This window comes from Pituophis catenifer, unplaced genomic scaffold, assembly GCF_029215685.1.
Source record: "Pituophis catenifer annectens isolate HBS135680 unplaced genomic scaffold, rPitCat1.0.hap2 SCAF_35, whole genome shotgun sequence".
Taxonomy (NCBI): Eukaryota; Metazoa; Chordata; class Lepidosauria; order Squamata; family Colubridae; genus Pituophis; species Pituophis catenifer.
The window spans coordinates 306,366-378,060 of NW_027256915.1; positions in this window are offsets into that span (position 1 = coordinate 306,366).

Sequence of the window (71,695 nt, forward strand, 5' to 3'; positions counted from 1 at the left end):
GTCTAAAAATGGTGTTGCTTCAACTTTTTAAAAATCAAGCCTTTTTGGTGCCAGGAGAAGAAAAGGCTATACTCCACGGTCAGGAAAAATCCTGCCCAGGAACCAAAATGTTTTTTGAAGCCAAATTTTTTTTTTGAAACCAAATGCAAAAACGGACACCAGGATGAGTTTCAGGATGAAATTCCATGTCTAAAAATGGTGTTGCTTCAACTTTTTAAAAATCAAGCCTTTTTGGTGCCAGGAGAAGAAAAGGCTATACTCCACGGTCAGGAAAAATCCTGCCCAGGAACCAAAATGTTTTTTGAAGCCAAATTTTTTTTTGAAACCAAATACAAAAACGGACACCAGGATGAGTTTCAGGATGAAATTCCATGTCTAAAAATGGTGTTGCTTCAACTTTTTAAAAATCAAGCCTTTTTGGTGCCAGGAGAAGAAAAGGCTATACTCCACGGTTAGGAAAAATCCTGCCCAGGAACCAAAAGGTTTTTTGAATCCAAATTTTTTTTTTGAAACCAAATGCAAAAACGGACACCAGGATGAGTTTCAGGATGAAATTCCATGTCTAAAAATGGTGTTGCTTCAACTTTTTAAAAATCAAGCCTTTTTGGTGCCAGGAGAAGAAAAGGCTTTACTCCACGGTCAGGAAAAATCCTGCCCAGGAACCAAAATGTTTTTTGAAGCCAATTTTTTTTTTTGAAACCAAATGCAAAAACGGACACCAGGATGAGTTTCCTGATGAAATTCCATGTCTAAAAATGGTGTTCCTTCAACTTTTTAAAAATCAAGCCTTTTTGGTGCCAGGAGAAGAAAAGGCTATACTCCACGGTCAGGAAAAATCCTGCCCAGGAACCAAAATGTTTTTTGAAGCCAAATTTTTTTTTCAAACCAAATACAAAAACGGACACCAGGATGAGTTTCCTGATGAAATTCCATGTCTAAAAATGGTGTTGCTTCAACTTTTTAAAAATCAAGCCTTTTTGGTGCCAGGAGAAGAAAAGGCTATACTCCACGGTCAGGAAAAATCCTGCCCAGGAACCAAAATGTTTTTTGAAGCCAATTTTTTTTTTGAAACCAAATGCAAAAACGGACATCAGGATGAGTTTCCTGATGAAATTCCATGTCTAAAAATGGTGTTGCTTCAACTTTTTAAAAATCAAGCCTTTTTGGTGCCAGGAGAAGAAAAGGCTTTACTCCACGGTCAGGAAAAATCCTGCCCAGGAACCAAAATGTTTTTTGAAGCCAAATTTTTGTTTTGAAACCAAATACAAAAACGGACACCAGGATGAGTTTCCTGATGAAATTCCATGTCTAAAAATGGTGTTCCTTCAACTTTTTAAAAATCAAGCCTTTTTGGTGCAAGGAGAAGAAAAGGCTATATTCCACGGTCGGGAAAAATCCTGCCCAGGAACCAAAATGTTTTTTGAAGCCAAATTTTTTTTTTGAAACCAAATGCAAAAACGGACACCAGGATGAGTTTCAGGATGAAATTCCATGTCTAAAAATGGTGTTGCTTCAACTTTTTAAAAATCAAGCCTTTTTGGTGCCAGGAGAAGAAAAGGCTATACTCCACGGTCAGGAAAAATCCTGCCCAGGAACCAAAATGTTTTTTGAAGCCAAATTTTTTTTTTGAAACCAAATACAAAAACGGACACCAGGATGAGTTTCAGGATGAAATTCCATGTCTAAAAATGGTGTTCTTCAACTTTTTAAAAATCAAGCCTTTTTGGTGCCAGGAGAAGAAAAGGCTATACTCCACGGTCAGGAAAAATCCTGCCCAGGAACCAAAATGTTTTTTGAAGCCAAATTTTTTTTTTGAAACCAAATGCAAAAACGGACACCAGGATGAGTTTCAGGATGAAATTCCATGTCTAAAAATGGTGTTGCTTCAACTTTTTAAAAATCAAGCCTTTTTGGTGCCAGGAGAAGAAAAGGCTATACTCCACGGTCAGGAAAAATCCTGCCCAGGAACCAAAATGTTTTTTGAAGCCAAATTTTTTTTTGAAACCAAATACAAAAACGGACACCAGGATGAGTTTCAGGATGAAATTCCATGTCTAAAAATGGTGTTGCTTCAACTTTTTAAAAATCAAGCCTTTTTGGTGCCAGGAGAAGAAAAGGCTATACTCCACGGTCAGGAAAAATCCTGCCCAGGAACCAAAATGTTTTTTGAAGCCAAATTTTTTTTTTGAAACCAAATGCAAAAACGGACACCAGGATGAGTTTCAGGATGAAATTCCATGTCTAAAAATGGTGTTGCTTCAACTTTTTAAAAATCAAGCCTTTTTGGTGCCAGGAGAAGAAAAGGCTTTACTCCACGGTCAGGAAAAATCCTGCCCAGGAACCAAAATGTTTTTTGAAGCCAATTTTTTTTTTTGAAACCAAATGCAAAAACGGACACCAGGATGAGTTTCCTGATGAAATTCCATGTCTAAAAATGGTGTTCCTTCAACTTTTTAAAAATCAAGCCTTTTTGGTGCCAGGAGAAGAAAAGGCTATACTCCACGGTCAGGAAAAATCCTGCCCAGGAACCAAAATGTTTTTTGAAGCCAAATTTTTTTTTTGAAACCAAATGCAAAAACGGACACCAGGATGAGTTTCAGGATGAAATTCCATGTCTAAAAATGGTGTTGCTTCAACTTTTTAAAAATCAAGCCTTTTTGGTGCCAGGAGAAGAAAAGGCTTTACTCCACGGTCAGGAAAAATCCTGCCCAGGAACCAAAATGTTTTTTGAAGCCAATTTTTTTTTTTGAAACCAAATGCAAAAACGGACACCAGGATGAGTTTCCTGATGAAATTCCATGTCTAAAAATGGTGTTCCTTCAACTTTTTAAAAATCAAGCCTTTTTGGTGCCAGGAGAAGAAAAGGCTATACTCCACGGTCAGGAAAAATCCTGCCCAGGAACCAAAATGTTTTTTGAAGCCAAATTTTTTTTTGAAACCAAATACAAAAACGGACACCAGGATGAGTTTCAGGATGAAATTCCATGTCTAAAAATGGTGTTGCTTCAACTTTTTAAAAATCAAGCCTTTTTGGTGCCAGGAGAAGAAAAGGCTATACTCCACGGTCAGGAAAAATCCTGCCCAGGAACCAAAATGTTTTTTGAAGCCAAATTTTTTTTTTGAAACCAAATGCAAAAACGGACACCAGGATGAGTTTCAGGATGAAATTCCATGTCTAAAAATGGTGTTGCTTCAACTTTTTAAAAATCAAGCCTTTTTGGTGCCAGGAGAAGAAAAGGCTTTACTCCACGACCAGGAAAAATCCTGCCCAGGAACCAAAATGTTTTTTGAAGCCAAATTTTTTTTTTGAAACCAAATACAAAAACGGACACCAGGATGAGTTTCCTGATGAAATTCCATGTCTAAAAATGGTGTTGCTTCAACTTTTTAAAAATCAAGGCTTTTTGGTGCAAGGAGAAGAAAAGGCTATACTCCACGGTCGGGAAAAATCCTGCCCAGGAACCAAAATGTTTTTTGAAGCCAAATTTTTTTTTTGAAACCAAATGCAAAAACGGACACCAGGATGAGTTTCAGGATGAAATTCCATGTCTAAAAATGGTGTTGCTTCAACTTTTTAAAAATCAAGCCTTTTTGGTGCCAGGAGAAGAAAAGGCTTTACTCCACGGTCAGGAAAAATCCTGCCCAGGAACCAAAATGTTTTTTGAAGCCAAATTTTTTTTTTGAAACCAAATGCAAAAACGGACACCAGGATGAGTTTCAGGATGAAATTCCATGTCTAAAAATGGTGTTGCTTCAACTTTTTAAAAATCAAGCCTTTTTGGTGACAGGAGAAGAAAAGGCTATACTCCACGGTCAGGAAAAATCCTGCCCAGGAACCAAAATGTTTTTTGAAGCCAAATTTTTTTTTTGAAACCAAATGCAAAAACGGACACCAGGATGAGTTTCAGGATGAAATTCCATGTCTAAAAATGGTGTTGCTTCAACTTTTTAAAAATCAAGCCTTTTTGGTGCCAGGAGAAGAAAAGGCTATACTCCACGGTCAGGAAAAATCCTGCCCAGGAACCAAAATGTTTTTTGAAGCCAAATTTTTTTTTTGAAACCAAATGCAAAAACGGACACCAGGATGAGTTTCAGGATGAAATTCCATGTCTAAAAATGGTGTTGCTTCAACTTTTTAAAAATCAAGCCTTTTTGGTGCCAGGAGAAGAAAAGGCTATACTCCACGGTCAGGAAAAATCCTGCCCAGGAACCAAAATGTTTTTTGAAGCCAAATTTTTTTTTTGAAACCAAATGCAAAAACGGACACCAGGATGAGTTTCAGGATGAAATTCCATGTCTAAAAATGGTGTTGCTTCAACTTTTTAAAAATCAAGCCTTTTTGGTGCCAGGAGAAGAAAAGGCTATACTCCACGGTCAGGAAAAATCCTGCCCAGGAACCAAAATGTTTTTTGAAGCCAAATTTTTTTTTTGAAACCAAATGCAAAAACGGACACCAGGATGAGTTTCCTGATGAAATTCCATGTCTAAAAATGGTGTTGCTTCAACTTTTTAAAAATCAAGCCTTTTTGGTGCCAGGAGAAGAAAAGGCTATACTCCACGGTCAGGAAAAATCCTGCCCAGGAACCAAAATGTTTTTTGAAGCCAAATTTTTTTTTTGAAACCAAATGCAAAAACGGACACCAGGATGAGTTTCAGGATGAAATTCCATGTCTAAAAATGGTGTTGCTTCAACTTTTTAAAAATCAAGCCTTTTTGGTGCCAGGAGAAGAAAAGGCTATACTCCACGGTCAGGAAAAATCCTGCCCAGGAACCAAAATGTTTTTTGAAGCCAAATTTTTTTTTTGAAACCAAATGCAAAAACGGACACCAGGATGAGTTTCAGGATGAAATTCCATGTCTAAAAATGGTGTTGCTTCAACTTTTTAAAAATCAAGCCTTTTTGGTGCCAGGAGAAGAAAAGGCTTTACTCCACGGTCAGGAAAAATCCTGCCCAGGAACCAAAATGTTTTTTGAAGCCAAATTTTTGTTTTGAAACCAAATACAAAAACGGACACCAGGATGAGTTTCCTGATGAAATTCCATGTCTAAAAATGGTGTTCCTTCAACTTTTTAAAAATCAAGCCTTTTTGGTGCAAGGAGAAGAAAAGGCTATATTCCACGGTCGGGAAAAATCCTGCCCAGGAACCAAAATGTTTTTTGAAGCCAAATTTTTTTTTTGAAACCAAATGCAAAAACGGACACCAGGATGAGTTTCAGGATGAAATTCCATGTCTAAAAATGGTGTTGCTTCAACTTTTTAAAAATCAAGCCTTTTTGGTGCCAGGAGAAGAAAAGGCTATACTCCACGGTCAGGAAAAATCCTGCCCAGGAACCAAAATGTTTTTTGAAGCCAAATTTTTTTTTTGAAACCAAATACAAAAACGGACACCAGGATGAGTTTCAGGATGAAATTCCATGTCTAAAAATGGTGTTCTTCAACTTTTTAAAAATCAAGCCTTTTTGGTGCCAGGAGAAGAAAAGGCTATACTCCACGGTCAGGAAAAATCCTGCCCAGGAACCAAAATGTTTTTTGAAGCCAAATTTTTTTTTTGAAACCAAATGCAAAAACGGACACCAGGATGAGTTTCAGGATGAAATTCCATGTCTAAAAATGGTGTTGCTTCAACTTTTTAAAAATCAAGCCTTTTTGGTGCCAGGAGAAGAAAAGGCTATACTCCACGGTCAGGAAAAATCCTGCCCAGGAACCAAAATGTTTTTTGAAGCCAAATTTTTTTTTGAAACCAAATACAAAAACGGACACCAGGATGAGTTTCAGGATGAAATTCCATGTCTAAAAATGGTGTTGCTTCAACTTTTTAAAAATCAAGCCTTTTTGGTGCCAGGAGAAGAAAAGGCTATACTCCACGGTCAGGAAAAATCCTGCCCAGGAACCAAAATGTTTTTTGAAGCCAAATTTTTTTTTTGAAACCAAATGCAAAAACGGACACCAGGATGAGTTTCAGGATGAAATTCCATGTCTAAAAATGGTGTTGCTTCAACTTTTTAAAAATCAAGCCTTTTTGGTGCCAGGAGAAGAAAAGGCTTTACTCCACGGTCAGGAAAAATCCTGCCCAGGAACCAAAATGTTTTTTGAAGCCAATTTTTTTTTTTGAAACCAAATGCAAAAACGGACACCAGGATGAGTTTCCTGATGAAATTCCATGTCTAAAAATGGTGTTCCTTCAACTTTTTAAAAATCAAGCCTTTTTGGTGCCAGGAGAAGAAAAGGCTATACTCCACGGTCAGGAAAAATCCTGCCCAGGAACCAAAATGTTTTTTGAAGCCAAATTTTTTTTTTGAAACCAAATGCAAAAACGGACACCAGGATGAGTTTCAGGATGAAATTCCATGTCTAAAAATGGTGTTGCTTCAACTTTTTAAAAATCAAGCCTTTTTGGTGCCAGGAGAAGAAAAGGCTTTACTCCACGGTCAGGAAAAATCCTGCCCAGGAACCAAAATGTTTTTTGAAGCCAATTTTTTTTTTTGAAACCAAATGCAAAAACGGACACCAGGATGAGTTTCCTGATGAAATTCCATGTCTAAAAATGGTGTTCCTTCAACTTTTTAAAAATCAAGCCTTTTTGGTGCCAGGAGAAGAAAAGGCTATACTCCACGGTCAGGAAAAATCCTGCCCAGGAACCAAAATGTTTTTTGAAGCCAAATTTTTTTTTGAAACCAAATACAAAAACGGACACCAGGATGAGTTTCAGGATGAAATTCCATGTCTAAAAATGGTGTTGCTTCAACTTTTTAAAAATCAAGCCTTTTTGGTGCCAGGAGAAGAAAAGGCTATACTCCACGGTCAGGAAAAATCCTGCCCAGGAACCAAAATGTTTTTTGAAGCCAAATTTTTTTTTTGAAACCAAATGCAAAAACGGACACCAGGATGAGTTTCAGGATGAAATTCCATGTCTAAAAATGGTGTTGCTTCAACTTTTTAAAAATCAAGCCTTTTTGGTGCCAGGAGAAGAAAAGGCTTTACTCCACGACCAGGAAAAATCCTGCCCAGGAACCAAAATGTTTTTTGAAGCCAAATTTTTTTTTTGAAACCAAATACAAAAACGGACACCAGGATGAGTTTCCTGATGAAATTCCATGTCTAAAAATGGTGTTGCTTCAACTTTTTAAAAATCAAGGCTTTTTGGTGCAAGGAGAAGAAAAGGCTATACTCCACGGTCGGGAAAAATCCTGCCCAGGAACCAAAATGTTTTTTGAAGCCAAATTTTTTTTTTGAAACCAAATGCAAAAACGGACACCAGGATGAGTTTCAGGATGAAATTCCATGTCTAAAAATGGTGTTGCTTCAACTTTTTAAAAATCAAGCCTTTTTGGTGCCAGGAGAAGAAAAGGCTTTACTCCACGGTCAGGAAAAATCCTGCCCAGGAACCAAAATGTTTTTTGAAGCCAAATTTTTTTTTTGAAACCAAATGCAAAAACGGACACCAGGATGAGTTTCAGGATGAAATTCCATGTCTAAAAATGGTGTTGCTTCAACTTTTTAAAAATCAAGCCTTTTTGGTGACAGGAGAAGAAAAGGCTATACTCCACGGTCAGGAAAAATCCTGCCCAGGAACCAAAATGTTTTTTGAAGCCAAATTTTTTTTTTGAAACCAAATGCAAAAACGGACACCAGGATGAGTTTCAGGATGAAATTCCATGTCTAAAAATGGTGTTGCTTCAACTTTTTAAAAATCAAGCCTTTTTGGTGCCAGGAGAAGAAAAGGCTATATACTCCACGGTCAGGTAAAATCCTGCCCAGGAACCAAAATGTTTTTTGAAGCCAAATTTTTTTTTTGAAACCAAATGCAAAAACGGACACCAGGATGAGTTTCAGGATGAAATTCCATGTCTAAAAATGGTGTTGCTTCAACTTTTTAAAAATCAAGCCTTTTTGGTGCCAGGAGAAGAAAAGGCTATACTCCACGGTCAGGAAAAATCCTGCCCAGGAACCAAAATGTTTTTTGAAGCCAAATTTTTTTTTTGAAACCAAATGCAAAAACGGACACCAGGATGAGTTTCAGGATGAAATTTCATGTCTAAAAATGGTGTTGCTTCAACTTTTTAAAAATCAAGCCTTTTTGGTGCCAGGAGAAGAAAAGGCTATACTCCACGGTCAGGAAAAATCCTGCCCAGGAACCAAAATGTTTTTTGAAGCCAAATTTTTTTTTTGAAACCAAATGCAAAAACGGACACCAGGATGAGTTTCAGGATGAAATTCCATGTCTAAAAATGGTGTTGCTTCAACTTTTTAAAAATCAAGCCTTTTTGGTGCCAGGAGAAGAAAAGGCTATACTCCACGGTCAGGAAAAATCCTGCCCAGGAACCAAAATGTTTTTTGAAGCCAAATTTTTTTTTTGAAACCAAATGCAAAAACGGACACCAGGATGAGTTTCAGGATGAAATTCCATGTCTAAAAATGGTGTTGCTTCAACTTTTTAAAAATCAAGCCTTTTTGGTGCCAGGAGAAGAAAAGGCTATACTCCACGGTCAGGAAAAATCCTGCCCAGGAACCAAAATGTTTTTTGAAGCCAAATTTTTTTTTTGAAACCAAATGCAAAAACGGACACCAGGATGAGTTTCAGGATGAAATTCCATGTCTAAAAATGGTGTTGCTTCAACTTTTTAAAAATCAAGCCTTTTTGGTGCCAGGAGAAGAAAAGGCTATACTCCACGGTCAGGAAAAATCCTGCCCAGGAACCAAAATGTTTTTTGAAGCCAAATTTTTTTTTTGAAACCAAATGCAAAAACGGACACCAGGATGAGTTTCAGGATGAAATTCCATGTCTAAAAATGGTGTTGCTTCAACTTTTTAAAAATCAAGCCTTTTTGGTGCCAGGAGAAGAAAAGGCTATACTCCACGGTCAGGAAAAATCCTGCCCAGGAACCAAAATGTTTTTTGAAGCCAAATTTTTTTTTTGAAACCAAATGCAAAAACGGACACCAGGATGAGTTTCAGGATGAAATTCCATGTCTAAAAATGGTGTTGCTTCAACTTTTTAAAAATCAAGCCTTTTTGGTGCCAGGAGAAGAAAAGGCTTTACTCCACGGTCAGGAAAAATCTTGCCCAGGAACCAAAATGTTTTTTGAAGCCAATTTTTTTTTTTGAAACCAAATGCAAAAACGGACACCAGGATGAGTTTCCTGATGAAATTCCATGTCTAAAAATGGTGTTCCTTCAACTTTTTAAAAATCAAGCATTTTTGGTGCCAGGAGATGAAAAGGCTATACTCCACGGTCAGGAAAAATCCTGCCCAGGAACCAAAATGTTTTTTGAAGCCAAATTTTTTTTTGAAACCAAATACAAAAACGGACACCAGGATGAGTTTCAGGATGAAATTCCATGTCTAAAAATGGTGTTGCTTCAACTTTTTAAAAATCAAGCCTTTTTGGTGCCAGGAGAAGAAAAGGCTATACTCCACGGTCAGGAAAAATCCTGCCCAGGAACCAAAATGTTTTTTGAAGCCAAATTTTTTTTTTGAAACCAAATACAAAAACGGACACCAGGATGAGTTTCAGGATGAAATTCCATGTCTAAAAATGGTGTTGCTTCAACTTTTTAAAAATCAAGCCTTTTTGGTGCCAGGAGAAGAAAAGGCTTTACTCCACGGTCAGGAAAAATCCTGCCCAGGAACCAAAATGTTTTTTGAAGCCAATTTTTTTTTTTGAAACCAAATGCAAAAACGGACACCAGGATGAGTTTCAGGATGAAATTCCATGTCTAAAAATGGTGTTGCTTCAACTTTTTAAAAATCAAGACTTTTTGGTGCCAGGAGAAGAAAAGGCTTTACTCCACGGTCAGGAAAAATCCTGCCCAGGAACCAAAATGTTTTTTGAAGCCAATTTTTTTTTTTGAAACCAAATGCAAAAACGGACACCAGGATGAGTTTCAGGATGAAATTCCATGTCTAAAAATGGTGTTGCTTCAACTTTTTAAAAATCAAGACTTTTTGGTGCCAGGAGAAGAAAAGGCTTTACTCCACGGTCAGGAAAAATCCTGCCCAGGAACCAAAATGTTTTTTGAAGCCAATTTTTTTTTTTGAAACCAAATGCAAAAACGGACACCAGGATGAGTTTCCTGATGAAATTCCATGTCTAAAAATGGTGTTCCTTCAACTTTTTAAAAATCAAGCCTTTTTGGTGCCAGGAGAAGAAAAGGCTATACTCCACGGTCAGGAAAAATCCTGCCCAGGAACCAAAATGTTTTTTGAAGCCAAATTTTTTTTTGAAACCAAATACAAAAACGGACACCAGGATGAGTTTCAGGATGAAATTCCATGTCTAAAAATGGTGTTGCTTCAACTTTTTAAAAATCAAGCCTTTTTGGTGCCAGGAGAAGAAAAGGCTATACTCCACGGTCAGGAAAAATCCTGCCCAGGAACCAAAATGTTTTTTGAAGCCAAATTTTTTGTTTGAAACCAAATGCAAAAACGGACACCAGGATGAGTTTCAGGATGAAATTCCATGTCTAAAAATGGTGTTGCTTCAACTTTTTAAAAATCAAGCCTTTTTGGTGCCAGGAGAAGAAAAGGCTTTACTCCACGGTCAGGAAAAATCCTGCCCAGGAACCAAAATGTTTTTTGAAGCCAAATTTTTTTTTTGAAACCAAATACAAAAACGGACACCAGGATGAGTTTCCTGATGAAATTCCATGTCTAAAAATGGTGTTGCTTCAACTTTTTAAAAATCAAGCCTTTTTGGTGCCAGGAGAAGAAAAGGCTATACTCCACGGTCAGGAAAAATCCTGCCCAGGAACCAAAATGTTTTTTGAAGCCAAATTTTTTTTTGAAACCAAATACAAAAACGGACACCAGGATGAGTTTCAGGATGAAATTCCATGTCTAAAAATGGTGTTGCTTCAACTTTTTAAAAATCAAGCCTTTTTGGTGCCAGGAGAAGAAAAGGCTATACTCCACGGTCAGGAAAAATCCTGCCCAGGAACCAAAATGTTTTTTGAAACCAAATACAAAAACGGACACCAGGATGAGTTTCAGGATGAAATTCCATGTCTAAAAATGGTGTTGCTTCAACTTTTTAAAAATCAAGCCTTTTTGGTGCCAGGAGAAGAAAAGGCTATACTCCACGGTCGGGAAAAATCCTGCCCAGGAACCAAAATGTTTTTTGAAGCCAAATTTTTTTTTTGAAACCAAATGCAAAAACGGACACCAGGATGAGTTTCAGGATGAAATTCCATGTCTAAAAATGGTGTTGCTTCAACTTTTTAAAAATCAAGCCTTTTTGGTGCCAGGAGAAGAAAAGGCTTTACTCCACGGTCAGGAAAAATCCTGCCCAGGAACCAAAATGTTTTTTGAAGCCAAATTTTTTTTTTGAAACCAAATGCAAAAACGGACACCAGGATGAGTTTCAGGATGAAATTCCATGTCTAAAAATGGTGTTGCTTCAACTTTTTAAAAATCAAGCCTTTTTGGTGACAGGAGAAGAAAAGGCTATACTCCACGGTCAGGAAAAATCCTGCCCAGGAACCAAAATGTTTTTTGAAGCCAAATTTTTTTTTTGAAACCAAATGCAAAAACGGACACCAGGATGAGTTTCAGGATGAAATTCCATGTCTAAAAATGGTGTTGCTTCAACTTTTTAAAAATCAAGCCTTTTTGGTGCCAGGAGAAGAAAAGGCTATACTCCACGGTCAGGTAAAATCCTGCCCAGGAACCAAAATGTTTTTTGAAGCCAAATTTTTTTTTTGAAACCAAATGCAAAAACGGACACCAGGATGAGTTTCAGGATGAAATTCCATGTCTAAAAATGGTGTTGCTTCAACTTTTTAAAAATCAAGCCTTTTTGGTGCCAGGAGAAGAAAAGGCTATACTCCACGGTCAGGAAAAATCCTGCCCAGGAACCAAAATGTTTTTTGAAGCCAAATTTTTTTTTTGAAACCAAATGCAAAAACGGACACCAGGATGAGTTTCAGGATGAAATTCCATGTCTAAAAATGGTGTTGCTTCAACTTTTTAAAAATCAAGCCTTTTTGGTGCCAGGAGAAGAAAAGGCTATACTCCACGGTCAGGAAAAATCCTGCCCAGGAACCAAAATGTTTTTTGAAGCCAAATTTTTTTTTTGAAACCAAATGCAAAAACGGACACCAGGATGAGTTTCAGGATGAAATTCCATGTCTAAAAATGGTGTTGCTTCAACTTTTTAAAAATCAAGCCTTTTTGGTGCCAGGAGAAGAAAAGGCTATACTCCACGGTCAGGAAAAATCCTGCCCAGGAACCAAAATGTTTTTTGAAGCCAAATTTTTTTTTTGAAACCAAATGCAAAAACGGACACCAGGATGAGTTTCAGGATGAAATTCCATGTCTAAAAATGGTGTTGCTTCAACTTTTTAAAAATCAAGCCTTTTTGGTGCCAGGAGAAGAAAAGGCTATACTCCACGGTCAGGAAAAATCCTGCCCAGGAACCAAAATGTTTTTTGAAGCCAAATTTTTTTTTTGAAACCAAATGCAAAAACGGACACCAGGATGAGTTTCAGGATGAAATTCCATGTCTAAAAATGGTGTTGCTTCAACTTTTTAAAAATCAAGCCTTTTTGGTGCCAGGAGAAGAAAAGGCTATACTCCACGGTCAGGAAAAATCCTGCCCAGGAACCAAAATGTTTTTTGAAGCCAAATTTTTTTTTTGAAACCAAATGCAAAAACGGACACCAGGATGAGTTTCAGGATGAAATTCCATGTCTAAAAATGGTGTTGCTTCAACTTTTTAAAAATCAAGCCTTTTTGGTGCCAGGAGAAGAAAAGGCTATACTCCACGGTCAGGAAAAATCCTGCCCAGGAACCAAAATGTTTTTTGAAGCCAAATTTTTTTTTTGAAACCAAATGCAAAAACGGACACCAGGATGAGTTTCAGGATGAAATTCCATGTCTAAAAATGGTGTTGCTTCAACTTTTTAAAAATCAAGCCTTTTTGGTGCCAGGAGAAGAAAAGGCTTTACTCCACGGTCAGGAAAAATCTTGCCCAGGAACCAAAATGTTTTTTGAAGCCAATTTTTTTTTTTGAAACCAAATGCAAAAACGGACACCAGGATGAGTTTCCTGATGAAATTCCATGTCTAAAAATGGTGTTCCTTCAACTTTTTAAAAATCAAGCATTTTTGGTGCCAGGAGATGAAAAGGCTATACTCCACGGTCAGGAAAAATCCTGCCCAGGAACCAAAATGTTTTTTGAAGCCAAATTTTTTTTTGAAACCAAATACAAAAACGGACACCAGGATGAGTTTCAGGATGAAATTCCATGTCTAAAAATGGTGTTGCTTCAACTTTTTAAAAATCAAGCCTTTTTGGTGCCAGGAGAAGAAAAGGCTATACTCCACGGTCAGGAAAAATCCTGCCCAGGAACCAAAATGTTTTTTGAAGCCAAATTTTTTTTTTGAAACCAAATACAAAAACGGACACCAGGATGAGTTTCAGGATGAAATTCCATGTCTAAAAATGGTGTTGCTTCAACTTTTTAAAAATCAAGCCTTTTTGGTGCCAGGAGAAGAAAAGGCTTTACTCCACGGTCAGGAAAAATCCTGCCCAGGAACCAAAATGTTTTTTGAAGCCAATTTTTTTTTTTGAAACCAAATGCAAAAACGGACACCAGGATGAGTTTCAGGATGAAATTCCATGTCTAAAAATGGTGTTGCTTCAACTTTTTAAAAATCAAGACTTTTTGGTGCCAGGAGAAGAAAAGGCTTTACTCCACGGTCAGGAAAAATCCTGCCCAGGAACCAAAATGTTTTTTGAAGCCAATTTTTTTTTTTGAAACCAAATGCAAAAACGGACACCAGGATGAGTTTCAGGATGAAATTCCATGTCTAAAAATGGTGTTGCTTCAACTTTTTAAAAATCAAGCCTTTTTGGTGCCAGGAGAAGAAAAGGCTATACTCCACGGTCAGGAAAAATCCTGCCCAGGAACCAAAATGTTTTTTGAAGCCAAATTTTTTTTTTGAAACCAAATGCAAAAACGGACACCAGGATGAGTTTCAGGATGAAATTCCATGTCTAAAAATGGTGTTGCTTCAACTTTTTAAAAATCAAGCCTTTTTGGTGCCAGGAGAAGAAAAGGCTATACTCCACGGTCAGGAAAAATCCTGCCCAGGAACCAAAATGTTTTTTGAAGCCAAATTTTTTTTTTGAAACCAAATGCAAAAACGGACACCAGGATGAGTTTCAGGATGAAATTCCATGTCTAAAAATGGTGTTGCTTCAACTTTTTAAAAATCAAGCCTTTTTGGTGCCAGGAGAAGAAAAGGCTATACTCCACGGTCAGGAAAAATCCTGCCCAGGAACCAAAATGTTTTTTGAAGCCAAATTTTTTTTTTGAAACCAAATGCAAAAACGGACACCAGGATGAGTTTCAGGATGAAATTCCATGTCTAAAAATGGTGTTGCTTCAACTTTTTAAAAATCAAGCCTTTTTGGTGCCAGGAGAAGAAAAGGCTATACTCCACGGTCAGGAAAAATCCTGCCCAGGAACCAAAATGTTTTTTGAAGCCAAATTTTTTTTTTGAAACCAAATGCAAAAACGGACACCAGGATGAGTTTCAGGATGAAATTCCATGTCTAAAAATGGTGTTGCTTCAACTTTTTAAAAATCAAGCCTTTTTGGTGCCAGGAGAAGAAAAGGCTTTACTCCACGGTCAGGAAAAATCTTGCCCAGGAACCAAAATGTTTTTTGAAGCCAATTTTTTTTTTTGAAACCAAATGCAAAAACGGACACCAGGATGAGTTTCCTGATGAAATTCCATGTCTAAAAATGGTGTTCCTTCAACTTTTTAAAAATCAAGCATTTTTGGTGCCAGGAGATGAAAAGGCTATACTCCACGGTCAGGAAAAATCCTGCCCAGGAACCAAAATGTTTTTTGAAGCCAAATTTTTTTTTGAAACCAAATACAAAAACGGACACCAGGATGAGTTTCAGGATGAAATTCCATGTCTAAAAATGGTGTTGCTTCAACTTTTTAAAAATCAAGCCTTTTTGGTGCCAGGAGAAGAAAAGGCTATACTCCACGGTCAGGAAAAATCCTGCCCAGGAACCAAAATGTTTTTTGAAGCCAAATTTTTTTTTTGAAACCAAATACAAAAACGGACACCAGGATGAGTTTCAGGATGAAATTCCATGTCTAAAAATGGTGTTGCTTCAACTTTTTAAAAATCAAGCCTTTTTGGTGCCAGGAGAAGAAAAGGCTTTACTCCACGGTCAGGAAAAATCCTGCCCAGGAACCAAAATGTTTTTTGAAGCCAATTTTTTTTTTTGAAACCAAATGCAAAAACGGACACCAGGATGAGTTTCAGGATGAAATTCCATGTCTAAAAATGGTGTTGCTTCAACTTTTTAAAAATCAAGACTTTTTGGTGCCAGGAGAAGAAAAGGCTTTACTCCACGGTCAGGAAAAATCCTGCCCAGGAACCAAAATGTTTTTTGAAGCCAATTTTTTTTTTTGAAACCAAATGCAAAAACGGACACCAGGATGAGTTTCAGGATGAAATTCCATGTCTAAAAATGGTGTTGCTTCAACTTTTTAAAAATCAAGCCTTTTTGGTGCCAGGAGAAGAAAAGGCTATACTCCACGGTCAGGAAAAATCCTGCCCAGGAACCAAAATGTTTTTTGAAGCCAAATTTTTTTTTTGAAACCAAATGCAAAAACGGACACCAGGATGAGTTTCAGGATGAAATTCCATGTCTAAAAATGGTGTTGCTTCAACTTTTTAAAAATCAAGCCTTTTTGGTGCCAGGAGAAGAAAAGGCTTTACTCCACGGTCAGGAAAAATCTTGCCCAGGAACCAAAATGTTTTTTGAAGCCAATTTTTTTTTTTGAAACCAAATGCAAAAACGGACACCAGGATGAGTTTCCTGATGAAATTCCATGTCTAAAAATGGTGTTCCTTCAACTTTTTAAAAATCAAGCATTTTTGGTGCCAGGAGATGAAAAGGCTATACTCCACGGTCAGGAAAAATCCTGCCCAGGAACCAAAATGTTTTTTGAAGCCAAATTTTTTTTTGAAACCAAATACAAAAACGGACACCAGGATGAGTTTCAGGATGAAATTCCATGTCTAAAAATGGTGTTGCTTCAACTTTTTAAAAATCAAGCCTTTTTGGTGCCAGGAGAAGAAAAGGCTATACTCCACGGTCAGGAAAAATCCTGCCCAGGAACCAAAATGTTTTTTGAAGCCAAATTTTTTTTTTGAAACCAAATACAAAAACGGACACCAGGATGAGTTTCAGGATGAAATTCCATGTCTAAAAATGGTGTTGCTTCAACTTTTTAAAAATCAAGCCTTTTTGGTGCCAGGAGAAGAAAAGGCTTTACTCCACGGTCAGGAAAAATCCTGCCCAGGAACCAAAATGTTTTTTGAAGCCAATTTTTTTTTTTGAAACCAAATGCAAAAACGGACACCAGGATGAGTTTCAGGATGAAATTCCATGTCTAAAAATGGTGTTGCTTCAACTTTTTAAAAATCAAGACTTTTTGGTGCCAGGAGAAGAAAAGGCTTTACTCCACGGTCAGGAAAAATCCTGCCCAGGAACCAAAATGTTTTTTGAAGCCAATTTTTTTTTTTGAAACCAAATGCAAAAACGGACACCAGGATGAGTTTCAGGATGAAATTCCATGTCTAAAAATGGTGTTGCTTCAACTTTTTAAAAATCAAGACTTTTTGGTGCCAGGAGAAGAAAAGGCTTTACTCCACGGTCAGGAAAAATCCTGCCCAGGAACCAAAATGTTTTTTGAAGCCAATTTTTTTTTTTGAAACCAAATGCAAAAACGGACACCAGGATGAGTTTCCTGATGAAATTCCATGTCTAAAAATGGTGTTCCTTCAACTTTTTAAAAATCAAGCCTTTTTGGTGCCAGGAGAAGAAAAGGCTATACTCCACGGTCAGGAAAAATCCTGCCCAGGAACCAAAATGTTTTTTGAAGCCAAATTTTTTGTTTGAAACCAAATGCAAAAACGGACACCAGGATGAGTTTCAGGATGAAATTCCATGTCTAAAAATGGTGTTGCTTCAACTTTTTAAAAATCAAGCCTTTTTGGTGCCAGGAGAAGAAAAGGCTATACTCCACGGTCAGGAAAAATCCTGCCCAGGAACCAAAATGTTTTTTGAAGCCAAATTTTTTTTTGAAACCAAATACAAAAACGGACACCAGGATGAGTTTCAGGATGAAATTCCATGTCTAAAAATGGTGTTGCTTCAACTTTTTAAAAATCAAGCCTTTTTGGTGCCAGGAGAAGAAAAGGCTATACTCCACGGTCAGGAAAAATCCTGCCCAGGAACCAAAATGTTTTTTGAAGCCAAATTTTTTGTTTGAAACCAAATGCAAAAACGGACACCAGGATGAGTTTCAGGATGAAATTCCATGTCTAAAAATGGTGTTGCTTCAACTTTTTAAAAATCAAGCCTTTTTGGTGCCAGGAGAAGAAAAGGCTATACTCCACGGTCAGGAAAAATCCTGCCCAGGCACCAAAATGTTTTTTGAAGCCAAATTTTTTGTTTGAAACCAAATACAAAAACGGACACCAGGATGAGTTTCCTGATGAAATTCCATGTCTAAAAATGGTGTTGCTTCAACTTTTTAAAAATCAAGCCTTTTTGGTGCAAGGAGAAGAAAAGGCTATACTCCACGGTCGGGAAAAATCCTGCCCAGGAACCAAAATGTTTTTTGAAGCCAAATTTTTTTTTTGAAACCAAATGCAAAAACGGACACCAGGATGAGTTTCAGGATGAAATTCCATGTCTAAAAATGGTGTTCCTTCAACTTTTTAAAAATCAAGCCTTTTTGGTGCCAGGAGAAGAAAAGGCTATACTCCACGGTCAGGAAAAATCCTGCCTCGGAACCAAAATGTTTTTTGAAGCCAATTTTTTTTTTTGAAACCAAATGCAAAAACGGACACCAGGATGAGTTTCAGGATGAAATTCCATGTCTAAAAATGGTGTTGCTTCAACTTTTTAAAAATCAAGCCTTTTTGGTGCCAGGAGAAGAAAAGGCTATACTCCACGGTCAGGAAAAATCCTGCCCAGGAACCAAAATGTTTTTTGAAGCCAAATTTTTTTTTTGAAACCAAATACAAAAACGGACACCAGGATGAGTTTCCTGATGAAATTCCATGTCTAAAAATGGTGTTGCTTCAACTTTTTAAAAATCAAGCCTTTTTGGTGCCAGGAGAAGAAAAGGCTATACTCCACGGTCAGGAAAAATCCTGCCCAGGAACCAAAATGTTTTTTGAAGCCAAATTTTTTTTTTGAAACCAAATGCAAAAACGGACACCAGGATGAGTTTCAGGATGAAATTCCATGTCTAAAAATGGTGTTGCTTCAACTTTTTAAAAATCAAGCCTTTTTGGTGCCAGGAGAAGAAAAGGCTATACTCCACGGTCAGGAAAAATCCTGCCCAGGAACCAAAATGTTTTTTGAAGCCAAATTTTTTTTTTGAAACCAAATACAAAAACGGACACCAGGATGAGTTTCAGGATGAAATTCCATGTCTAAAAATGGTGTTGCTTCAACTTTTTAAAAATCAAGCCTTTTTGGTGCCAGGAGAAGAAAAGGCTATACTCCACGGTCAGGAAAAATCCTGCCCAGGAACCAAAATGTTTTTTGAAGCCAAATTTTTTTTTTGAAACCAAATACAAAAACGGACACCAGGATGAGTTTCAGGATGAAATTCCATGTCTAAAAATGGTGTTGCTTCAACTTTTTAAAAATCAAGCCTTTTTGGTGCCAGGAGAAGAAAAGGCTATACTCCACGGTCAGGAAAAATCCTGCCCAGGAACCAAAATGTTTTTTGAAGCCAAATTTTTTTTTTGAAACCAAATGCAAAAACGGACACCAGGATGAGTTTCAGGATGAAATTCCATGTCTAAAAATGGTGTTGCTTCAACTTTTTAAAAATCAAGCCTTTTTGGTGCCAGGAGAAGAAAAGGCTATACTCCACGGTCAGGAAAAATCCTGCCCAGGAACCAAAATGTTTTTTGAAGCCAAATTTTTTTTTTGAAACCAAATACAAAAACGGACACCAGGATGAGTTTCAGGATGAAATTCCATGTCTAAAAATGGTGTTGCTTCAACTTTTTAAAAATCAAGCCTTTTTGGTGCCAGGAGAAGAAAAGGCTATACTCCACGGTCAGGAAAAATCCTGCCCAGGAACCAAAATGTTTTTTGAAGCCAAATTTTTTTTTTGAAACCAAATGCAAAAACGGACACCAGGATGAGTTTCAGGATGAAATTCCATGTCTAAAAATGGTGTTGCTTCAACTTTTTAAAAATCAAGACTTTTTGGTGCCAGGAGAAGAAAAGGCTTTACTCCACGGTCAGGAAAAATCCTGCCCAGGAACCAAAATGTTTTTTGAAGCCAATTTTTTTTTTTGAAACCAAATGCAAAAACGGACACCAGGATGAGTTTCCTGATGAAATTCCATGTCTAAAAATGGTGTTCCTTCAACTTTTTAAAAATCAAGCCTTTTTGGTGCCAGGAGAAGAAAAGGCTATACTCCACGGTCAGGAAAAATCCTGCCCAGGAACCAAAATGTTTTTTGAAGCCAAATTTTTTGTTTGAAACCAAATGCAAAAACGGACACCAGGATGAGTTTCAGGATGAAATTCCATGTCTAAAAATGGTGTTGCTTCAACTTTTTAAAAATCAAGCCTTTTTGGTGCCAGGAGAAGAAAAGGCTTTACTCCACGGTCAGGAAAAATCCTGCCCAGGAACCAAAATGTTTTTTGAAGCCAAATTTTTTTTTTGAAACCAAATACAAAAACGGACACCAGGATGAGTTTCCTGATGAAATTCCATGTCTAAAAATGGTGTTGCTTCAACTTTTTAAAAATCAAGCCTTTTTGGTGCAAGGAGAAGAAAAGGCTATACTCCACGGTCGGGAAAAATCCTGCCCAGGAACCAAAATGTTTTTTGAAGCCAAATTTTTTTTTTGAAACCAAATGCAAAAACGGACACCAGGATGAGTTTCAGGATGAAATTCCATGTCTAAAAATGGTGTTCCTTCAACTTTTTAAAAATCAAGCCTTTTTGGTGCCAGGAGAAGAAAAGGCTATACTCCACGGTCAGGAAAAATCCTGCCTCGGAACCAAAATGTTTTTTGAAGCCAATTTTTTTTTTTGAAACCAAATGCAAAAACGGACACCAGGATGAGTTTCAGGATGAAATTCCATGTCTAAAAATGGTGTTGCTTCAACTTTTTAAAAATCAAGCCTTTTTGGTGCCAGGAGAAGAAAAGGCTATACTCCACGGTCAGGAAAAATCCTGCCCAGGAACCAAAATGTTTTTTGAAGCCAAATTTTTTTTTTGAAACCAAATGCAAAAACGGACACCAGGATGAGTTTCAGGATGAAATTCCATGTCTAAAAATGGTGTTGCTTCAACTTTTTAAAAATCAAGCCTTTTTGGTGCCAGGAGAAGAAAAGGCTTTACTCCACGGTCAGGAAAAATCCTGCCCAGGAACCAAAAGGTTTTTTGAAGCCAATTTTTTTTTTTGAAACCAAATGCAAAAACGGACACCAGGATGAGTTTCCTGATGAAATTCCATGTCTAAAAATGGTGTTCCTTCAACTTTTTAAAAATCAAGCCTTTTTGGTGCCAGGAGAAGAAAAGGCTATACTCCACGGTCAGGAAAAATCCTGCCCAGGAACCAAAATGTTTTTTGAAGCCAAATTTTTTTTTGAAACCAAATACAAAAACGGACACCAGGATGAGTTTCCTGATGAAATTCCATGTCTAAAAATGGTGTTGCTTCAACTTTTTAAAAATCAAGCCTTTTTGGTGCAAGGAGAAGAAAAGGCTATACTCCACGGTCGGGAAAAATCCTGCCCAGGAACCAAAATGTTTTTTGAAGCCAAATTTTTTTTTTGAAACCAAATGCAAAAACGGACACCAGGATGAGTTTCAGGATGAAATTCCATGTCTAAAAATGGTGTTGCTTCAACTTTTTAAAAATCAAGCCTTTTTGGTGCCAGGAGAAGAAAAGGCTTTACTCCACGGTCAGGAAAAATCCTGCCCAGGAACCAAAATGTTTTTTGAAGCCAAATTTTTTTTTTGAAACCAAATGCAAAAACGGACACCAGGATGAGTTTCCTGATGAAATTCCATGTCTAAAAATGGTGTTGCTTCAACTTTTTAAAAATCAAGCCTTTTTGGTGCAAGGAGAAGAAAAGGCTATACTCCACGGTCGGGAAAAATCCTGCCCAGGAACCAAAATGTTTTTTGAAGCCAAATTTTTTTTTGAAACGAAATACAAAAACGGACACCAGGATGAGTTTCAGGATGAAATTCCATGTCTAAAAATGGTGTTCCTTCAACTTTTTAAAAATCAAGCCTTTTTGGTGCCAGGAGAAGAAAAGGCTATACTTCACGGTCAGGAAAAATCCTGCCTCGGAACCAAAATGTTTTTTGAAGCCAATTTTTTTTTTTGAAACCAAATGCAAAAACGGACACCAGGATGAGTTTCAGGATGAAATTCCATGTCTAAAAATGGTGTTGCTTCAACTTTTTAAAAATCAAGCCTTTTTGGTGCCAGGAGAAGAAAAGGCTTTACTCCACGGTCAGGAAAAATCCTGCCCAGGAACCAAAATGTTTTTTGAAGCCAAATTTTTTTTTTGAAACCAAATGCAAAAACGGACACCAGGATGAGTTTCCTGATGAAATTCCATGTCTAAAAATGGTGTTGCTTCAACTTTTTAAAAATCAAGCCTTTTTGGTGCAAGGAGAAGAAAAGGCTATACTCCACGGTCGGGAAAAATCCTGCCCAGGAACCAAAATGTTTTTTGAAGCCAAATTTTTTTTTTGAAACGAAATACAAAAACGGACACCAGGATGAGTTTCAGGATGAAATTCCATGTCTAAAAATGGTGTTCCTTCAACTTTTTAAAAATCAAGCCTTTTTGGTGCCAGGAGAAGAAAAGGCTATACTTCACGGTCAGGAAAAATCCTGCCTCGGAACCAAAATGTTTTTTGAAGCCAATTTTTTTTTTTGAAACCAAATGCAAAAACGGACACCAGGATGAGTTTCCTGATGAAATTCCATGTCTAAAAATGGTGTTCCTTCAACTTTTTAAAAATCAAGCCTTTTTGGTGCCAGGAGAAGAAAAGGCTTTACTCCACGGTCAGGAAAAATCCTGCCCAGGAACCAAAATGTTTTTTGAAGCCAAATTTTTTTTTGAAACCAAATACAAAAACGGACACCAGGATGAGTTTCAGGATGAAATTCCATGTCTAAAAATGGTGTTGCTTCAACTTTTTAAAAATCAAGCCTTTTTGGTGCCAGGAGAAGAAAAGGCTATACTCCACGGTCAGGAAAAATCCTGCCCAGGAACCAAAAGGTTTTTTGAAGCCAATTTTTTTTTTGAAACCAAATGCAAAAACGGACACCAGGATGAGTTTCCTGATGAAATTCCATGTCTAAAAATGGTGTTCCTTCAACTTTTTAAAAATCAAGCCTTTTTGGTGCCAGGAGAAGAAAAGGCTATACTCCACGGTCAGGAAAAATCCTGCCCAGGAACCAAAATGTTTTTTGAAGCCAAATTTTTTTTTGAAACCAAATACAAAAACGGACACCAGGATGAGTTTCCTGATGAAATTCCATGTCTAAAAATGGTGTTGCTTCAACTTTTTAAAAATCAAGCCTTTTTGGTGCAAGGAGAAGAAAAGGCTATACTCCACGGTCGGGAAAAATCCTGCCCAGGAACCAAAATGTTTTTTGAAGCCAAATTTTTTTTTTGAAACCAAATGCAAAAACGGACACCAGGATGAGTTTCAGGATGAAATTCCATGTCTAAAAATGGTGTTGCTTCAACTTTTTAAAAATCAAGCCTTTTTGGTGCCAGGAGAAGAAAAGGCTTTACTCCACGGTCAGGAAAAATCCTGCCCAGGAACCAAAATGTTTTTTGAAGCCAAATTTTTTTTTTGAAACCAAATGCAAAAACGGACACCAGGATGAGTTTCCTAATGAAATTCCATGTCTAAAAATGGTGTTGCTTCAACTTTTTAAAAATCAAGCCTTTTTGGTGCAAGGAGAAGAAAAGGCTATACTCCACGGTCGGGAAAAATCCTGCCCAGGAACCAAAATGTTTTTTGAAGCCAAATTTTTTTTTTGAAACGAAATACAAAAACGGACACCAGGATGAGTTTCAGGATGAAATTCCATGTCTAAAAATGGTGTTCCTTCAACTTTTTAAAAATCAAGCCTTTTTGGTGCCAGGAGAAGAAAAGGCTATACTTCACGGTCAGGAAAAATCCTGCCCAGGAACCAAAATGTTTTTTGAAGCCAAATTTTTTTTTGAAACCAAATACAAAAACGGACACCAGGATGAGTTTCAGGATGAAATTCCATGTCTAAAAATGGTGTTGCTTCAACTTTTTAAAAATCAAGCCTTTTTGGTGCCAGGAGAAGAAAAGGCTATACTCCACGGTCAGGAAAAATCCTGCCCAGGAACCAAAATGTTTTTTGAAGCCAAATTTTTTTTTTGAAACCAAATGCAAAAACGGACACCAGGATGAGTTTCCTGATGAAATTCCATGTCTAAAAATGGTGTTGCTTCAACTTTTTAAAAATCAAGCCTTTTTGGTGCCAGGAGAAGAAAAGGCTATACTCCACGGTCAGGAAAAATCCTGCCCAGGAACCAAAATGTTTTTTGAAGCCAAATTTTTTTTTGAAACCAAATACAAAAACGGACACCAGGATGAGTTTCAGGATGAAATTCCATGTCTAAAAATGGTGTTGCTTCAACTTTTTAAAAATCAAGCCTTTTTGGTGCCAGGAGAAGAAAAGGCTATACTCCACGGTCAGGAAAAATCCTGCCCAGGAACCAAAATGTTTTTTGAAGCCAAATTTTTTTTTTGAAACCAAATGCAAAAACGGACACCAGGATGAGTTTCCTGATGAAATTCCATGTCTAAAAATGGTGTTGCTTCAACTTTTTAAAAATCAAGCCTTTTTGGTGCCAGGAGAAGAAAAGGCTATACTCCACGGTCAGGAAAAATCCTGCCCAGGAACCAAAATGTTTTTTGAAGCCAAATTTTTTTTTGAAACCAAATACAAAAACGGACACCAGGATGAGTTTCAGGATGAAATTCCATGTCTAAAAATGGTGTTGCTTCAACTTTTTAAAAATCAAGCCTTTTTGGTGCCAGGAGAAGAAAAGGCTATACTCCACGGTCAGGAAAAATCCTGCCCAGGAACCAAAATGTTTTTTGAAGCCAAATTTTTTTTTTGAAACCAAATACAAAAACGGACACCAGGATGAGTTTCAGGATGAAATTCCATGTCTAAAAATGGTGTTGCTTCAACTTTTTAAAAATCAAGCCTTTTTGGTGCCAGGAGAAGAAAAGGCTATACTCCACGGTCAGGAAAAATCCTGCCCAGGAACCAAAATGTTTTTTGAAGCCAAATTTTTTTTTTGAAACCAAATGCAAAAACGGACACCAGGATGAGTTTCAGGATGAAATTCCATGTCTAAAAATGGTGTTGCTTCAACTTTTTAAAAATCAAGCCTTTTTGGTGCCAGGAGAAGAAAAGGCTATACTCCACGGTCAGGAAAAATCCTGCCCAGGAACCAAAATGTTTTTTGAAGCCAAATTTTTTTTTGAAACCAAATACAAAAACGGACACCAGGATGAGTTTCAGGATGAAATTCCATGTCTAAAAATGGTGTTGCTTCAACTTTTTAAAAATCAAGCCTTTTTGGTGCCAGGAGAAGAAAAGGGTATACTCCACGGTCAGGAAAAATCCTGCCCAGGAACCAAAATGTTTTTTGAAGCCAAATTTTTTTTTTGAAACCAAATGCAAAAACGGACACCAGGATGAGTTTCAGGATGAAATTCCATGTCTAAAAATGGTGTTGCTTCAACTTTTTAAAAATCAAGCCTTTTTGGTGCCAGGAGAAGAAAAGGCTATACTCCACGGTCAGGAAAAATCCTGCCCAGGAACCAAAATGTTTTTTGAAGCCAAATTTTTTTTTTGAAACCAAATGCAAAAACGGACACCAGGATGAGTTTCAGGATGAAATTCCATGTCTAAAAATGGTGTTGCTTCAACTTTTTAAAAATCAAGCCTTTTTGGTGCCAGGAGAAGAAAAGGCTATACTCCACGGTCAGGAAAAATCCTGCCCAGGAACCAAAATGTTTTTTGAAGCCAAATTTTTTTTTTGAAACCAAATGCAAAAACGGACACCAGGATGAGTTTCAGGATGAAATTCCATGTCTAAAAATGGTGTTGCTTCAACTTTTTAAAAATCAAGCCTTTTTGGTGCCAGGAGAAGAAAAGGCTTTACTCCACGGTCAGGAAAAATCTTGCCCAGGAACCAAAATGTTTTTTGAAGCCAATTTTTTTTTTTGAAACCAAATGCAAAAACGGACACCAGGATGAGTTTCCTGATGAAATTCCATGTCTAAAAATGGTGTTCCTTCAACTTTTTAAAAATCAAGCCTTTTTGGTGCCAGGAGAAGAAAAGGCTATACTCCACGGTCAGGAAAAATCCTGCCCAGGAACCAAAATGTTTTTTGAAGCCAAATTTTTTTTTGAAACCAAATACAAAAACGGACACCAGGATGAGTTTCAGGATGAAATTCCATGTCTAAAAATGGTGTTGCTTCAACTTTTTAAAAATCAAGCCTTTTTGGTGCCAAGAGAAGAAAAGGCTATACTCCACGGTCAGGAAAAATCCTGCCCAGGAACCAAAATGTTTTTTGAAGCCAAATTTTTTTTTTGAAACCAAATGCAAAAACGGACACCAGGATGAGTTTCAGGATGAAATTCCATGTCTAAAAATGGTGTTGCTTCAACTTTTTAAAAATCAAGCCTTTTTGGTGCCAGGAGAAGAAAAGGCTTTACTCCACGGTCAGGAAAAATCCTGCCCAGGAACCAAAATGTTTTTTGAAGCCAAATTTTTTTTTTGAAACCAAATGCAAAAACGGACACCAGGATGAGTTTCAGGATGAAATTCCATGTCTAAAAATGGTGTTGCTTCAACTTTTTAAAAATCAAGCCTTTTTGGTGCCAGGAGAAGAAAAGGCTTTACTCCACGGTCAGGAAAAATCCTGCCCAGGAACCAAAATGTTTTTTGAAGCCAAATTTTTTTTTGAAACCAAATACAAAAACGGACACCAGGATGAGTTTCCTGATGAAATTCCATGTCTAAAAATGGTGTTGCTTCAACTTTTTAAAAATCAAGCCTTTTTGGTGCAAGGAGAAGAAAAGATTATACTCCACGGTCGGGAAAAATCCTGCCCAGGAACCAAAATGTTTTTTGAAGCCAAATTTTTTTTTTGAAACCAAATGCAAAAACGGACACCAGGATGAGTTTCAGGATGAAATTCCATGTCTAAAAATGGTGTTTCTTCAACTTTTTAAAAATCAAGCCTTTTTGGTGCCAGGAGAAGAAAAGGCTTTACTCCACGGTCAGGAAAAATCCTGCCCAGGAACCAAAATGTTTTTTGAAGCCAAATTTTTTTTTTGAAACCAAATACAAAAACGGACACCAGGATGAGTTTCCTGATGAAATTCCATGTCTAAAAATGGTGTTGCTTCAACTTTTTAAAAATCAAGCCGTTTTGGTGCCAGGAGAAGAAAAGACTATACTCCACGGTCGGGAAAAATCCTGCCCAGGAACCAAAATGTTTTTTGAAGCCAAATTTTTTTTTTGAAACCAAATACAAAAACGGACACCAGGATGAGTTTCCTGATGAAATTCCATGTCTAAAAATGGTGTTGCTTCAACTTTTTAAAAATCAAGCCTTTTTGGTGCAAGGAGAAGAAAAGACTATACTCCACGGTCGGGAAAAATCCTGCCCAGGAACCAAAATGTTTTTTGAAGCCAAATTTTTTTTTTGAAACCAAATGCAAAAACGGACACCAGGATGAGTTTCAGGATGAAATTCCATGTCTAAAAATGGTGTTGCTTCAACTTTTTAAAAATCAAGCCTTTTTGGTGCCAGGAGAAGAAAAGGCTTTACTCCACGGTCAGGAAAAATCCTGCCCAGGAACCAAAATGTTTTTTGAAGCCAAATTTTTTTTTTGAAACCAAATGCAAAAACGGACACCAGGATGAGTTTCCTGATGAAATTCCATGTCTAAAAATGGTGTTCCTTCAACTTTTTAAAAATCAAGCCTTTTTGGTGCCAGGAGAAGAAAAGGCTATACTCCACGGTCAGGAAAAATCCTGCCCAGGAACCAAAATGTTTTTTGAAGCCAAATTTTTTTTTGAAACCAAATACAAAAACGGACACCAGGATGAGTTTCAGGATGAAATTCCATGTCTAAAAATGGTGTTGCTTCAACTTTTTAAAAATCAAGCCTTTTTGGTGCCAGGAGAAGAAAAGGCTATACTCCACGGTCAGGAAAAATCCTGCCCAGGAACCAAAATGTTTTTTGAAGCCAAATTTTTTTTTTGAAACCAAATACAAAAACGGACACCAGGATGAGTTTCAGGATGAAATTCCATGTCTAAAAATGGTGTTGCTTCAACTTTTTAAAAATCAAGCCTTTTTGGTGCCAGGAGAAGAAAAGGCTATACTCCACGGTCAGGAAAAATCCTGCCCAGGAACCAAAATGTTTTTTGAAGCCAAATTTTTTTTTTGAAACCAAATACAAAAACGGACATCAGGATGAGTTTCCTGATGAAATTCCATGTCTAAAAATGGTGTTGCTTCAACTTTTTAAAAATCAAGCCTTTTTGGTGCCAGGAGAAGAAAAGGCTATACTCCACGGTCAGGAAAAATCCTGCCCAGGAACCAAAATGTTTTTTGAAGCCAAATTTTTTTTTTGAAACCAAATGCAAAAACGGACACCAGGATGAGTTTCAGGATGAAATTCCATGTCTAAAAATGGTGTTGCTTCAACTTTTTAAAAATCAAGCCTTTTTGGTGCAAGGAGAAGAAAAGGCTATACTCCACGGTCGGGAAAAATCCTGCCCAGGAACCAAAATGTTTTTTGAAGCCAAATTTTTTTTTTGAAACCAAATACAAAAACGGACATCAGGATGAGTTTCCTGATGAAATTCCATGTCTAAAAATGGTGTTGCTTCAACTTTTTAAAAATCAAGCCTTTTTGGTGCCAGGAGAAGAAAAGGCTATACTCCACGGTCAGGAAAAATCCTGCCCAGCAACCAAAATGTTTTTTGAAGCCAAATTTTTTTTTTGAAACCAAATACAAAAACGGACACCAGGATGAGTTTCAGGATGAAATTCCATGTCTAAAAATGGTGTTGCTTCAACTTTTTAAAAATCAAGCCTTTTTGGTGCCAGGAGAAGAAAAGGCTATACTCCACGGTCAGGAAAAATCCTGCCCAGGAACCAAAATGTTTTTTGAAGCCAAATTTTTTTTTTGAAACCAAATGCAAAAACGGACACCAGGATGAGTTTCAGGATGAAATTCCATGTCTAAAAATGGTGTTGCTTCAACTTTTTAAAAATCAAGCCTTTTTGGTGCAAGGAGAAGAAAAGGCTATACTCCACGGTCGGGAAAAATCCTGCCCAGGAACCAAAATGTTTTTTGAAGCCAAATTTTTTTTTTGAAACCAAATGCAAAAACGGACACCAGGATGAGTTTCAGGATGAAATTCCATGTCTAAAAATGGTGTTGCTTCAACTTTTTAAAAATCAAGCCTTTTTGGTGCCAGGAGAAGAAAAGGCTTTACTCCACGGTCAGGAAAAATCCTGCCCAGGAACCAAAATGTTTTTTTAAGCCAAATTTTTTTTTTGAAACCAAATGCAAAAACGGACACCAGGATGAGTTTCAGGATGAAATTCCATGTCTAAAAATGGTGTTGCTTCAACTTTTTAAAAATCAAGCCTTTTTGGTGCCAGGAGAAGAAAAGGCTTTACTCCACGGTCAGGAAAAATCCTGCCCAGGAACCAAAATGTTTTTTGAAGCCAATTTTTTTTTTTGAAACCAAATGCAAAAACGGACACCAGGATGAGTTTCCTGATGAAATTCCATGTCTAAAAATGGTGTTCCTTCAACTTTTTAAAAATCAAGCCTTTTTGGTGCCAGGAGAAGAAAAGGCTTTACTCCAAGGTCAGGAAAAATCCTGCCCAGGAACCAAAAGGTTTTTTGAAGCCAAATTTTTTTTTTGAAACCAAATGCAAAAACGGACACCAGGATGAGTTTCAGGATGAAATTCCATGTCTAAAAATGGTGTTGCTTCAACTTTTTAAAAATCAAGCCTTTTTGGTGCAAGGAGAAGAAAAGGCTATACTCCACGGTCAGGAAAAATCCTGCCCAGGAACCAAAATGTTTTTTGAAGCCAAATTTTTTTTTTGAAACCAAATACAAAAACGGACACCAGGATGAGTTTCAGGATGAAATTCCATGTCTAAAAATGGTGTTGCTTCAACTTTTTAAAAATCAAGCCTTTTTGGTGCCAGGAGAAGAAAAGGCTATACTCCACGGTCAGGAAAAATCCTGCCCAGGAACCAAAATGTTTTTTGAAGCCAAATTTTTTTTTGAAACCAAATACAAAAACGGACACCAGGATGAGTTTCAGGATGAAATTCCATGTCTAAAAATGGTGTTGCTTCAACTTTTTAAAAATCAAGCCTTTTTGGTGCAAGGAGAAGAAAAGGCTATACTCCACGGTCGGGAAAAATCCTGCCCAGGAACCAAAATGTTTTTTGAAGCCAAATTTTTTTTTTGAAACCAAATACAAAAACGGACATCAGGATGAGTTTCCTGATGAAATTCCATGTCTAAAAATGGTGTTGCTTCAACTTTTTAAAAATCAAGCCTTTTTGGTGCCAGGAGAAGAAAAGGCTATACTCCACGGTCAGGAAAAATCCTGCCCAGCAACCAAAATGTTTTTTGAAGCCAAATTTTTTTTTTGAAACCAAATACAAAAACGGACACCAGGATGAGTTTCAGGATGAAATTCCATGTCTAAAAATGGTGTTGCTTCAACTTTTTAAAAATCAAGCCTTTTTGGTGCCAGGAGAAGAAAAGGCTATACTCCACGGTCAGGAAAAATCCTGCCCAGGAACCAAAATGTTTTTTGAAGCCAAATTTTTTTTTTGAAACCAAATGCAAAAACGGACACCAGGATGAGTTTCAGGATGAAATTCCATGTCTAAAAATGGTGTTGCTTCAACTTTTTAAAAATCAAGCCTTTTTGGTGCAAGGAGAAGAAAAGGCTATACTCCACGGTCGGGAAAAATCCTGCCCAGGAACCAAAATGTTTTTTGAAGCCAAATTTTTTTTTTGAAACCAAATGCAAAAACGGACACCAGGATGAGTTTCAGGATGAAATTCCATGTCTAAAAATGGTGTTGCTTCAACTTTTTAAAAATCAAGCCTTTTTGGTGCCAGGAGAAGAAAAGGCTTTACTCCACGGTCAGGAAAAATCCTGCCCAGGAACCAAAATGTTTTTTTAAGCCAAATTTTTTTTTTGAAACCAAATGCAAAAACGGACACCAGGATGAGTTTCAGGATGAAATTCCATGTCTAAAAATGGTGTTGCTTCAACTTTTTAAAAATCAAGCCTTTTTGGTGCCAGGAGAAGAAAAGGCTTTACTCCACGGTCAGGAAAAATCCTGCCCAGGAACCAAAATGTTTTTTGAAGCCAATTTTTTTTTTTGAAACCAAATGCAAAAACGGACACCAGGATGAGTTTCCTGATGAAATTCCATGTCTAAAAATGGTGTTCCTTCAACTTTTTAAAAATCAAGCCTTTTTGGTGCCAGGAGAAGAAAAGGCTTTACTCCAAGGTCAGGAAAAATCCTGCCCAGGAACCAAAAGGTTTTTTGAAGCCAAATTTTTTTTTTGAAACCAAATGCAAAAACGGACACCAGGATGAGTTTCAGGATGAAATTCCATGTCTAAAAATGGTGTTGCTTCAACTTTTTAAAAATCAAGCCTTTTTGGTGCAAGGAGAAGAAAAGGCTATACTCCACGGTCAGGAAAAATCCTGCCCAGGAACCAAAATGTTTTTTGAAGCCAAATTTTTTTTTTGAAACCAAATACAAAAACGGACACCAGGATGAGTTTCAGGATGAAATTCCATGTCTAAAAATGGTGTTGCTTCAACTTTTTAAAAATCAAGCCTTTTTGGTGCCAGGAGAAGAAAAGGCTATACTCCACGGTCAGGAAAAATCCTGCCCAGGAACCAAAATGTTTTTTGAAGCCAAATTTTTTTTTGAAACCAAATACAAAAACGGACACCAGGATGAGTTTCAGGATGAAATTCCATGTCTAAAAATGGTGTTGCTTCAACTTTTTAAAAATCAAGCCTTTTTGGTGCCAGGAGAAGAAAAGGCTATACTCCACGGTCAGGAAAAATCCTGCCCAGGAACCAAAATGTTTTTTGAAGCCAAATTTTTTTTTTGAAACCAAATGCAAAAACGGACACCAGGATGAGTTTCCTGATGAAATTCCATGTCTAAAAATGGTGTTGCTTCAACTTTTTAAAAATCAAGCCTTTTTGGTGCCAGGAGAAGAAAAGGCTATACTCCACGGTCAGGAAAAATCCTGCCCAGGAACCAAAAGGTTTTTTGAAGCCAAATTTTTTTTTTGAAACCAAATGCAAAAACGGACACCAGGATGAGTTTCAGGATGAAATTCCATGTCTAAAAATGGTGTTGCTTCAACTTTTTAAAAATCAAGCCTTTTTGGTGCAAGGAGAAGAAAAGGCTATACTCCACGGTCAGGAAAAATCCTGCCCAGGAACCAAAATGTTTTTTGAAGCCAAATTTTTTTTTTGAAACCAAATACAAAAACGGACACCAGGATGAGTTTCAGGATGAAATTCCATGTCTAAAAATGGTGTTGCTTCAACTTTTTAAAAATCAAGCCTTTTTGGTGCCAGGAGAAGAAAAGGCTATACTCCACGGTCAGGAAAAATCCTGCCCAGGAACCAAAATGTTTTTTGAAGCCAAATTTTTTTTTGAAACCAAATACAAAAACGGACACCAGGATGAGTTTCAGGATGAAATTCCATGTCTAAAAATGGTGTTGCTTCAACTTTTTAAAAATCAAGTCTTTTTGGTGCCAGGAGAAGAAAAGGCTATACTCCACGGTCAGGAAAAATCCTGCCCAGGAACCAAAATGTTTTTTGAAGCCAAATTTTTTTTTTGAAACCAAATGCAAAAACGGACACCAGGATGAGTTTCCTGATGAAATTCCATGTCTAAAAATGGTGTTGCTTCAACTTTTTAAAAATCAAGCCTTTTTGGTGCCAGGAGAAGAAAAGGCTATACTCCACGGTCAGGAAAAATCCTGCCCAGGAACCAAAATGTTTTTTGAAGCCAAATTTTTTTTTGAAACCAAATGCAAAAACGGACACCAGGATGAGTTTCAGGATGAAATTCCATGTCTAAAAATGGTGTTGCTTCAACTTTTTAAAAATCAAGCCTTTTTGGTGCCAGGAGAAGAAAAGGCTATACTCCACGGTCAGGAAAAATCCTGCCCAGGAACCAAAATGTTTTTTGAAGCCAAATTTTTTTTTTGAAACCAAATGCAAAAACGGACACCAGGATTAGTTTCAGGATGAAATTCCATGTCTAAAAATGGTGTTGCTTCAACTTTTTAAAAATCAAGCCTTTTTGGTGCCAGGAGAAGAAAAGGCTTTACTCCACGGTCAGGAAAAATCCTGCCCAGGAACCAAAATGTTTTTTGAAGCCAATTTTTTTTTTTGAAACCAAATGCAAAAACGGACACCAGGATGAGTTTCAGGATGAAATTCCATGTCTAAAAATGGTGTTGCTTCAACTTTTTAAAAATCAAGCCTTTTTGGTGCCAGGAGAAGAAAAGGCTTTACTCCACGGTCAGGAAAAATCCTGCCCAGGAACCAAAATGTTTTTTGAAGCCAAATTTTTTTTTTGAAACCAAATGCAAAAACGGACACCAGGATGAGTTTCAGGATGAAATTCCATGTCTAAAAATGGTGTTGCTTCAACTTTTTAAAAATCAAGCCTTTTTGGTGCCAGGAGAAGAAAAGGCTTTACTTCACGGTCAGGAAAAATCCTGCCCAGGAACCCAAATGTTTTTTGAAGCCAAATTTTTTTTTTGAAACCAAATGCAAAAATGGACACCAGGATGAGTTTCAGGATGAAATTCCATGTCTAAAAATGGTGTTGCTTCAACTTTTTAAAAATCAAGCCTTTTTGGTGCCAGGAGAAGAAAAGGCTATACTCCACGGTCAGGAAAAATCCTGCCCAGGAACCAAAATGTTTTTTGAAGCCAAATTTTTTTTTTGAAACCAAATGCAAAAACGGACACCAGGATGAGTTTCAGGATGAAATTCCATGTCTAAAAATGGTGTTGCTTCAACTTTTTAAAAATCAAGCCTTTTTGGTGCCAGGAGAAGAAAAGGCTTTACTTCACGGTCAGGAAAAATCCTGCCCAGGAACCCAAATGTTTTTTGAAGCCAAATTTTTTTTTTGAAACCAAATGCAAAAATGGACACCAGGATGAGTTTCAGGATGAAATTCCATGTCTAAAAATGGTGTTGCTTCAACTTTTTAAAAATCAAGCCTTTTTGGTGCCAGGAGAAGAAAAGGCTTTACTCCACGGTCAGGAAAAATCCTGCCCAGGAACCAAAATGTTTTTTGAAGCCAAATTTTTTTTTTGAAAACAAATGCAAAAACGGACACCAGGATGAGTTTCAGGATGAAATTCCATGTCTAAAAATGGTGTTGCTTCAACTTTTTAAAAATCAAGCCTTTTTGGTGCCAGGAGAAGAAAAGGCTTTACTCCACGGTCAGGAAAAATCCTGCCCAGGAACCAAAATGTTTTTTGAAGCCAAATTTTTTTTTTGAAACCAAATGCAAAAACGAACACCAGGATGAGTTTCAGGATGAAATTCCATGTCTAAAAATGGTGTTGCTTCAACTTTTTAAAAATCAAGCCTTTTTGGTGCCAGGAGAAGAAAAGGCTATACTCCACGGTCAGGAAAAATCCTGCCCAGGAACCAAAATGTTTTTTAAAGCCAAATTTTTTTTTTGAAACCAAATGCAAAAACGGACACCAGGATGAGTTTCAGGATGAAATTCCATGTCTAAAAATGGTGTTGCTTCAACTTTTTAAAAATCAAGCCTTTTTGGTGCCAGGAGAAGAAAAGGCTTTACTCCACGGTCAGGAAAAATCCTGCCCGGGAACCAAAATGTTTTTTGAAGCCAAATTTTTTTTTTGAAAACAAATGCAAAAACGGACACCAGGATGAGTTTCAGGATGAAATTCCATGTCTAAAAATGGTGTTGCTTCAACTTTTTAAAAATCTAGCCTTTTTGGTGCCAGGAGAAGAAAAGGCTATACTCCACGGTCAGGAAAAATCCTGCCCAGGAACCAAAATGTTTTTTGAAGCCAAATTTTTTTTTTTGAAACCAAATGCAAAAACGGACACCAGGATGAGTTTCAGGATGAAATTCCATGTCTAAAAATGGTGTTGCTTCAACTTTTTAAAAATCAAGCCTTTTTGGTGCCAGGAGAAGAAAAGGCTTTACTCCACGGTCAGGAAAAATCCTGCCCAGGAACCAAAATGTTTTTTGAAGCCAAATTTTTTTTTTGAAACCAAATGCAAAAACGGACACCAGGATGAGTTTCAGGATGAAATTCCATGTCTAAAAATGGTGTTGCTTCAACTTTTTAAAAATCAAGCCTTTTTGGTGCCAGGAGAAGAAAAGGCTATACTCCACGGTCAGGAAAAATCCTGCCCAGGAACCAAAATGTTTTTTGAAGCCAAATTTTTTTTTTTGAAACCAAATGCAAAAACGGACACCAGGATGAGTTTCAGGATGAAATTCCATGTCTAAAAATGGTGTTGCTTCAACTTTTTAAAAATCAAGCCTTTTTGGTGCCAGGAGAAGAAAAGGCTATACTCCACGGTCAGGAAAAATCCTGCCCAGGAACCAAAATGTTTTTTGAAGCCAAATTTTTTTTTTTGAAACCAAATGCAAAAACGGACACCAGGATGAGTTTCAGGATGAAATTCCATGTCTAAAAATGGTGTTGCTTCAACTTTTTAAAAATCAAGCCTTTTTGGTGCCAGGAGAAGAAAAGGCTTTACTCCACGGTCAGGAAAAATCCTGCCCAGGAACCAAAATGTTTTTTGAAGCCAAATTTTTTTTTTGAAACCAGATGCAAAAACGGACACCAGGATGAGTTTCAGGATGAAATTCCATGTCTAAAAATGGTGTTGCTTCAACTTTTTAAAAATCTAGCCTTTTTGGTGCCAGGAGAAGAAAAGGCTATACTCCACGGTCAGGAAAAATCCTGCCCAGGAACCAAAATGTTTTTTGAAGCCAAATTTTTTTTTTTGAAACCAAATGCAAAAACGGACACCAGGATGAGTTTCAGGATGAAATTCCATGTCTAAAAATGGTGTTGCTTCAACTTTTTAAAAATCAAGCCTTTTTGGTGCCAGGAGAAGAAAAGGCTTTACTCCACGGTCAGGAAAAATCCTGCCCAGGAACCAAAATGTTTTTTGAAGCCAAATTTTTTTTTTGAAACCAAATGCAAAAACGGACACCAGGATGAGTTTCAGGATGAAATTCCATGTCTAAAAATGGTGTTGCTTCAACTTTTTAAAAATCAAGCCTTTTTGGTGCCAGGAGAAGAAAAGGCTATACTCCACGGTCAGGAAAAATCCTGCCCAGGAACCAAAATGTTTTTTGAAGCCAAATTTTTTTTTTGAAACCAAATGCAAAAATGGACACCAGGATTAGTTTCAGGATGAAATTCCATGTCTAAAAATGGTGTTGCTTCAACTTTTTAAAAATCAAGCCTTTTTGGTGCCAGGAGAAGAAAAGGCTTTACTTCACGGTCAGGAAAAATCCTGCCCAGGAACCCAAATGTTTTTTGAAGCCAAATTTTTTTTTTGAAACCAAATGCAAAAATGGACACCAGGATGAGTTTCAGGATGAAATTCCATGTCTAAAAATGGTGTTGCTTCAACTTTTTAAAAATCAAGCCTTTTTGGTGCCAGGAGAAGAAAAGGCTTTACTCCACGGTCAGGAAAAATCCTGCCCAGGAACCAAAATGTTTTTTGAAGCCAAATTTTTTTTTTTGAAAACAAATGCAAAAACGGACACCAGGATGAGTTTCAGGATGAAATTCCATGTCTAAAAATGGTGTTGCTTCAACTTTTTAAAAATCAAGCCTTTTTGGTGCCAGGAGAAGAAAAGGCTTTACTCCACGGTCAGGAAAAATCCTGCCCAGGAACCAAAATGTTTTTTGAAGCCAAATTTTTTTTTTGAAACCAAATGCAAAAACGGACACCAGGATGAGTTTCAGGATGAAATTCCATGTCTAAAAATGGTGTTGCTTCAACTTTTTAAAAATCAAGCCTTTTTGGTGCCAGGAGAAGAAAAGGCTTTACTTCACGGTCAGGAAAAATCCTGCCCAGGAACCCAAATGTTTTTTGAAGCCAAATTTTTTTTTTGAAACCAAATGCAAAAATGGACACCAGGATGAGTTTCAGGATGAAATTCCATGTCTAAAAATGGTGTTGCTTCAACTTTTTAAAAATCAAGCCTTTTTGGTGCCAGGAGAAGAAAAGGCTTTACTCCACGGTCAGGAAAAATCCTGCCCAGGAACCAAAATGTTTTTTGAAGCCAAATTTTTTTTTTGAAAACAAATGCAAAAACGGACACCAGGATGAGTTTCAGGATGAAATTCCATGTCTAAAAATGGTGTTGCTTCAACTTTTTAAAAATCAAGCCTTTTTGGTGCCAGGAGAAGAAAAGGCTTTACTCCACGGTCAGGAAAAATCCTGCCCGGGAACCAAAATGTTTTTTGGAGCCAATTTTTTTTTTTGAAACCAAATGCAAAAACGGACACCAGGATGAGTTTCAGGATGAAATTCCATGTCTAAAAATGGTGTTGCTTAAACTTTTTACAAATCAAGCCTTTTTGGTGCCAGGAGAAGAAAAGGCTTTACTCCACGGTCAGGAAAAATCCTGCCCAGGAACCAAAATGTTTTTTGAAGCCAAATTTTTTTTTTGAAACCAAATGCAAAAACGGACACCAGGATGAGTTTCAGGATGAAATTCCATGTCTAAAAATGGTGTTGCTTCAACTTTTTAAAAATCTAGCCTTTTTGTTGCCAGGAGAAGAAAAGGCTATACTCCACGGTCAGGAAAAATCCTGCCCAGGAACCAAAATGTTTTTTGAAGCCAAATTTTTTTTTTGAAACCAAATGCAAAAACGGACACCAGGATGAGTTTCAGGATGAAATTCCATGTCTAAAAATGGTGTTGCTTCAACTTTTTAAAAATCAAGCCTTTTTGGTGCCAGGAGAAGAAAAGGCTTTACTCCACGGTCAGGAAAAATCCTGCCCAGGAACCAAAATGTTTTTTGAAGCCAAATTTTTTTTTTTGAAACCAAATGCAAAAACGGACACCAGGATGAGTTTCAGGATGAAATTCCATGTCTAAAAATGGTGTTGCTTCAACTTTTTAAAAATCAAGCCTTTTTGGTGCCAGGAGAAGAAAAGGCTATACTCCACGGTCAGGAAAAATCCTGCCCAGGAACCAAAATGTTTTTTGAAGCCAAATTTTTTTTTTGAAACCAAATGCAAAAACGGACACCAGGATGAGTTTCAGGATGAAATTCCATGTCTAAAAATGGTGTTGCTTCAACTTTTTAAAAATCAAGCCTTTTTGGTGCCAGGAGAAGAAAAGGCTATACTCCACGGTCAGGAAAAATCCTGCCCAGGAACCAAAATGTTTTTTGAAGCCAAATTTTTTTTTTTGAAACCAAATGCAAAAACGGACACCAGGATGAGTTTCAGGATGAAATTCCATGTCTAAAAATGGTGTTGCTTCAACTTTTTAAAAATCAAGCCTTTTTGGTGCCAGGAGAAGAAAAGGCTATACTCCACGGTCAGGAAAAATCCTGCCCAGGAACCAAAATGTTTTTTGAAGCCAAATTTTTTTTTTGAAACCAAATGCAAAAATGGACACCAGGATTAGTTTCAGGATGAAATTCCATGTCTAAAAATGGTGTTGCTTCAACTTTTTAAAAATCAAGCCTTTTTGGTGCCAGGAGAAGAAAAGGCTTTACTTCACGGTCAGGAAAAATCCTGCCCAGGAACCCAAATGTTTTTTGAAGCCAAATTTTTTTTTTGAAACCAAATGCAAAAATGGACACCAGGATGAGTTTCAGGATGAAATTCCATGTCTAAAAATGGTGTTGCTTCAACTTTTTAAAAATCAAGCCTTTTTGGTGCCAGGAGAAGAAAAGGCTTTACTCCACGGTCAGGAAAAATCCTGCCCAGGAACCAAAATGTTTTTTGAAGCCAAATTTTTTTTTTTGAAAACAAATGCAAAAACGGACACCAGGATGAGTTTCAGGATGAAATTCCATGTCTAAAAATGGTGTTGCTTCAACTTTTTAAAAATCAAGCCTTTTTGGTGCCAGGAGAAGAAAAGGCTTTACTCCACGGTCAGGAAAAATCCTGCCCAGGAACCAAAATGTTTTTTGAAGCCAAATTTTTTTTTTGAAACCAAATGCAAAAACGGACACCAGGATGAGTTTCAGGATGAAATTCCATGTCTAAAAATGGTGTTGCTTCAACTTTTTAAAAATCAAGCCTTTTTGGTGCCAGGAGAAGAAAAGGCTTTACTTCACGGTCAGGAAAAATCCTGCCCAGGAACCCAAATGTTTTTTGAAGCCAAATTTTTTTTTTGAAACCAAATGCAAAAATGGACACCAGGATGAGTTTCAGGATGAAATTCCATGTCTAAAAATGGTGTTGCTTCAACTTTTTAAAAATCAAGCCTTTTTGGTGCCAGGAGAAGAAAAGGCTTTACTCCACGGTCAGGAAAAATCCTGCCCAGGAACCAAAATGTTTTTTGAAGCCAAATTTTTTTTTTGAAAACAAATGCAAAAACGGACACCAGGATGAGTTTCAGGATGAAATTCCATGTCTAAAAATGGTGTTGCTTCAACTTTTTAAAAATCAAGCCTTTTTGGTGCCAGGAGAAGAAAAGGCTTTACTCCACGGTCAGGAAAAATCCTGCCCAGGAACCAAAATGTTTTTTGAAGCCAAATTTTTTTTTTGAAACCAAATGCAAAAACGGACACCAGGATGAGTTTCAGGATGAAATTCCATGTCTAAAAATGGTGTTGCTTCAACTTTTTAAAAATCAAGCCTTTTTGGTGCCAGGAGAAGAAAAGGCTTTACTCCACGGTCAGGAAAAATCCTGCCCAGGAACCAAAATGTTTTTTGAAGCCAAATTTTTTTTTTGAAACCAAATGCAAAAACGAACACCAGGATGAGTTTCAGGATGAAATTCCATGTCTAAAAATGGTGTTGCTTCAACTTTTTAAAAATCAAGCCTTTTTGGTGCCAGGAGAAGAAAAGGCTATACTCCACGGTCAGGAAAAATCCTGCCCAGGAACCAAAATGTTTTTTGAAGCCAAATTTTTTTTTTGAAACCAAATGCAAAAACGGACACCAGGATGAGTTTCAGGATGAAATTCCATGTCTAAAAATGGTGTTGCTTCAACTTTTTAAAAATCAAGCCTTTTTGGTGCCAGGAGAAGAAAAGGCTATACTCCACGGTCAGGAAAAATCCTGCCCAGGAACCAAAATGTTTTTTGAAGCCAAATTTTTTTTTTTGAAACCAAATGCAAAAACGGACACCAGGATGAGTTTCAGGATGAAATTCCATGTCTAAAAATGGTGTTGCTTCAACTTTTTAAAAATCAAGCCTTTTTGGTGCCAGGAGAAGAAAAGGCTATACTCCACGGTCAGGAAAAATCCTGCCCAGGAACCAAAATGTTTTTTGAAGCCAAATTTTTTTTTTGAAACCAAATGCAAAAACGGACACCAGGATGAGTTTCAGGATGAAATTCCATGTCTAAAAATGGTGTTGCTTCAACTTTTTAAAAATCAAGCCTTTTTGGTGCCAGGAGAAGAAAAGGCTTTACTCCACGGTCAGGAAAAATCCTGCCCAGGAACCAAAATGTTTTTTGAAGCCAAATTTTTTTTTTGAAACCAAATGCAAAAACGGACACCAGGATGAGTTTCAGGATGAAATTCCATGTCTAAAAATGGTGTTCCTTCAACTTTTTAAAAATCAAGCCTTTTTGGTGCCAGGAGAAGAAAAGGCTTTACTTCACGGTCAGGAAAAATCCTGCCCAGGAACCCAAATGTTTTTTGAAGCCAAATTTTTTTTTTGAAACCAAATGCAAAAATGGACACCAGGATGAGTTTCAGGATGAAATTCCATGTCTAAAAATGGTGTTGCTTCAACTTTTTAAAAATCAAGCCTTTTTGGTGCCAGGAGAAGAAAAGGCTTTACTCCACGGTCAGGAAAAATCCTGCCCAGGAACCAAAATGTTTTTTGAAGCCAAATTTTTTTTTTGAAAACAAATGCAAAAACGGACACCAGGATGAGTTTCAGGATGAAATTCCATGTCTAAAAATGGTGTTGCTTCAACTTTTTAAAAATCAAGCCTTTTTGGTGCCAGGAGAAGAAAAGGCTTTACTCCACGGTCAGGAAAAATCCTGCCCAGGAACCAAAATGTTTTTTGAAGCCAAATTTTTTTTTTGAAACCAAATGCAAAAACGAACACCAGGATGAGTTTCAGGATGAAATTCCATGTCTAAAAATGGTGTTGCTTCAACTTTTTAAAAATCAAGCCTTTTTGGTGCCAGGAGAAGAAAAGGCTATACTCCACGGTCAGGAAAAATCCTGCCCAGGAACCAAAATGTTTTTTGAAGCCAAATTTTTTTTTTGAAACCAAATGCAAAAATGGACACCAGGATTAGTTTCAGGATGAAATTCCATGTCTAAAAATGGTGTTGCTTCAACTTTTTAAAAATCAAGCCTTTTTGGTGCCAGGAGAAGAAAAGGCTTTACTTCACGGTCAGGAAAAATCCTGCCCAGGAACCCAAATGTTTTTTGAAGCCAAATTTTTTTTTTGAAACCAAATGCAAAAATGGACACCAGGATGAGTTTCAGGATGAAATTCCATGTCTAAAAATGGTGTTGCTTCAACTTTTTAAAAATCAAGCCTTTTTGGTGCCAGGAGAAGAAAAGGCTTTACTCCACGGTCAGGAAAAATCCTGCCCAGGAACCAAAATGTTTTTTGAAGCCAAATTTTTTTTTTTGAAAACAAATGCAAAAACGGACACCAGGATGAGTTTCAGGATGAAATTCCATGTCTAAAAATGGTGTTGCTTCAACTTTTTAAAAATCAAGCCTTTTTGGTGCCAGGAGAAGAAAAGGCTTTACTCCACGGTCAGGAAAAATCCTGCCCAGGAACCAAAATGTTTTTTGAAGCCAAATTTTTTTTTTGAAACCAAATGCAAAAACGGACACCAGGATGAGTTTCAGGATGAAATTCCATGTCTAAAAATGGTGTTGCTTCAACTTTTTAAAAATCAAGCCTTTTTGGTGCCAGGAGAAGAAAAGGCTTTACTTCACGGTCAGGAAAAATCCTGCCCAGGAACCCAAATGTTTTTTGAAGCCAAATTTTTTTTTTGAAACCAAATGCAAAAATGGACACCAGGATGAGTTTCAGGATGAAATTCCATGTCTAAAAATGGTGTTGCTTCAACTTTTTAAAAATCAAGCCTTTTTGGTGCCAGGAGAAGAAAAGGCTTTACTCCACGGTCAGGAAAAATCCTGCCCAGGAACCAAAATGTTTTTTGAAGCCAAATTTTTTTTTTGAAAACAAATGCAAAAACGGACACCAGGATGAGTTTCAGGATGAAATTCCATGTCTAAAAATGGTGTTGCTTCAACTTTTTAAAAATCAAGCCTTTTTGGTGCCAGGAGAAGAAAAGGCTTTACTCCACGGTCAGGAAAAATCCTGCCCAGGAACCAAAATGTTTTTTGAAGCCAAATTTTTTTTTTGAAACCAAATGCAAAAACGAACACCAGGATGAGTTTCAGGATGAAATTCCATGTCTAAAAATGGTGTTGCTTCAACTTTTTAAAAATCAAGCCTTTTTGGTGCCAGGAGAAGAAAAGGCTATACTCCACGGTCAGGAAAAATCCTGCCCAGGAACCAAAATGTTTTTTGAAGCCAAATTTTTTTTTTGAAACCAAATGCAAAAATGGACACCAGGATTAGTTTCAGGATGAAATTCCATGTCTAAAAATGGTGTTGCTTCAACTTTTTAAAAATCAAGCCTTTTTGGTGCCAGGAGAAGAAAAGGCTTTACTTCACGGTCAGGAAAAATCCTGCCCAGGAACCCAAATGTTTTTTGAAGCCAAATTTTTTTTTTGAAACCAAATGCAAAAATGGACACCAGGATGAGTTTCAGGATGAAATTCCATGTCTAAAAATGGTGTTGCTTCAACTTTTTAAAAATCAAGCCTTTTTGGTGCCAGGAGAAGAAAAGGCTTTACTCCACGGTCAGGAAAAATCCTGCCCAGGAACCAAAATGTTTTTTGAAGCCAAATTTTTTTTTTTGAAAACAAATGCAAAAACGGACACCAGGATGAGTTTCAGGATGAAATTCCATGTCTAAAAATGGTGTTGCTTCAACTTTTTAAAAATCAAGCCTTTTTGGTGCCAGGAGAAGAAAAGGCTTTACTCCACGGTCAGGAAAAATCCTGCCCAGGAACCAAAATGTTTTTTGAAGCCAAATTTTTTTTTTGAAACCAAATGCAAAAACGGACACCAGGATGAGTTTCAGGATGAAATTCCATGTCTAAAAATGGTGTTGCTTCAACTTTTTAAAAATCAAGCCTTTTTGGTGCCAGGAGAAGAAAAGGCTTTACTTCACGGTCAGGAAAAATCCTGCCCAGGAACCCAAATGTTTTTTGAAGCCAAATTTTTTTTTTGAAACCAAATGCAAAAATGGACACCAGGATGAGTTTCAGGATGAAATTCCATGTCTAAAAATGGTGTTGCTTCAACTTTTTAAAAATCAAGCCTTTTTGGTGCCAGGAGAAGAAAAGGCTTTACTCCACGGTCAGGAAAAATCCTGCCCAGGAACCAAAATGTTTTTTGAAGCCAAATTTTTTTTTTGAAAACAAATGCAAAAACGGACACCAGGATGAGTTTCAGGATGAAATTCCATGTCTAAAAATGGTGTTGCTTCAACTTTTTAAAAATCAAGCCTTTTTGGTGCCAGGAGAAGAAAAGGCTTTACTCCACGGTCAGGAAAAATCCTGCCCAGGAACCAAAATGTTTTTTGAAGCCAAATTTTTTTTTTGAAACCAAATGCAAAAACGGACACCAGGATGAGTTTCAGGATGAAATTCCATGTCTAAAAATGGTGTTGCTTCAACTTTTTAAAAATCAAGCCTTTTTGGTGCCAGGAGAAGAAAAGGCTTTACTCCACGGTCAGGAAAAATCCTGCCCAGGAACCAAAATGTTTTTTGAAGCCAAATTTTTTTTTTGAAACCAAATGCAAAAACGAACACCAGGATGAGTTTCAGGATGAAATTCCATGTCTAAAAATGGTGTTGCTTCAACTTTTTAAAAATCAAGCCTTTTTGGTGCCAGGAGAAGAAAAGGCTATACTCCACGGTCAGGAAAAATCCTGCCCAGGAACCAAAATGTTTTTTGAAGCCAAATTTTTTTTTTGAAACCAAATGCAAAAACGGACACCAGGATGAGTTTCAGGATGAAATTCCATGTCTAAAAATGGTGTTGCTTCAACTTTTTAAAAATCAAGCCTTTTTGGTGCCAGGAGAAGAAAAGGCTTTACTCCACGGTCAGGAAAAATCCTGCCCGGGAACCAAAATGTTTTTTGGAGCCAATTTTTTTTTTTGAAACCAAATGCAAAAACGGACACCAGGATGAGTTTCAGGATGAAATTCCATGTCTAAAAATGGTGTTGCTTAAACTTTTTACAAATCAAGCCTTTTTGGTGCCAGGAGAAGAAAAGGCTTTACTCCACGGTCAGGAAAAATCCTGCCCAGGAACCAAAATGTTTTTTGAAGCCAAATTTTTTTTTTGAAACCAAATGCAAAAACGGACACCAGGATGAGTTTCAGGATGAAATTCCATGTCTAAAAATGGTGTTGCTTCAACTTTTTAAAAATCTAGCCTTTTTGTTGCCAGGAGAAGAAAAGGCTATACTCCACGGTCAGGAAAAATCCTGCCCAGGAACCAAAATGTTTTTTGAAGCCAAATTTTTTTTTTGAAACCAAATGCAAAAAGGGACACCAGGATGAGTTTCAGGATGAAATTCCATGTCTAAAAATGGTGTTGCTTCAACTTTTTAAAAATCAAGCCTTTTTGGTGCCAGGAGAAGAAAAGGCTTTACTCCACGGTCAGGAAAAATCCTGCCCAGGAACCAAAATGTTTTTTGAAGCCAAATTTTTTTTTTTGAAACCAAATGCAAAAACGGACACCAGGATGAGTTTCAGGATGAAATTCCATGTCTAAAAATGGTGTTGCTTCAACTTTTTAAAAATCAAGCCTTTTTGGTGCCAGGAGAAGAAAAGGCTATACTCCACGGTCAGGAAAAATCCTGCCCAGGAACCAAAATGTTTTTTGAAGCCAAATTTTTTTTTTGAAACCAAATGCAAAAACGGACACCAGGATGAGTTTCAGGATGAAATTCCATGTCTAAAAATGGTGTTGCTTCAACTTTTTAAAAATCAAGCCTTTTTGGTGCCAGGAGAAGAAAAGGCTATACTCCACGGTCAGGAAAAATCCTGCCCAGGAACCAAAATGTTTTTTGAAGCCAAATTTTTTTTTTTGAAACCAAATGCAAAAACGGACACCAGGATGAGTTTCAGGATGAAATTCCATGTCTAAAAATGGTGTTGCTTCAACTTTTTAAAAATCAAGCCTTTTTGGTGCCAGGAGAAGAAAAGGCTATACTCCACGGTCAGGAAAAATCCTGCCCAGGAACCAAAATGTTTTTTGAAGCCAAATTTTTTTTTTGAAACCAAATGCAAAAATGGACACCAGGATTAGTTTCAGGATGAAATTCCATGTCTAAAAATGGTGTTGCTTCAACTTTTTAAAAATCAAGCCTTTTTGGTGCCAGGAGAAGAAAAGGCTTTACTTCACGGTCAGGAAAAATCCTGCCCAGGAACCCAAATGTTTTTTGAAGCCAAATTTTTTTTTTGAAACCAAATGCAAAAATGGACACCAGGATGAGTTTCAGGATGAAATTCCATGTCTAAAAATGGTGTTGCTTCAACTTTTTAAAAATCAAGCCTTTTTGGTGCCAGGAGAAGAAAAGGCTTTACTCCACGGTCAGGAAAAATCCTGCCCAGGAACCAAAATGTTTTTTGAAGCCAAATTTTTTTTTTTGAAAACAAATGCAAAAACGGACACCAGGATGAGTTTCAGGATGAAATTCCATGTCTAAAAATGGTGTTGCTTCAACTTTTTAAAAATCAAGCCTTTTTGGTGCCAGGAGAAGAAAAGGCTTTACTCCACGGTCAGGAAAAATCCTGCCCAGGAACCAAAATGTTTTTTGAAGCCAAATTTTTTTTTTGAAACCAAATGCAAAAACGGACACCAGGATGAGTTTCAGGATGAAATTCCATGTCTAAAAATGGTGTTGCTTCAACTTTTTAAAAATCAAGCCTTTTTGGTGCCAGGAGAAGAAAAGGCTTTACTTCACGGTCAGGAAAAATCCTGCCCAGGAACCCAAATGTTTTTTGAAGCCAAATTTTTTTTTTGAAACCAAATGCAAAAATGGACACCAGGATGAGTTTCAGGATGAAATTCCATGTCTAAAAATGGTGTTGCTTCAACTTTTTAAAAATCAAGCCTTTTTGGTGCCAGGAGAAGAAAAGGCTTTACTCCACGGTCAGGAAAAATCCTGCCCAGGAACCAAAATGTTTTTTGAAGCCAAATTTTTTTTTTGAAAACAAATGCAAAAACGGACACCAGGATGAGTTTCAGGATGAAATTCCATGTCTAAAAATGGTGTTGCTTCAACTTTTTAAAAATCAAGCCTTTTTGGTGCCAGGAGAAGAAAAGGCTTTACTCCACGGTCAGGAAAAATCCTGCCCAGGAACCAAAATGTTTTTTGAAGCCAAATTTTTTTTTTGAAACCAAATGCAAAAACGGACACCAGGATGAGTTTCAGGATGAAATTCCATGTCTAAAAATGGTGTTGCTTCAACTTTTTAAAAATCAAGCCTTTTTGGTGCCAGGAGAAGAAAAGGCTTTACTCCACGGTCAGGAAAAATCCTGCCCAGGAACCAAAATGTTTTTTGAAGCCAAATTTTTTTTTTGAAACCAAATGCAAAAACGAACACCAGGATGAGTTTCAGGATGAAATTCCATGTCTAAAAATGGTGTTGCTTCAACTTTTTAAAAATCAAGCCTTTTTGGTGCCAGGAGAAGAAAAGGCTATACTCCACGGTCAGGAAAAATCCTGCCCAGGAACCAAAATGTTTTTTGAAGCCAAATTTTTTTTTTGAAACCAAATGCAAAAACGGACACCAGGATGAGTTTCAGGATGAAATTCCATGTCTAAAAATGGTGTTGCTTCAACTTTTTAAAAATCAAGCCTTTTTGGTGCCAGGAGAAGAAAAGGCTTTACTCCACGGTCAGGAAAAATCCTGCCCGGGAACCAAAATGTTTTTTGGAGCCAATTTTTTTTTTTGAAACCAAATGCAAAAACGGACACCAGGATGAGTTTCAGGATGAAATTCCATGTCTAAAAATGGTGTTGCTTAAACTTTTTACAAATCAAGCCTTTTTGGTGCCAGGAGAAGAAAAGGCTTTACTCCACGGTCAGGAAAAATCCTGCCCAGGAACCAAAATGTTTTTTGAAGCCAAATTTTTTTTTTGAAACCAAATGCAAAAACGGACACCAGGATGAGTTTCAGGATGAAATTCCATGTCTAAAAATGGTGTTGCTTCAACTTTTTAAAAATCTAGCCTTTTTGGTGCCAGGAGAAGAAAAGGCTATACTCCACGGTCAGGAAAAATCCTGCCCAGGAACCAAAATGTTTTTTGAAGCCAAATTTTTTTTTTGAAACCAAATGCAAAAACGGACACCAGGATGAGTTTCAGGATGAAATTCCATGTCTAAAAATGGTGTTGCTTCAACTTTTTAAAAATCAAGCCTTTTTGGTGCCAGGAGAAGAAAAGGCTTTACTCCACGGTCAGGAAAAATCCTGCCCAGGAACCAAAATGTTTTTTGAAGCCAAATTTTTTTTTTTGAAACCAAATGCAAAAACGGACACCAGGATGAGTTTCAGGATGAAATTCCATGTCTAAAAATGGTGTTGCTTCAACTTTTTAAAAATCAAGCCTTTTTGGTGCCAGGAGAAGAAAAGGCTATACTCCACGGTCAGGAAAAATCCTGCCCAGGAACCAAAATGTTTTTTGAAGCCAAATTTTTTTTTTGAAACCAAATGCAAAAACGGACACCAGGATGAGTTTCAGGATGAAATTCCATGTCTAAAAATGGTGTTGCTTCAACTTTTTAAAAATCAAGCCTTTTTGGTGCCAGGAGAAGAAAAGGCTTTACTCCACGGTCAGGAAAAATCCTGCCCAGGAACCAAAATGTTTTTTGAAGCCAAATTTTTTTTTTGAAACCAAATGCAAAAACGGACACCAGGATGAGTTTCAGGATGAAATTCCATGTCTAAAAATGGTGTTCCTTCAACTTTTTAAAAATCAAGCCTTTTTGGTGCCAGGAGAAGAAAAGGCTTTACTTCACGGTCAGGAAAAATCCTGCCCAGGAACCCAAATGTTTTTTGAAGCCAAATTTTTTTTTTGAAACCAAATGCAAAAATGGACACCAGGATGAGTTTCAGGATGAAATTCCATGTCTAAAAATGGTGTTGCTTCAACTTTTTAAAAATCAAGCCTTTTTGGTGCCAGGAGAAGAAAAGGCTTTACTCCACGGTCAGGAAAAATCCTGCCCAGGAACCAAAATGTTTTTTGAAGCCAAATTTTTTTTTTGAAAACAAATGCAAAAACGGACACCAGGATGAGTTTCAGGATGAAATTCCATGTCTAAAAATGGTGTTGCTTCAACTTTTTAAAAATCAAGCCTTTTTGGTGCCAGGAGAAGAAAAGGCTTTACTCCACGGTCAGGAAAAATCCTGCCCAGGAACCAAAATGTTTTTTGAAGCCAAATTTTTTTTTTGAAACCAAATGCAAAAACGAACACCAGGATGAGTTTCAGGATGAAATTCCATGTCTAAAAATGGTGTTGCTTCAACTTTTTAAAAATCAAGCCTTTTTGGTGCCAGGAGAAGAAAAGGCTATACTCCACGGTCAGGAAAAATCCTGCCCAGGAACCAAAATGTTTTTTGAAGCCAAATTTTTTTTTTGAAACCAAATGCAAAAACGGACACCAGGATGAGTTTCAGGATGAAATTCCATGTCTAAAAATGGTGTTGCTTCAACTTTTTAAAAATCAAGCCTTTTTGGTGCCAGGAGAAGAAAAGGCTTTACTCCACGGTCAGGAAAAATCCTGCCCGGGAACCAAAATGTTTTTTGGAGCCAATTTTTTTTTTTGAAACCAAATGCAAAAACGGACACCAGGATGAGTTTCAGGATGAAATTCCATGTCTAAAAATGGTGTTGCTTAAACTTTTTACAAATCAAGCCTTTTTGGTGCCAGGAGAAGAAAAGGCTTTACTCCACGGTCAGGAAAAATCCTGCCCAGGAACCAAAATGTTTTTTGAAGCCAAATTTTTTTTTTGAAACCAAATGCAAAAACGGACACCAGGATGAGTTTCAGGATGAAATTCCATGTCTAAAAATGGTGTTGCTTCAACTTTTTAAAAATCTAGCCTTTTTGGTGCCAGGAGAAGAAAAGGCTATACTCCACGGTCAGGAAAAATCCTGCCCAGGAACCAAAATGTTTTTTGAAGCCAAATTTTTTTTTTGAAACCAAATGCAAAAACGGACACCAGGATGAGTTTCAGGATGAAATTCCATGTCTAAAAATGGTGTTGCTTCAACTTTTTAAAAATCAAGCCTTTTTGGTGCCAGGAGAAGAAAAGGCTTTACTCCACGGTCAGGAAAAATCCTGCCCAGGAACCAAAATGTTTTTTGAAGCCAAATTTTTTTTTTTGAAACCAAATGCAAAAACGGACACCAGGATGAGTTTCAGGATGAAATTCCATGTCTAAAAATGGTGTTGCTTCAACTTTTTAAAAATCAAGCCTTTTTGGTGCCAGGAGAAGAAAAGGCTATACTCCACGGTCAGGAAAAATCCTGCCCAGGAACCAAAATGTTTTTTGAAGCCAAATTTTTTTTTTGAAACCAAATGCAAAAACGGACACCAGGATGAGTTTCAGGATGAAATTCCATGTCTAAAAATGGTGTTGCTTCAACTTTTTAAAAATCAAGCCTTTTTGGTGCCAGGAGAAGAAAAGGCTTTACTCCACGGTCAGGAAAAATCCTGCCCAGGAACCAAAATGTTTTTTGAAGCCAAATTTTTTTTTTGAAACCAAATGCAAAAACGGACACCAGGATGAGTTTCAGGATGAAATTCCATGTCTAAAAATGGTGTTCCTTCAACTTTTTAAAAATCAAGCCTTTTTGGTGCCAGGAGAAGAAAAGGCTTTACTTCACGGTCAGGAAAAATCCTGCCCAGGAACCCAAATGTTTTTTGAAGCCAAATTTTTTTTTTGAAACCAAATGCAAAAATGGACACCAGGATGAGTTTCAGGATGAAATTCCATGTCTAAAAATGGTGTTGCTTCAACTTTTTAAAAATCAAGCCTTTTTGGTGCCAGGAGAAGAAAAGGCTTTACTCCACGGTCAGGAAAAATCCTGCCCAGGAACCAAAATGTTTTTTGAAGCCAAATTTTTTTTTTGAAAACAAATGCAAAAACGGACACCAGGATGAGTTTCAGGATGAAATTCCATGTCTAAAAATGGTGTTGCTTCAACTTTTTAAAAATCAAGCCTTTTTGGTGCCAGGAGAAGAAAAGGCTTTACTCCACGGTCAGGAAAAATCCTGCCCAGGAACCCAAATGTTTTTTGAAGCCAAATTTTTTTTTTGAAACCAAATGCAAAAACGAACACCAGGATGAGTTTCAGGATGAAATTCCATGTCTAAAAATGGTGTTGCTTCAACTTTTTAAAAATCAAGCCTTTTTGGTGCCAGGAGAAGAAAAGGCTATACTCCACGGTCAGGAAAAATCCTGCCCAGGAACCAAAATGTTTTTTGAAGCCAAATTTTTTTTTTGAAGCCAAATGCAAAAACGGACACCAGGATGAGTTTCAGGATGAAATTCCATGTCTAAAAATGGTGTTGCTTCAACTTTTTAAAAATCAAGCCTTTTTGGTGCCAGGAGAAGAAAAGGCTTTACTCCACGGTCAGGAAAAATCCTGCCCGGGAACCAAAATGTTTTTTGAAGCCAAATTTTTTTTTTGAAAACAAATGCAAAAACGGACACCAGGATGAGTTTCAGGATGAAATTCCATGTCTAAAAATGGTGTTGCTTCAACTTTTTAAAAATCTAGCCTTTTTGGTGCCAGGAGAAGAAAAGGCTATACTCCACGGTCAGGAAAAATCCTGCCCAGGAACCAAAATGTTTTTTGAAGCCAAATTTTTTTTTTTGAAACCAAATGCAAAAACGGACACCAGGATGAGTTTCAGGATGAAATTCCATGTCTAAAAATGGTGTTGCTTCAACTTTTTAAAAATCAAGCCTTTTTGGTGCCAGGAGAAGAAAAGGCTTTACTCCACGGTCAGGAAAAATCCTGCCCAGGAACCAAAATGTTTTTTGAAGCCAAATTTTTTTTTTGAAACCAAATGCAAAAACGGACACCAGGATGAGTTTCAGGATGAAATTCCATGTCTAAAAATGGTGTTGCTTCAACTTTTTAAAAATCAAGCCTTTTTGGTGCCAGGAGAAGAAAAGGCTATACTCCACGGTCAGGAAAAATCCTGCCCAGGAACCAAAATGTTTTTTGAAGCCAAATTTTTTTTTTTGAAACCAAATGCAAAAACGGACACCAGGATGAGTTTCAGGATGAAATTCCATGTCTAAAAATGGTGTTGCTTCAACTTTTTAAAAATCAAGCCTTTTTGGTGCCAGGAGAAGAAAAGGCTATACTCCACGGTCAGGAAAAATCCTGCCCAGGAACCAAAATGTTTTTTGAAGCCAAATTTTTTTTTTTGAAACCAAATGCAAAAACGGACACCAGGATGAGTTTCAGGATGAAATTCCATGTCTAAAAATGGTGTTGCTTCAACTTTTTAAAAATCAAGCCTTTTTGGTGCCAGGAGAAGAAAAGGCTTTACTCCACGGTCAGGAAAAATCCTGCCCAGGAACCAAAATGTTTTTTGAAGCCAAATTTTTTTTTTGAAACCAGATGTAAAAACGGACACCAGGATGAGTTTCAGGATGAAATTCCATGTCTAAAAATGGTGTTGCTTCAACTTTTTAAAAATCAAGCCTTTTTGGTGCCAGGAGAAGAAAAGGGTATACTCCACGGTCAGGAAAAATCCTGCCCAGGAACCAAAATGTTTTTTGAAGCCAAATTTTTTTTTTGAAACCAAATGCAAAAATGGACACCAGGATTAGTTTCAGGATGAAATTCCATGTCTAAAAATGGTGTTGCTTCAACTTTTTAAAAATCAAGCCTTTTTGGTGCCAGGAGAAGAAAAGGCTTTACTTCACGGTCAGGAAAAATCCTGCCCAGGAACCCAAATGTTTTTTGAAGCCAAATTTTTTTTTTGAAACCAAATGCAAAAATGGACACCAGGATGAGTTTCAGGATGAAATTCCATGTCTAAAAATGGTGTTGCTTCAACTTTTTAAAAATCAAGCCTTTTTGGTGCCAGGAGAAGAAAAGGCTTTACTCCACGGTCAGGAAAAATCCTGCCCAGGAACCAAAATGTTTTTTGAAGCCAAATTTTTTTTTTGAAAACAAATGCAAAAACGGACACCAGGATGAGTTTCAGGATGAAATTCCATGTCTAAAAATGGTGTTGCTTCAACTTTTTAAAAATCAAGCCTTTTTGGTGCCAGGAGAAGAAAAGGCTTTACTCCACGGTCAGGAAAAATCCTGCCCAGGAACCAAAATGTTTTTTGAAGCCAAATTTTTTTTTTGAAACCAAATGCAAAAACGGACACCAGGATGAGTTTCAGGATGAAATTCCATGTCTAAAAATGGTGTTGCTTCAACTTTTTAAAAATCAAGCCTTTTTGGTGCCAGGAGAAGAAAAGGCTTTACTTCACGGTCAGGAAAAATCCTGCCCAGGAACCCAAATGTTTTTTGAAGCCAAATTTTTTTTTTGAAACCAAATGCAAAAATGGACACCAGGATGAGTTTCAGGATGAAATTCCATGTCTAAAAATGGTGTTGCTTCAACTTTTTAAAAATCAAGCCTTTTTGGTGCCAGGAGAAGAAAAGGCTTTACTCCACGGTCAGGAAAAATCCTGCCCAGGAACCAAAATGTTTTTTGAAGCCAAATTTTTTTTTTGAAAACAAATGCAAAAACGGACACCAGGATGAGTTTCAGGATGAAATTCCATGTCTAAAAATGGTGTTGCTTCAACTTTTTAAAAATCAAGCCTTTTTGGTGCCAGGAGAAGAAAAGGCTTTACTCCACGGTCAGGAAAAATCCTGCCCAGGAACCAAAATGTTTTTTGAAGCCAAATTTTTTTTTTGAAACCAAATGCAAAAACGGACACCAGGATGAGTTTCAGGATGAAATTCCATGTCTAAAAATGGTGTTGCTTCAACTTTTTAAAAATCAAGCCTTTTTGGTGCCAGGAGAAGAAAAGGCTTTACTCCACGGTCAGGAAAAATCCTGCCCAGGAACCAAAATGTTTTTTGAAGCCAAATTTTTTTTTTGAAACCAAATGCAAAAACGGACACCAGGATGAGTTTCAGGATGAAATTCCATGTCTAAAAATGGTGTTCCTTCAACTTTTTAAAAATCAAGCCTTTTTGGTGCCAGGAGAAGAAAAGGCTTTACTTCACGGTCAGGAAAAATCCTGCCCAGGAACCCAAATGTTTTTTGAAGCCAAATTTTTTTTTTGAAACCAAATGCAAAAATGGACACCAGGATGAGTTTCAGGATGAAATTCCATGTCTAAAAATGGTGTTGCTTCAACTTTTTAAAAATCAAGCCTTTTTGGTGCCAGGAGAAGAAAAGGCTTTACTCCACGGTCAGGAAAAATCCTGCCCAGGAACCAAAATGTTTTTTGAAGCCAAATTTTTTTTTTGAAAACAAATGCAAAAACGGACACCAGGATGAGTTTCAGGATGAAATTCCATGTCTAAAAATGGTGTTGCTTCAACTTTTTAAAAATCAAGCCTTTTTGGTGCCAGGAGAAGAAAAGGCTTTACTCCACGGTCAGGAAAAATCCTGCCCAGGAACCAAAATGTTTTTTGAAGCCAAATTTTTTTTTTGAAACCAAATGCAAAAACGGACACCAGGATGAGTTTCAGGATGAAATTCCATGTCTAAAAATGGTGTTGCTTCAACTTTTTAAAAATCAAGCCTTTTTGGTGCCAGGAGAAGAAAAGGCTTTACTCCACGGTCAGGAAAAATCCTGCCCGGGAACCAAAATGTTTTTTGGAGCCAATTTTTTTTTTTGAAACCAAATGCAAAAACGGACACCAGGATGAGTTTCAGGATGAAATTCCATGTCTAAAAATGGTGTTGCTTAAACTTTTTACAAATCAAGCCTTTTTGGTGCCAGGAGAAGAAAAGGCTTTACTCCACGGTCAGGAAAAATCCTGCCCAGGAACCAAAATGTTTTTTGAAGCCAAATTTTTTTTTTGAAACCAAATGCAAAAACGGACACCAGGATGAGTTTCAGGATGAAATTCCATGTCTAAAAATGGTGTTGCTTCAACTTTTTAAAAATCTAGCCTTTTTGGTGCCAGGAGAAGAAAAGGCTATACTCCACGGTCAGGAAAAATCCTGCCCAGGAACCAAAATGTTTTTTGAAGCCAAATTTTTTTTTTGAAACCAAATGCAAAAACGGACACCAGGATGAGTTTCAGGATGAAATTCCATGTCTAAAAATGGTGTTGCTTCAACTTTTTAAAAATCAAGCCTTTTTGGTGCCAGGAGAAGAAAAGGCTTTACTCCACGGTCAGGAAAAATCCTGCCCAGGAACCAAAATGTTTTTTGAAGCCAAATTTTTTTTTTTGAAACCAAATGCAAAAACGGACACCAGGATGAGTTTCAGGATGAAATTCCATGTCTAAAAATGGTGTTGCTTCAACTTTTTAAAAATCAAGCCTTTTTGGTGCCAGGAGAAGAAAAGGCTATACTCCACGGTCAGGAAAAATCCTGCCCAGGAACCAAAATGTTTTTTGAAGCCAAATTTTTTTTTTGAAACCAAATGCAAAAACGGACACCAGGATGAGTTTCAGGATGAAATTCCATGTCTAAAAATGGTGTTGCTTCAACTTTTTAAAAATCAAGCCTTTTTGGTGCCAGGAGAAGAAAAGGCTTTACTCCACGGTCAGGAAAAATCCTGCCCAGGAACCAAAATGTTTTTTGAAGCCAAATTTTTTTTTTGAAACCAAATGCAAAAACGGACACCAGGATGAGTTTCAGGATGAAATTCCATGTCTAAAAATGGTGTTCCTTCAACTTTTTAAAAATCAAGCCTTTTTGGTGCCAGGAGAAGAAAAGGCTTTACTTCACGGTCAGGAAAAATCCTGCCCAGGAACCCAAATGTTTTTTGAAGCCAAATTTTTTTTTTGAAACCAAATGCAAAAATGGACACCAGGATGAGTTTCAGGATGAAATTCCATGTCTAAAAATGGTGTTGCTTCAACTTTTTAAAAATCAAGCCTTTTTGGTGCCAGGAGAAGAAAAGGCTTTACTCCACGGTCAGGAAAAATCCTGCCCAGGAACCAAAATGTTTTTTGAAGCCAAATTTTTTTTTTGAAAACAAATGCAAAAACGGACACCAGGATGAGTTTCAGGATGAAATTCCATGTCTAAAAATGGTGTTGCTTCAACTTTTTAAAAATCAAGCCTTTTTGGTGCCAGGAGAAGAAAAGGCTTTACTCCACGGTCAGGAAAAATCCTGCCCAGGAACCAAAATGTTTTTTGAAGCCAAATTTTTTTTTTGAAACCAAATGCAAAAACGAACACCAGGATGAGTTTCAGGATGAAATTCCATGTCTAAAAATGGTGTTGCTTCAACTTTTTAAAAATCAAGCCTTTTTGGTGCCAGGAGAAGAAAAGGCTATACTCCACGGTCAGGAAAAATCCTGCCCAGGAACCAAAATGTTTTTTGAAGCCAAATTTTTTTTTTGAAACCAAATGCAAAAACGGACACCAGGATGAGTTTCAGGATGAAATTCCATGTCTAAAAATGGTGTTGCTTCAACTTTTTAAAAATCAAGCCTTTTTGGTGCCAGGAGAAGAAAAGGCTTTACTCCACGGTCAGGAAAAATCCTGCCCGGGAACCAAAATGTTTTTTGAAGCCAAATTTTTTTTTTGAAAACAAATGCAAAAACGGACACCAGGATGAGTTTCAGGATGAAATTCCATGTCTAAAAATGGTGTTGCTTCAACTTTTTAAAAATCTAGCCTTTTTGGTGCCAGGAGAAGAAAAGGCTATACTCCACGGTCAGGAAAAATCCTGCCCAGGAACCAAAATGTTTTTTGAAGCCAAATTTTTTTTTTTGAAACCAAATGCAAAAACGGACACCAGGATGAGTTTCAGGATGAAATTCCATGTCTAAAAATGGTGTTGCTTCAACTTTTTAAAAATCAAGCCTTTTTGGTGCCAGGAGAAGAAAAGGCTTTACTCCACGGTCAGGAAAAATCCTGCCCAGGAACCAAAATGTTTTTTGAAGCCAAATTTTTTTTTTGAAACCAAATGCAAAAACGGACACCAGGATGAGTTTCAGGATGAAATTCCATGTCTAAAAATGGTGTTGCTTCAACTTTTTAAAAATCAAGCCTTTTTGGTGCCAGGAGAAGAAAAGGCTATACTCCACGGTCAGGAAAAATCCTGCCCAGGAACCAAAATGTTTTTTGAAGCCAAATTTTTTTTTTTGAAACCAAATGCAAAAACGGACACCAGGATGAGTTTCAGGATGAAATTCCATGTCTAAAAATGGTGTTGCTTCAACTTTTTAAAAATCAAGCCTTTTTGGTGCCAGGAGAAGAAAAGGCTATACTCCACGGTCAGGAAAAATCCTGCCCAGGAACCAAAATGTTTTTTGAAGCCAAATTTTTTTTTTTGAAACCAAATGCAAAAACGGACACCAGGATGAGTTTCAGGATGAAATTCCATGTCTAAAAATGGTGTTGCTTCAACTTTTTAAAAATCAAGCCTTTTTGGTGCCAGGAGAAGAAAAGGCTTTACTCCACGGTCAGGAAAAATCCTGCCCAGGAACCAAAATGTTTTTTGAAGCCAAATTTTTTTTTTGAAACCAGATGTAAAAACGGACACCAGGATGAGTTTCAGGATGAAATTCCATGTCTAAAAATGGTGTTGCTTCAACTTTTTAAAAATCAAGCCTTTTTGGTGCCAGGAGAAGAAAAGGGTATACTCCACGGTCAGGAAAAATCCTGCCCAGGAACCAAAATGTTTTTTGAAGCCAAATTTTTTTTTTGAAACCAAATGCAAAAATGGACACCAGGATTAGTTTCAGGATGAAATTCCATGTCTAAAAATGGTGTTGCTTCAACTTTTTAAAAATCAAGCCTTTTTGGTGCCAGGAGAAGAAAAGGCTTTACTTCACGGTCAGGAAAAATCCTGCCCAGGAACCCAAATGTTTTTTGAAGCCAAATTTTTTTTTTGAAACCAAATGCAAAAATGGACACCAGGATGAGTTTCAGGATGAAATTCCATGTCTAAAAATGGTGTTGCTTCAACTTTTTAAAAATCAAGCCTTTTTGGTGCCAGGAGAAGAAAAGGCTTTACTCCACGGTCAGGAAAAATCCTGCCCAGGAACCAAAATGTTTTTTGAAGCCAAATTTTTTTTTTGAAAACAAATGCAAAAACGGACACCAGGATGAGTTTCAGGATGAAATTCCATGTCTAAAAATGGTGTTGCTTCAACTTTTTAAAAATCAAGCCTTTTTGGTGCCAGGAGAAGAAAAGGCTTTACTCCACGGTCAGGAAAAATCCTGCCCAGGAACCAAAATGTTTTTTGAAGCCAAATTTTTTTTTTGAAACCAAATGCAAAAACGGACACCAGGATGAGTTTCAGGATGAAATTCCATGTCTAAAAATGGTGTTGCTTCAACTTTTTAAAAATCAAGCCTTTTTGGTGCCAGGAGAAGAAAAGGCTTTACTTCACGGTCAGGAAAAATCCTGCCCAGGAACCCAAATGTTTTTTGAAGCCAAATTTTTTTTTTGAAACCAAATGCAAAAATGGACACCAGGATGAGTTTCAGGATGAAATTCCATGTCTAAAAATGGTGTTGCTTCAACTTTTTAAAAATCAAGCCTTTTTGGTGCCAGGAGAAGAAAAGGCTTTACTCCACGGTCAGGAAAAATCCTGCCCAGGAACCAAAATGTTTTTTGAAGCCAAATTTTTTTTTTGAAAACAAATGCAAAAACGGACACCAGGATGAGTTTCAGGATGAAATTCCATGTCTAAAAATGGTGTTGCTTCAACTTTTTAAAAATCAAGCCTTTTTGGTGCCAGGAGAAGAAAAGGCTTTACTCCACGGTCAGGAAAAATCCTGCCCAGGAACCAAAATGTTTTTTGAAGCCAAATTTTTTTTTTGAAACCAAATGCAAAAACGGACACCAGGATGAGTTTCAGGATGAAATTCCATGTCTAAAAATGGTGTTGCTTCAACTTTTTAAAAATCAAGCCTTTTTGGTGCCAGGAGAAGAAAAGGCTTTACTCCACGGTCAGGAAAAATCCTGCCCAGGAACCAAAATGTTTTTTGAAGCCAAATTTTTTTTTTGAAACCAAATGCAAAAACGAACACCAGGATGAGTTTCAGGATGAAATTCCATGTCTAAAAATGGTGTTGCTTCAACTTTTTAAAAATCAAGCCTTTTTGGTGCCAGGAGAAGAAAAGGCTATACTCCACGGTCAGGAAAAATCCTGCCCAGGAACCAAAATGTTTTTTGAAGCCAAATTTTTTTTTTGAAACCAAATGCAAAAACGGACACCAGGATGAGTTTCAGGATGAAATTCCATGTCTAAAAATGGTGTTGCTTCAACTTTTTAAAAATCAAGCCTTTTTGGTGCCAGGAGAAGAAAAGGCTTTACTCCACGGTCAGGAAAAATCCTGCCCGGGAACCAAAATGTTTTTTGGAGCCAATTTTTTTTTTTGAAACCAAATGCAAAAACGGACACCAGGATGAGTTTCAGGATGAAATTCCATGTCTAAAAATGGTGTTGCTTAAACTTTTTACAAATCAAGCCTTTTTGGTGCCAGGAGAAGAAAAGGCTTTACTCCACGGTCAGGAAAAATCCTGCCCAGGAACCAAAATGTTTTTTGAAGCCAAATTTTTTTTTTTAAACCAAATGCAAAAACGGACACCAGGATGAGTTTCAGGATGAAATTCCATGTCTAAAAATGGTGTTGCTTCAACTTTTTAAAAATCTAGCCTTTTTGGTGCCAGGAGAAGAAAAGGCTATACTCCACGGTCAGGAAAAATCCTGCCCAGGAACCAAAATGTTTTTTGAAGCCAAATTTTTTTTTTTGAAACCAAATGCAAAAACGGACACCAGGATGAGTTTCAGGATGAAATTCCATGTCTAAAAATGGTGTTGCTTCAACTTTTTAAAAATCAAGCCTTTTTGGTGCCAGGAGAAGAAAAGGCTTTACTCCACGGTCAGGAAAAATCCTGCCCAGGAACCAAAATGTTTTTTGAAGCCAAATTTTTTTTTTGAAACCAGATGCAAAAACGGACACCAGGATGAGTTTCAGGATGAAATTCCATGTCTAAAAATGGTGTTGCTTCAACTTTTTAAAAATCAAGCCTTTTTGGTGCCAGGAGAAGAAAAGGGTATACTCCACGGTCAGGAAAAATCCTGCCCAGGAACCAAAATGTTTTTTGAAGCCAAATTTTTTTTTTGAAACCAAATGCAAAAATGGACACCAGGATTAGTTTCAGGATGAAATTCCATGTCTAAAAATGGTGTTGCTTCAACTTTTTAAAAATCAAGCCTTTTTGGTGCCAGGAGAAGAAAAGGCTTTACTTCACGGTCAGGAAAAATCCTGCCCAGGAACCCAAATGTTTTTTGAAGCCAAATTTTTTTTTTGAAACCAAATGCAAAAATGGACACCAGGATGAGTTTCAGGATGAAATTCCATGTCTAAAAATGGTGTTGCTTCAACTTTTTAAAAATCAAGCCTTTTTGGTGCCAGGAGAAGAAAAGGCTTTACTCCACGGTCAGGAAAAATCCTGCCCAGGAACCAAAATGTTTTTTGAAGCCAAATTTTTTTTTTGAAAACAAATGCAAAAACGGACACCAGGATGAGTTTCAGGATGAAATTCCATGTCTAAAAATGGTGTTGCTTCAACTTTTTAAAAATCAAGCCTTTTTGGTGCCAGGAGAAGAAAAGGCTTTACTCCACGGTCAGGAAAAATCCTGCCCAGGAACCAAAATGTTTTTTGAAGCCAAATTTTTTTTTTGAAACCAAATGCAAAAACGGACACCAGGATGAGTTTCAGGATGAAATTCCATGTCTAAAAATGGTGTTGCTTCAACTTTTTAAAAATCAAGCCTTTTTGGTGCCAGGAGAAGAAAAGGCTTTACTCCACGGTCAGGAAAAATCCTGCCCAGGAACCAAAATGTTTTTTGAAGCCAAATTTTTTTTTTGAAAACAAATGCAAAAACGGACACCAGGATGAGTTTCAGGATGAAATTCCATGTCTAAAAATGGTGTTGCTTCAACTTTTTAAAAATCTAGCCTTTTTGGTGCCAGGAGAAGAAAAGGCTTTACTCCACGGTCAGGAAAAATCCTGCCCAGGAACCAAAATGTTTTTTGAAGCCAAATTTTTTTTTTGAAACCAAATGCAAAAACGGACACCAGGATGAGTTTCAGGATGAAATTCCATGTCTAAAAATGGTGTTGCTTCAACTTTTTAAAAATCAAGCCTTTTTGGTGCCAGGAGAAGAAAAGGCTTTACTCCACGGTCAGGAAAAATCCTGCCCAGGAACCAAAATGTTTTTTGAAGCCAAATTTTTTTTTTGAAACCAAATGCAAAAACGAACACCAGGATGAGTTTCAGGATGAAATTCCATGTCTAAAAATGGTGTTGCTTCAACTTTTTAAAAATCAAGCCTTTTTGGTGCCAGGAGAAGAAAAGGCTATACTCCACGGTCAGGAAAAATCCTGCCCAGGAACCAAAATGTTTTTTGAAGCCAAATTTTTTTTTTGAAACCAAATGCAAAAACGGACACCAGGATGAGTTTCAGGATGAAATTCCATGTCTAAAAATGGTGTTGCTTCAACTTTTTAAAAATCAAGCCTTTTTGGTGCCAGGAGAAGAAAAGGCTTTACTCCACGGTCAGGAAAAATCCTGCCCGGGAACCAAAATGTTTTTTGGAGCCAATTTTTTTTTTTGAAACCAAATGCAAAAACGGACACCAGGATGAGTTTCAGGATGAAATTCCATGTCTAAAAATGGTGTTGCTAAAACTTTTTACAAATCAAGCCTTTTTGGTGCCAGGAGAAGAAAAGGCTTTACTCCACGGTCAGGAAAAATCCTGCCCAGGAACCAAAATGTTTTTTGAAGCCAAATTTTTTTTTTGAAACCAAATGCAAAAACGGACACCAGGATGAGTTTCAGGATGAAATTCCATGTCTAAAAATGGTGTTGCTTCAACTTTTTAAAAATCTAGCCTTTTTGGTGCCAGGAGAAGAAAAGGCTATACTCCACGGTCAGGAAAAATCCTGCCCAGGAACCAAAATGTTTTTTGAAGCCAAATTTTTTTTTTTGAAACCAAATGCAAAAACGGACACCAGGATGAGTTTCAGGATGAAATTCCATGTCTAAAAATGGTGTTGCTTCAACTTTTTAAAAATCTAGCCTTTTTGGTGCCAGGAGAAGAAAAGGCTATACTCCACGGTCAGGAAAAATCCTGCCCAGGAACCAAAATGTTTTTTGAAGCCAAATTTTTTTTTTTGAAACCAAATGCAAAAACGGACACCAGGATGAGTTTCAGGATGAAATTCCATATCTAAAAATGGTGTTGCTTCAACTTTTTAAAAATCAAGCCTTTTTGGTGCCAGGAGAAGAAAAGGCTTTACTCCACGGTCAGGAAAAATCCTGCCCAGGAACCAAAATGTTTTTTGAAGCCAAATTTTTTTTTTGAAACCAAATGCAAAAACGGACACCAGGATGAGTTTCAGGATGAAATTCCATGTCTAAAAATGGTGTTGCTTCAACTTTTTAAAAATCAAGCCTTTTTGGTGCCAGGAGAAGAAAAGGCTTTACTCCACGGTCAGGAAAAATCCTGCCCGGGAACCAAAATGTTTTTTGGAGCCAATTTTTTTTTTTGAAACCAAATGCAAAAACGGACCCCAGGATGAGTTTCAGGATGAAATTCCATGTCTAAAAATGGTGTTGCTTAAACTTTTTACAAATCAAGCCTTTTTGGTGCCAGGAGAATAAAAGGCTTTACTCCACGGTCAGGAAAAATCCTGCCCAGGAACCAAAATGTTTTTTGAAGCCAAATTTTTTTTTTGAAACCAAATGCAAAAACGGACACCAGGATGAGTTTCAGGATGAAATTCCATGTCTAAAAATGGTGTTGCTTCAACTTTTTAAAAATCAAGCCTTTTTGGTGCCAGGAGAAGAAAAGGCTATACTCCACGGTCAGGAAAAATCCTGCCCAGGAACCAAAATGTTTTTTGAAGCCAAATTTTTTTTTTTGAAACCAAATGCAAAAACGGACACCAGGATGAGTTTCAGGATGAAATTCCATGTCTAAAAATGGTGTTGCTTCAACTTTTTAAAAATCAAGCCTTTTTGGTGCCAGGAGAAGAAAAGGCTTTACTCCACGGTCAGGAAAAATCCTGCCCAGGAACCAAAATGTTTTTTGAAGCCAAATTTTTTTTTTGAAACCAGATGCAAAAACGGACACCAGGATGAGTTTCAGGATGAAATTCCATGTCTAAAAATGGTGTTGCTTCAACTTTTTAAAAATCAAGCCTTTTTGGTGCCAGGAGAAGAAAAGGGTATACTCCACGGTCAGGAAAAATCCTGCCCAGGAACCAAAATGTTTTTTGAAGCCAAATTTTTTTTTTGAAACCAAATGCAAAAATGGACACCAGGATTAGTTTCAGGATGAAATTCCATGTCTAAAAATGGTGTTGCTTCAACTTTTTAAAAATCAAGCCTTTTTGGTGCCAGGAGAAGAAAAGGCTTTACTTCACGGTCAGGAAAAATCCTGCCCAGGAACCCAAATGTTTTTTGAAGCCAAATTTTTTTTTTGAAACCAAATGCAAAAATGGACACCAGGATGAGTTTCAGGATGAAATTCCATGTCTAAAAATGGTGTTGCTTCAACTTTTTAAAAATCAAGCCTTTTTGGTGCCAGGAGAAGAAAAGGCTTTACTCCACGGTCAGGAAAAATCCTGCCCAGGAACCAAAATGTTTTTTGAAGCCAAATTTTTTTTTTGAAAACAAATGCAAAAACGGACACCAGGATGAGTTTCAGGATGAAATTCCATGTCTAAAAATGGTGTTGCTTCAACTTTTTAAAAATCAAGCCTTTTTGGTGCCAGGAGAAGAAAAGGCTTTACTCCACGGTCAGGAAAAATCCTGCCCAGGAACCAAAATGTTTTTTGAAGCCAAATTTTTTTTTTGAAACCAAATGCAAAAACGGACACCAGGATGAGTTTCAGGATGAAATTCCATGTCTAAAAATGGTGTTGCTTCAACTTTTTAAAAATCAAGCCTTTTTGGTGCCAGGAGAAGAAAAGGCTATACTCCACGGTCAGGAAAAATCCTGCCCAGGAACCAAAATGTTTTTTGAAGCCAAATTTTTTTTTTTGAAACCAAATGCAAAAACGGACACCAGGATGAGTTTCAGGATGAAATTCCATGTCTAAAAATGGTGTTGCTTCAACTTTTTAAAGATCAAGCCTTTTTGGTGCCAGGAGAAGAAAAGGCTTTACTCCACGGTCAGGAAAAATCCTGCCCAGGAACCAAAATGTTTTTTGAAGCCAAATTTTTTTTTTGAAACCAGATGCAAAAACGGACACCAGGATGAGTTTCAGGATGAAATTCCATGTCTAAAAATGGTGTTGCTTCAACTTTTTAAAAATCAAGCCTTTTTGGTGCCAGGAGAAGAAAAGGGTATACTCCACGGTCAGGAAAAATCCTGCCCAGGAACCAAAATGTTTTTTGGAGCCAATTTTTTTTTTTGAAACCAAATGCAAAAACGGACACCAGGATGAGTTTCAGGATGAAATTCCATGTCTAAAAATGGTGTTGCTTCAACTTTTTAAAAATCAAGCCTTTTTGGTGCCAGGAGAAGAAAAGGGTATACTCCACGGTCAGGAAAAATCCTGCCCAGGAACCAAAATGTTTTTTGAAGCCAAATTTTTTTTTTGAAACCAAATGCAAAAATGGACACCAGGATTAGTTTCAGGATGAAATTCCATGTCTAAAAATGGTGTTGCTTCAACTTTTTAAAAATCAAGCCTTTTTGGTGCCAGGAGAAGAAAAGGCTTTACTTCACGGTCAGGAAAAATCCTGCCCAGGAACCAAAATGTTTTTTGAAGCCAAATTTTTTTTTTGAAACCAAATGCAAAAATGGACACCAGGATGAGTTTCAGGATGAAATTCCATGTCTAAAAATGGTGTTGCTTCAACTTTTTAAAAATCAAGCCTTTTTGGTGCCAGGAGAAGAAAAGGCTTTACTCCACGGTCAGGAAAAATCCTGCCCAGGAACCAAAATGTTTTTTGAAGCCAAATTTTTTTTTTGAAAACAAATGCAAAAACGGACACCAGGATGAGTTTCAGGATGAAATTCCATGTCTAAAAATGGTGTTGCTTCAACTTTTTAAAAATCAAGCCTTTTTGGTGCCAGGAGAAGAAAAGGCTTTACTCCACGGTCAGGAAAAATCCTGCCCAGGAACCAAAATGTTTTTTGAAGCCAAATTTTTTTTTTGAAACCAAATGCAAAAACGGACACCAGGAAGAGTTTCAGGATGAAATTCCATGTCTAAAAATGGTGTTGCTTCAACTTTTTAAAAATCAAGCCTTTTTGGTGCCAGGAGAAGAAAAGGCTATACTCCACGGTCAGGAAAAATCCTGCCCAGGAACCAAAATGTTTTTTGAAGCCAAATTTTTTTTTTTGAAACCAAATGCAAAAACGGACACCAGGATGAGTTTCAGGATGAAATTCCATGTCTAAAAATGGTGTTGCTTCAACTTTTTAAAGATCAAGCCTTTTTGGTGCCAGGAGAAGAAAAGGCTTTACTCCACGGTCAGGAAAAATCCTGCCCAGGAACCAAAATGTTTTTTGAAGCCAAATTTTTTTTTTGAAACCAGATGCAAAAACGGACACCAGGATGAGTTTCAGGATGAAATTCCATGTCTAAAAATGGTGTTGCTTCAACTTTTTAAAAATCAAGCCTTTTTGGTGCCAGGAGAAGAAAAGGGTATACTCCACGGTCAGGAAAAATCCTGCCCAGGAACCAAAATGTTTTTTGAAGCCAAATTTTTTTTTTGAAACCAAATGCAAAAATGGACACCAGGATTAGTTTCAGGATGAAATTCCATGTCTAAAAATGGTGTTGCTTCAACTTTTTAAAAATCAAGCCTTTTTGGTGCCAGGAGAAGAAAAGGCTTTACTTCACGGTCAGGAAAAATCCTGCCCAGGAACCCAAATGTTTTTTGAAGCCAAATTTTTTTTTTGAAACCAAATGCAAAAATGGACACCAGGATGAGTTTCAGGATGAAATTCCATGTCTAAAAATGGTGTTGCTTCAACTTTTTAAAAATCAAGCCTTTTTGGTGCCAGGAGAAGAAAAGGCTTTACTCCACGGTCAGGAAAAATCCTGCCCAGGAACCAAAATGTTTTTTGAAGCCAATTTTTCTTTTTGAAAACAAATACAAAAACGGACACCAGGATGAGTTTCAGGATGAAATTCCATGTCTAAAAATGGTGTTGCTTCAACTTTTTAAAAATCAAGCCTTTTTGGTGCCAGGAGAAGAAAAGGCTATACTCCACGGTCAGGAAAAATCCTGCCCAGGAACCAAAATGTTTTTTGAAGCCAAATTTTTTTTTTGAAACCAAATGCAAAAACGGACACCAGGATGAGTTTCAGGATGAAATTCCATGTCTAAAAATGGTGTTGCTTCAACTTTTTAAAAATCAAGCCTTTTTGGTGCCAGGAGAAGAAAAGGCTTTACTCCACGGTCAGGAAAAATCCTGCCCGGGAACCAAAATGTTTTTTGAAGCCAAATTTTTTTTTTTGAAACCAAATGCAAAAACGGACACCAGGATGAGTTTCAGGATGAAATTCCATGTCTAAAAATGGTGTTGCTTAAACTTTTTACAAATCAAGCCTTTTTGGTGCCAGGAGAAGAAAAGGCTTTACTCCACGGTCAGGAAAAATCCTGCCCAGGAACCAAAATGTTTTTTGAAGCCAAATTTTTTTTTTGAAACCAAATGCAAAAATGGACACCAGGATGAGTTTCAGGATGAAATTCCATGTCTAAAAATGGTGTTGCTTCAACTTTTTAAAAATCAAGCCTTTTTGGTGCCAGGAGAAGAAAAGGGTATACTCCACGGTCAGGAAAAATCCTGCCCAGGAACCAAAATGTTTTTTGAAGCCAAATTTTTTTTTTGAAACCAAATGCAAAAATGGACACCAGGATGAGTTTCAGGATGAAATTCCATGTCTAAAAATGGTGTTGCTTCAACTTTTTAAAAATCAAGCCTTTTTGGTGCCAGGAGAAGAAAAGGCTTTACTCCACGGTCAGGAAAAATCCTGCCCAGGAACCAAAATGTTTTTTGAAGCCAATTTTTCTTTTTGAAAACAAATGCAAAAACGGACACCAGGATGAGTTTCAGGATGAAATTCCATGTCTAAAAATGGTGTTGCTTCAACTTTTTAAAAATCAAGCCTTTTTGGTGCCAGGAGAAGAAAAGGCTTTACTCCACGGTCAGGAAAAATCCTGCCCAGGAACCAAAATGTTTTTTGAAGCCAAATTTTTGTTTTGAAACCAAATGCAAAAACGAACACCAGGATGAGTTTCAGGATGAAATTCCATGTCTAAAAATGGTGTTGCTTCAACTTTTTAAAAATCAAGCCTTTTTGGTGCCAGGAGAAGAAAAGGCTATACTCCACGGTCAGGAAAAATCCTGCCCAGGAACCAAAATGTTTTTTGAAGCCAAATTTTTTTTTTGAAACCAAATGCAAAAATGGACACCAGGATTAGTTTCAGGATGAAATTCCATGTCTAAAAATGGTGTTGCTTCAACTTTTTAAAAATCAAGCCTTTTTGGTGCCAGGAGAAGAAAAGGCTTTACTTCACGGTCAGGAAAAATCCTGCCCAGGAACCCAAATGTTTTTTGAAGCCAAATTTTTTTTTTGAAACCAAATGCAAAAATGGACACCAGGATGAGTTTCAGGATGAAATTCCATGTCTAAAAATGGTGTTGCTTCAACTTTTTAAAAATCAAGCCTTTTTGGTGCCAGGAGAAGAAAAGGCTTTACTCCACGGTCAGGAAAAATCCTGCCCAGGAACCAAAATGTTTTTTGAAGCCAAATTTTTTTTTTGAAAACAAATGCAAAAACGGACACCAGGATGAGTTTCAGGATGAAATTCCATGTCTAAAAATGGTGTTGCTTCAACTTTTTAAAAATCAAGCCTTTTTGGTGCCAGGAGAAGAAAAGGCTTTACTCCACGGTCAGGAAAAATCCTGCCCAGGAACCAAAATGTTTTTTGAAGCCAAATTTTTTTTTTGAAACCAAATGCAAAAACAGACACCAGGATGAGTTTCAGGATGAAATTCCATGTCTAAAAATGGTGTTGCTTCAACTTTTTAAAAATCAAGCCTTTTTGGTGCCAGGAGAAGAAAAGGCTATACTCCACGGTCAGGAAAAATCCTGCCCAGGAACCAAAATGTTTTTTGAAGCCAAATTTTTTTTTTTGAAACCAAATGCAAAAACGGACACCAGGATGAGTTTCAGGATGAAATTCCATGTCTAAAAATGGTGTTGCTTCAACTTTTTAAAGATCAAGCCTTTTTGGTGCCAGGAGAAGAAAAGGCTTTACTCCACGGTCAGGAAAAATCCTGCCCAGGAACCAAAATGTTTTTTGAAGCCAAATTTTTTTTTTGAAACCAGATGCAAAAACGGACACCAGGATGAGTTTCAGGATGAAATTCCATGTCTAAAAATGGTGTTGCTTCAACTTTTTAAAAATCAAGCCTTTTTGGTGCCAGGAGAAGAAAAGGCTATACTCCACGGTCAGGAAAAATCCTGCCCAGGAACCAAAATGTTTTTTGAAGCCAAATTTTTTTTTTGAAACCAAATGCAAAAATGGACACCAGGATGAGTTTCAGGATGAAATTCCATGTCTAAAAATGGTGTTGCTTCAACTTTTTAAAAATCAAGCCTTTTTGGTGCCAGGAGAAGAAAAGGCTTTACTTCACGGTCAGGAAAAATCCTGCCCAGGAACCCAAATGTTTTTTGAAGCCAAATTTTTTTTTTGAAACCAAATGCAAAAATGGACACCAGGATGAGTTTCAGGATGAAATTCCATGTCTAAAAATGGTGTTGCTTCAACTTTTTAAAAATCAAGCCTTTTTGGTGCCAGGAGAAGAAAAGGCTTTACTCCACGGTCAGGAAAAATCCTGCCCAGGAACCAAAATGTTTTTTGAAGCCAAATTTTTTTTTTGAAAACAAATGCAAAAACGGACACCAGGATGAGTTTCAGGATGAAATTCCATGTCTAAAAATGGTGTTGCTTCAACTTTTTAAAAATCAAGCCTTTTTGGTGCCAGGAGAAGAAAAGGCGGTCAGGAAAAATCCTGCCCAGGAACCAAAATGTTTTTTGAAGCCAAATTTTTTTTTTGAAACCAAATGCAAAAACGAACACCAGGATGAGTTTCAGGATGAAATTCCATGTCTAAAAATGGTGTTGCTTCAACTTTTTAAAAATCAAGCCTTTTTGGTGCCAGGAGAAGAAAAGGCTATACTCCACGGTCAGGAAAAATCCTGCCCAGGAACCAAAATGTTTTTTGAAGCCAAATTTTTTTTTTGAAACCAAATGCAAAAACGGACACCAGGATGAGTTTCAGGATGAAATTCCATGTCTAAAAATGGTGTTGCTTCAACTTTTTAAAAATCAAGCCTTTTTGGTGCCAGGAGAAGAAAAGGCTTTACTTCACGGTCAGGAAAAATCCTGCCCGGGAACCAAAATGTTTTTTGGAGCCAATTTTTTTTTTTGAAACCAAATGCAAAAACGGACACCAGGATGAGTTTCAGGATGAAATTCCATGTCTAAAAATGGTGTTGCTTCAACTTTTTAAAAATCAAGCCTTTTTGGTGCCAGGAGAAGAAAAGGCTTTACTCCACGGTCAGGAAAAATCCTGCCCAGGAACCAAAATGTTTTTTGAAGCCAAATTTTTTTTTTGAAACCAAAAGCAAAAACGGACACCAGGATGAGTTTCAGGATGAAATTCCATGTCTAAAAATGGTGTTGCTTCAACTTTTTAAAAATCAAGCCTTTTTGGTGCCAGGAGAAGAAAAGGCTTTACTCCACGGTCAGGAAAAATCCTGCCCAGGAACCAAAATGTTTTTTGAAGCCAAATTTTTTTTTTGAAACCAGATGCAAAAACGGACACCAGGATGAGTTTCAGGATGAAATTCCATGTCTAAAAATGGTGTTGCTTCAACTTTTTAAAAATCAAGCCTTTTTGGTGCCAGGAGAAGAAAAGAGTATACTCCACGGTCAGGAAAAATCCTGCCCAGGAACCAAAATGTTTTTTGAAGCCAAATTTTTTTTTTGAAACCAAAAGCAAAAACGGACACCAGGATGAGTTTCAGGATGAAATTCCATGTCTAAAAATGGTGTTGCTTCAACTTTTTAAAAATCAAGCCTTTTTGGTGCCAGGAGAAGAAAAGGCTATACTCCACGGTCAGGAAAAATCCTGCCCAGGAACCAAAATGTTTTTTGAAGCCAAATTTTTTTTTTGAAACCAAATGCAAAAACGGACACCAGGATGAGTTTCAGGATGAAATTCCATGTCTAAAAATGGTGTTGCTTCAACTTTTTAAAAATCAAGCCTTTTTGGTGCCAGGAGAAGAAAAGGCTATACTCCACGGTCAGGAAAAATCCTGCCCAGGAACCAAAATGTTTTTTGAAGCCAAATTTTTTTTTTGAAACCAAATGCAAAAACGGACACCAGGATGAGTTTCAGGATGAAATTCCATGTCTAAAAATGGTGTTGCTTCAACTTTTTAAAAATCAAGCCTTTTTGGTGCCAGGAGAAGAAAAGGCTTTACTCCACGGTCAGGAAAAATCCTGCCCAGGAACCAAAATGTTTTTTGAAGCCAAATTTTTTTTTTGAAACCAGATGCAAAAACGGACACCAGGATGAGTTTCAGGATGAAATTCCATGTCTAAAAATGGTGTTGCTTCAACTTTTTAAAAATCAAGCCTTTTTGGTGCCAGGAGAAGAAAAGGGTATACTCCACGGTCAGGAAAAATCCTGCCCAGGAACCAAAATGTTTTTTGAAGCCAAATTTTTTTTTTGAAACCAAATGCAAAAACGGACACCAGGATTAGTTTCAGGATGAAATTCCATGTCTAAAAATGGTGTTGCTTCAACTTTTTAAAAATCAAGCCTTTTTGGTGCCAGGAGAAGAAAAGGCTTTACTTCACGGTCAGGAAAAATCCTGCCCAGGAACCCAAATGTTTTTTGAAGCCAAATTTTTTTTTTGAAACCAAATGCAAAAATGGACACCAGGATGAGTTTCAGGATGAAATTCCATGTCTAAAAATGGTGTTGCTTCAACTTTTTAAAAATCAAGCCTTTTTGGTGCCAGGAGAAGAAAAGGCTTTACTCCACGGTCAGGAAAAATCCTGCCCGGGAACCAAAATGTTTTTTGAAGCCAAATTTTTTTTTTTGAAAACAAATGCAAAAACGGACACCAGGATGAGTTTCAGGATGAAATTCCATGTCTAAAAATGGTGTTGCTTCAACTTTTTAAAAATCAAGCCTTTTTGGTGCCAGGAGAAGAAAAGGCTTTACTTCACGGTCAGGAAAAATCCTGCCCAGGAACCCAAATGTTTTTTGAAGCCAAATTTTTTTTTTGAAACCAAATGCAAAAATGGACACCAGGATGAGTTTCAGGATGAAATTCCATGTCTAAAAATGGTGTTGCTTCAACTTTTTAAAAATCAAGCCTTTTTGGTGCCAGGAGAAGAAAAGGCTTTACTCCACGGTCAGGAAAAATCCTGCCCAGGAACCAAAATGTTTTTTGAAGCCAATTTTTTTTTTGAAAACAAATGCAAAAACGGACACCAGGATGAGTTTCAGGATGAAATTCCATGTCTAAAAATGGTGTTGCTTCAACTTTTTAAAAATCAAGCCTTTTTGGTGCCAGGAGAAGAAAAGGCTATACTCCACGGTCAGGAAAAATCTTGCCCAGGAACCAAAATGTTTTTTGAAGCCAAATTTTTTTTTTGAAACCAAATGCAAAAACGGAGACCAGGATGAGTTTCAGGATGAAATTCCATGTCTAAAAATGGTGTTGCTTCAACTTTTTAAAAATCAAGCCTTTTTGGTGCCAGGAGAAGAAAAGGCTATACTCCACGGTCAGGAAAAATCCTGCCCAGGAACCAAAATGTTTTTTGAAGCCAAATTTTTTTTTTGAAACCAAATGCAAAAACGGACACCAGGATGAGTTTCAGGATGAAATTCCATGTCTAAAAATGGTGTTGCTTCAACTTTTTAAAAATCAAGCCTTTTTGGTGCCAGGAGAAGAAAAGGCTTTACTCCACGGTCAGGAAAAATCCTGCCCAGGAACCAAAATGTTTTTTGAAGCCAAATTTTTTTTTTGAAACCAGATGCAAAAACGGACACCAGGATGAGTTTCAGGATGAAATTCCATGTCTAAAAATGGTGTTGCTTCAACTTTTTAAAAATCAAGCCTTTTTGGTGCCAGGAGAAGAAAAGGGTATACTCCACGGTCAGGAAAAATCCTGCCCAGGAACCAAAATGTTTTTTGAAGCCAAATTTTTTTTTTGAAACCAAATGCAAAAACGGACACCAGGATTAGTTTCAGGATGAAATTCCATGTCTAAAAATGGTGTTGCTTCAACTTTTTAAAAATCAAGCCTTTTTGGTGCCAGGAGAAGAAAAGGCTTTACTTCACGGTCAGGAAAAATCCTGCCCAGGAACCCAAATGTTTTTTGAAGCCAAATTTTTTTTTTGAAAACAAATGCAAAAACGGACACCAGGATGAGTTTCAGGATGAAATTCCATGTCTAAAAATGGTGTTGCTTCAACTTTTTAAAAATCAAGCCTTTTTGGTGCCAGGAGAAGAAAAGGCTTTACTCCACGGTCAGGAAAAATCCTGCCCAGGAACCAAAATGTTTTTTGAAGCCAAATTTTTTTTTTGAAACCAAATGCAAAAACGAACACCAGGATGAGTTTCAGGATGAAATTCCATGTCTAAAAATGGTGTTGCTTCAACTTTTTAAAAATCAAGCCTTTTTGGTGCCAGGAGAAGAAAAGGCTATACTCCACGGTCAGGAAAAATCCTGCCCAGGAACCAAAATGTTTTTTGAAGCCAAATTTTTTTTTTGAAACCAAATGCAAAAACGGACACCAGGATGAGTTTCAGGATGAAATTCCATGTCTAAAAATGGTGTTGCTTCAACTTTTTAAAAATCAAGCCTTTTTGGTGCCAGGAGAAGAAAAGGCTTTACTCCACGGTCAGGAAAAATCCTGCCCGGGAA